The sequence below is a fragment of the Aethalodelphis obliquidens genome, unplaced genomic scaffold (assembly GCF_003676395.1).
Source record: "Aethalodelphis obliquidens isolate GAN/ISIS:26980383/991018 unplaced genomic scaffold, ASM367639v1 scaffold20, whole genome shotgun sequence".
NCBI classification, from domain to species: Eukaryota; Metazoa; Chordata; class Mammalia; order Artiodactyla; family Delphinidae; genus Aethalodelphis; species Aethalodelphis obliquidens.
In genome coordinates, this window is record NW_020837964.1 from 26,068,539 (window position 1) to 26,136,445 (window position 67,907).

At 40.2% G+C, this 67,907-nt stretch overlaps 3 pseudogenes; 1 reads left to right on the forward strand and 2 right to left on the reverse strand.

The window, feature by feature from the left end:
• The first annotated feature begins 41,405 nt into the window (after positions 1 to 41,405).
• On the forward strand, positions 41,406 to 41,829 carry LOC113627339 (programmed cell death protein 5 pseudogene; annotated as a pseudogene).
• Positions 41,830 to 45,722: 3,893 nt separating this feature from the next.
• LOC113627340 (small nuclear ribonucleoprotein-associated protein N pseudogene) lies at positions 45,723 to 46,856 on the reverse strand (annotated as a pseudogene).
• Positions 46,853 to 47,132, reverse strand: LOC113627341 (SNRPN upstream reading frame protein pseudogene; annotated as a pseudogene).
• Positions 47,133 to 67,907: the final 20,775 nt, after the last annotated feature.

Here is a 67,907-nt window from a genome sequence, read left to right on the forward strand (position 1 = left end):
TTTAGAATTAAAATGATTGTCATCTCTGATTAAAATCCCAGTTGATGTGCCTTTTAGGGAGAAAATTTTTTTGAGTGCAGTTATAATTGGACATGTTTTAAGTTTCTTAATAATTTACATTTCTTATGCTTGAACCAATGTAATGACAAAACTGAATGACAGCTAAACAGCTCCCTTTTATTTGAGTGTAAGGATCAAATTCCATGAGGATGAACAAGGCCCACCTAGTGCCCTGTGTTTCTACTTCAATTCATTTTGCTGCCTCTTTAGACAAATCACATAAAGCCAAAAATTCACCCTGTTTGTAATCAACAGCTCAGTCTCTAATACCATCACAGTTTTCTCTGCAAATGTTGCCTGGGTACTTGAAAAATCATCTTAAAATGTATTTCTTCAAGTTGCAAGCATAATTGGTGTAACATAAATTAGTCCGACTAATATTCAGACTGATGATGTTTATTTTGATCTCGTTCAGGCAGTCATCACACTCTTATGTGTAACACGGATATGGAAAAAGAGCTGATTAGTGGTAATGGGAGATCTAACTTTCAAAGTTCAGTGCCGACCCTGACCCTTGAATTTTTCTTTTAGTTCGAAAAAGTGAGTTCAGCTCTTTGAGTCAAGGTTAAGTAAATGAGGTTATTATTTGGACCAGGTGTGGTCTAGGGAAGTTTTCAGTTGATGTTTTATGAATCCCTGACCAAGGTCATGTTGATAATAAGAGCTATGTCCCTACAATGGGGGTAATATAGGCCTATGCAAAGGTGAACCTATCCTTAAAGGTTTTTGGAAGCGGAGTATGGGAGATACAAGTATATTAAAATGGATATGTCTCAAGGTGGTTTCTGAATTGTACAGGTAATTTTTTTCTTTTAATGTTCTTTATTGCCTCAGAATTAAACATGCTCCTCAACTGTTCTATGCAAAGCCCTTCTCTTGTTTTACTTTATTTTTGTTTTTATTTTCCCTTTTATCTTCAGTGCCCATTTTCTTTCTCCTCCCTCCCCACAGTCTTGGCTATATATGTAACTTTGTAAAACATATGTTATTTGATGTGTCTTTGTGTTTTCAGCTTATGTAAAGGATGCTTAATTTCCTTAATTTATAATTTAAAACTATGTATTTAAAATCTATCTCCAAGTTTTACTATATGTATTCCATTCACTGATTGTGATATTTTACTTATTTTACCAGAAATAGACATATAGGTTACCTCAGATTTTTCACTGTCACAAGTCCTCTGAAACCCAATTAAAATCTAAAAAAGATCAACAGAAAAACCATGTTAGCAGGACTTGGAGAAGGGACAGTATGCCAATGTTGGGCACACACCCTTTATAGACCTTTGTGACATTTTCAATGGGGTAGATTCCTAGTCCATAGATCATGTCCTTCTTAATTTCATTACTAACTTCCAAACTGCTCTCCAAAATTACTTTATCATCTTTTAGTATCTCTGCCAGCAATGCAAGAAGATTTGTGTTTGTCCACATCTTCATCAAAGTTTGGTATTTTCTGACTTTTTTTTTCAACAATAATAAGTGAAACTATAATAGGTGAAATAGTATCTCATTGTTTTAATTTGCCTTTTTTCCCATTATCATAAGCTTGTGTATCTTTTCTTATATTTGTTTATCATTATAATAGGATAAGCTAGGCCACGGTGAAACATCAGTGGCAAAATTCAACAAACTTCTACCTTTTATGTTGGGCAAGGCTCCAGGGCAACTCTCCTTGTAGTTGCTATAGGCAGCTCCCATCTCATGACTCACTACCTCAGCTGATAGCCTCCAACGCTGACCCAGAGAGAGGATGCAGGAGGCATCCCAGATCTTTCCCACCTTAGCCCAGAGGTGGCTTTGTCACTCAGAGACTGTAGGCCAGAACAAGTTATATAACTCCAAGGATGCCTAGGAAATACAGAGGACTGGATGTACTGTCTGCCACAGTGATTTAACTTTCCAACAAATCTGTGTGCTTTGGGTTGTTACAATACTTTTTATGCCTTTATAATAAAGAAAAAAACCACATAAGCAATGATCAAGAAATCAATTTTGTATGTCACTGCCAGATGTAATCATGTCAGTCATCTGTTCACAAGCTTTCAATGGAGCCCCACTGCCTAAGAGGCTAAATAAACTTCTTGGCCTAGGTTTCTCTCCAGTAATAGCAGATCAAATTTAGGATGACCATTCAATCCCATAAATGTTTGATCAGTTTTTATTCAATCTGGAAGATAGTGATGGTCCCTTAAGAATTGGTATAGAACTGAATGAAATTTAATAAGGTGCTTGACAGTTACGTGATTGTGATTTGTAGAGCTTTCATTTTATAACCTTGAGCAATACTGACCTCAGAGAAGACTAGACAGAATGAGGGACAAAACGAATGAATACGTTATTCTTCTTTGGTCTAATATTGCTACTTGCTAACTGCCCCAATAAAGTCTAAATTAATTTCTGAATAAAACTTTCACCAATTTTCTTTTGAGAAAGTTGATTCATTGCCAATACATTTCATATACAATATGCAAGAACAGATGACGGGTAAATGGATTTTACAATGAGCACACTGACAGATATTATGAAGGTATAGAAATGAACAAAAAATAAGTGTCACTGGGTGATTCTCAAAGGACAGCCTCGGGGATTTGGGAGGTCCCTTTAACATACCTGGGTTTACTTTGAACCCCAAGAGATGGCCTTGATTCTCTCAAGCACAAAGAACACATTTTGAAACTATGTTCTTCAATTATTTCAGTAGAGCAAATAGCTCTTAGGGTGAACTGAAGTATCTGGAAGCTTGCAAGCCTGTTTTTAAAAAATTTACCTCTGCTAGATTTTGTGAAATGTCATTTCAATTATTTTTGCACAACAGCATTGGAGAAACAACATTTTCTCTGATTAGCTTGACAAGTGGTAATTCGGGTAGAGTTTAACTTTATTTATCTTTGACTAGAACAAATTGTCTCTCTGCCCTTGTTTATACAAAATGCTGTTATTTTTGCTCCTTTCATTTGTATAATCTGTGGCTTGGTTTCATCTTGAACGCTTATAATTGGTACACTGAGGCAGGCTTTCACGGCATCAAACACATAGCTAAGAAAGCAAAATGATGTACAGAGGAGAGGTGGGGGAAGATTCAGCACAAACATAAGACTTTTTAACCAAAAGCCAAGGATAATTTTTTTTAATCCTCTGACAGAACAATGAAGTAGCAAGGAGTTTCCAACTTAAAAAAAAAAAAAAAACAGGAAAAAGGAAAACTGAAGAGGAAGCATTTCCAATGTAACTTAGTTTCAATTCTACTTTACATTGAAGACTGTTTCCTTACTCTCAAATTTACATCTATAAGTTTAGATCAGGAAGACTCTAATAATTTCGTCTCATCCTAACAGGAAAAGTTCACATGGGAAGTTATAAGGCCTCTTTAAAGAGTGCTGGCACATTAAATGCTGTTCAGAAATGGCAATTAGCCTTGAGAACATGTAAACACATACACTATTATGAATATGTGTAGCATATTCCCTAACTTATGCTACATTTAATTGGACAATTCTGGAGATCATAGAATCAGACAAAACCTAGAGTTTAAACGTTGTCTCAGAGGCTACTTCAACCCACAAAGCTTATTTATTTTCTCTCTCCAACACACTTTATTTTGATTCTGTTGACTTAAATTTTATTCAATGTCAATTTGGCCTTTGTATTTAATATCCGGACAAATTATTTTCATATAAGGGCTCAGCACTGAATATAGAAAATAAACAGAAAAGGAAACTTATTGAGCACCTAAAACTGGCCACTCTTTTAAGCCTTTTATATGTATTAACTCTCACAATTATCACAATCTTCACAATTATCAAAATTTATACCTATTTAATTGAATAATTTTATATTTATATTTTTTGCTTTTACATATTATTTTTTATAAAATTAATAATGTTCCTCATAGAAATTGTGGAAAGATGTTCAGAGGAAACTACAAATCATTCATAATCTACAGTCTAGATATTATCACTATTAAGCTTCTATTCATTTTCCACATGGAAGTCTTAGTTTTTAATGTAATTGGAATAACACAGGTTATATAGTTTCTTGCCCTTCAATTTTTACTGAAATTATATCATCAACATTTTCCTATGTCATTATAAACTCTCCAACCATGACTTTGAAGGGCCCATTATATTTCATCATTGAATGCACCATAATTAGTCTAACCTCTTTGATATTGCGGGGATTGGAGGGGGGCGTAACTTGCTTAGAATCTTACTTTCTATGAAACCAGGCTGCATCTACAATAGTAATACCATGAACTGCTGTGGCCACAGCCTCCCTCTGAGGTTATTGCTGTAACACATTTGAAATCTAAAGGTCAGCACAAAAAGTATGTTAGCAGGAGATGAAAAGCTAGGGATAGTTTGGAGAGATATTTAAGAGTCAGCAGGATATACTGTGCTCTGCTCTCTTATTTACTCCATTATTTCAGCCAGAATTTAAAAGGGTTAGGTTCAAGATATTCAGGCATTTGCACTGGGCTCCAGATCTTCCTGAAGCCTAGTCAAATTGTGCACACGTCAGTAAACTCCTAACATAAATTCTTCTTTTTTGGTTGTTTTTTTTTTTTTAGTTAGTTTTTTAGTTAGATTGTTCTACAACTTGCAACCACAAGAGGTCGAATACATATTTACTAATGAACAAACATATTTAGTGTCTATAACAAAAGTGGTAACAGTCCCACTCTCCTCTGAGCAGACCACACTGGGATTAAAATAAGTTAGTTCATTTAAAACGAATATTGAAAAAGTAGGGTACCTCTACCCCAACAAGAGATAAGCACATGACAGTTCCCAACCCAGTTCCTACAAGGAATCGTAAAAATAAATGGGATAGTTAGCATAGTGAGAATTATCCATAAATGTTGAAATATTGTCTTATAAGAGGAGATAGATTTGCTCTGTGTGGGTGCATGCCTTAGAATTTAAACCAATGAAATATAATTTTGTTTAATAGAAGGAAGAACATTCCAAAAGAGTGGAATAAAAATGGACTGGGCTGCCTCAGGAAGTACTGAGTTCTCTGTAACTGGAATACGTAGGTATATACTTAATAATCATTTGATGGCTATGTTAAGAAGAGAAATCAAAATATTGGCTTCTTTAAAAACTGCTCGGGCTTCCTTGGTGGCGCAGTGGTTAAGAATCTGCTACCAACGCAGGAAACACGGGTTCAAGCCCTGGTCCAGGAAGATCCCACATGCCGCAGAGCAACTAAGCCCGTGCGCCACAACTACTGAGCCTGCGCTCTAGAGCCCGCAAGCCACAACTACTGAGCCCATGTGCCACAACTACTGAAGCCCGCAAGCCTAAAGCCCATGCTCCACAACAAGAGAAGCCACCGGCAATGAGAAGCCCGTGCACCGCAACGAAGGGTAGCGCCCCCCCCGCCCCGGCCGCAACTAGAGAAAGCCCATGCGCAGCAACGAAGACCCAACGCAGCCAAAAATAAAATTAATTAAAAAAACAAAAACTGCTCTAGGGACTTCCCTGGTGGTCCAGTAGGCTAAGACTCCACACTCCCAATACAGGGGGTCTAGGTTCGATCCCTGGTCAGGGAGCTAGATCCCACATATCATAACTAAGAGTTCGCATGCTACAACTAAAGATTCCTCATGCCGCAACTAAAAAGATCCTGCATGCCATAGCTAAAGATCTCGCGTGCCACAACTAAGACTTGGCACAGCCAAATAAATGAATGAATGAATAAATATTTTTTTAAACTGCTCTATTATTGACATTCCAATTGACATACAAATTTGATGTTTGTTTTCTTTCCTTATTATACTATAGGTTATAATAACAAGAAGTTACCTTCTTAAAGCTTAAAATTTTTTTTTGTTTTTTACTTTTTTTTCAGACTGACTTTTCTTTGAGGATCCAGGACAAAAGCTTGGTAGGAATGCTACCTACTGGTGTGCCACCAAGATTATTTTTCCAAGAAAGTATGAGAAAGTGTCACTGAGTGAACACAAACTACAGTTTAGAGGGAAGGACGTCAGTATCCAGGGAAACAGTGTCAAGTCTGAGGGTGAGAAGAAGCAAGAAATGTGAGAATTAATAACATGATCAGGAAACTTTGAGAAAAAGTCAGAAAGCAGTGAAGGGAATGGGGCAAAGTAAGTGGGTCAGAAACAGCATAGTGAACAATGAGCAAGTGTTAGCTTCCATGGTGCTTTAAGCCAGGCATGGGTCTTAATGGAAGAGTGACGGCCTCGAAAAAGAGGAAACGTGTTTATGGAGACCCTAGGTTGGTTGTATTTTCATCTCAAGCGTTTACATAAAATAAAACTTTAAGAAATTTGATACATTAATAAAGACAGAATATGTGACAGAAGTTCGAAATGCTCAGGAAAAAAGCAACTGAATTTCTTAAAATTTCAATGTAAGTGCAAACTTATAGAAATAAAAACCTGGATGAGAAAAAACAATCACACTGCAGTATTTGTCTTTTGTAATATTTAACTCTTGAGCTCTTAATAAGAGAATCTCTTGCTAGAAGACATTTCCTGCTTCTTTCAGTCAAATTGAACCCATACAACAGTCATGGGCTCATGACACGGAGGCAAAGAGCATGAGCTTTGCAAATATACAGGCATGAGGTCAAAATCCAGCTTTGCTTTTACTACATTACCTTGTGGAAAATGGCATGACTTCTCTTGTGTTTCAACTTTCCCATTTGTAAACTGAGAGTTGTTCTGAGGGTTAAATGAGAAAATATATTTGATGTGTCTAGCATAGTTCTTGGAAAATTGTAAGTGTACATTATAAGTGTAGCTATAGTCATGAGTTCTTTAAAGGTCTGATGCGTGCATCTGTTCATTAATTAAAAGTTCACTGGCTCTCAAAGTTTGGCCTCATCTATTCAACCATCACCATTACAAAGGCTAGAGATTTTCACAAAATTCAAGCAAAAGATGAACTCAATGATGGCATCCAAATAAGAAGCAACATCCCAAGTTAGAATTCGGAGCTGTGATGAACTTTTAATTCTGCCTTCTGAGGAGTAAAACCAAAATGGTCTTTGTTGTAAACAGATCTCTGTGTGTTGCAATGCTGCAGTGTGAAGTGAGTGGTGGTGTTGTCCTAGGGTTCACTGGTATAAACCAAGAGCCCAACAGAATTTGGGTTTCTCTGGACCAGCTGAGTTTCCCCTAAACCTATTACCTACAATTGCGTTAAAGAGCAGCCAAAATTTTTTAATTTAGGTAATTTATTTTGATAAAATGTCTTCTAAATTCAGCTTCCCAGGGTTAAGACAGTCACTTTATCTAATTTACAACTCTTAGTTTGACAGCATACCAAAGATAGAGCAAGACTTGGCAGGTGACCAGGAAAATTGTGCACATGCTGGGTCAATTTTCAAAAAATGTTTTCAAATTGCAGTGAATCCATGTTGTACTTCCTGGCATATAATGATTGCAATGGACTCATAAACAGGAAATTTGGGAGCGGAAAAAGATGGAAAATGTAGGATTTGAGAGAAAATTCTTAACCTTCCACAGAAGGGTGGGATGAAAGAGTAGGAGATGTAAAAGAGGCATTTCAGCCAGAGAAAGAAGTGTGCAGCCAAAATCCGAGACCCTCAACCACCATATAATCTATAAATTACTAGAATGACAGTGGTGTAAATAAGTTGTTTAAATATCTAGTTCAATTTCTATATGACAGATAAGCAAAAGGAAGTCCCAAGAAGTAAAATGGCTCACTGCTTTCCAAAGTATATATCTTCTTGCAGTACCAGAGACAGAACTATAGATTCCTCAATTTTATGCTATTTCCATGTTACATTTTAAAAGTGATATTACATCATGAAGACCATACCTTAGAAATGCACCTTCAGAAAAAAATATAGCATAGACAGAGAAGTAGCAGAAAGTAGAGTCTACTGGTTAAAGCGTTAATACCAGCAACAAACCAACCTAGATCTGATTTAGTTTTAACATTGCTAGTTGTATGGTCTTGAGTAGTTTGCTTACTTTTTCTCAATGCTGCTTTGGTTTTATTTTTCTCGTTATTTCTAAAAGATTTGTGTATTAGTTGGTTGGACGGTAATGAGATATAAATACACCCATCTCATCCAGTTTTTGTTGTTATACTATTAAATTATATAACAAATGTAAGGTACTTAGCATAATCCCTGGCACATATGGGGTATTCTGTAAAAGGAAGGTCTTACTGTGATGGTCAGAGTTTTGAACATTATCTTCCTAATCAGACCATTAGAGCTAACAGATCCACTTTACTCTGAGATAAACGCTGAAAACTTTAACAATACAAGAAGGTAAAACCTGATTATATTCATCGATTAACTATAAAGGGCATCACATACATCAATACAATATATTCATTTTCATACACAGATGAGGTGCTGAAGCTGACTGAATCAAATGTTAGGTGAAGACTTGGTTTTATTTCTTTTAAAGTACATAAAAGCAAAGGTTTGAGAAACCAACTGAGGAAACATGCAGGAAAGTGATGGAGCAGAACATGACCCATCCAGTCTACCTGTCAAAAGAGATCTTAGTCACGCTTGCCGATGACCATGGAGAAAACTGAAGATCAGGAATCTTTTGGCCTCCTTCTGGGTATCCATAGCCAAACTACTTGTTTTCAATGTCAAATAGGACAATAGGGGGACTTCCCTGGTGGTTCAGCGGGTAAGACTCTGTGCTCCCAATGCAGAGGGCCTGGGTTCATCCCCTGGTCAGGTAACTAGATCTCGCATGCATGCCACAACTAAGAAGCCCACATGCTGCAACTAAAAGGTCCCACATGTTGCAACGAAGGTCTCACATGCCACAACTGAGACCCAGTGCAGCCAAAATAAATAAATAAATAAATACATAGATACATAAATAAATACAATAGGAGTTAAATATTCAAGTAAAAAGAGCCTCTGTCAATTAACACACTCTTGGAGAAAGTGTTATTAAGTCCGACCACTGCAATTTTTGCCCATCTAGACCCTAAATCTGAATGAAGTGTTTGCCAGGGAAGCACAGGCTTTTGTTATTATTGTTGATGATTTTTTTCTTTCAGTACAAACTTGGAAGAACAAAAGGAAGTGGAAAAAAAAAGTTCCTTTTTTTTCTTTTTGAGTTACATCCCAGCTCCTCATTTGGAGAATGATCCTGAAGGAACTATGTCAATGTGTTCTCCAGAGCTAAGCCATGGAATTATCATGAGCAAAACTAAATTTCAAAAGCCTGTATACTGGGACTTCACTAGTGGCACAGTGGTTAAGAATCCACCTGCCAACGCAGGGGACACGGGTTTGAGCCCTGGTCTGGGAAGATCCCACATGGCTCGGAGCAACTAAGCCCGTGCGCCACAACTACTGAGCCTGTGCTCTAGAGCCCGTGAGCCACAACTACTGAGCCCACGTGCCACAACTACTGCAATCCGCACACCTAGAGCCCGTGCTCCGCAACAAGGTAAGCCACCACAATGAGAAGCCCACGTGACACAACAAAGAGTAGCCCCCACTCACCACAACTAGAGGAAGCCCACATGCAGCAACGAAGACCCAATGCAGCCATAAATAAATAAATAAATTTATTTAAAAAAAAAAAAAGCCTACATACTGAAGAGAGGTTTAGAGAAATCACTCTTGATAGATGTGGAATTTTCTCTTTTTACTATTTGGAGATGATAGGTAAAAGGGAGGAAAAAGTATATACAACCTTTGTTTTCTTAATATTCTACATTTTCAGAAGTCAAGATGGAAACAGAGGCAGGGGCAACAAATTTGTCAATGGCTCTGTTTTAGATGACATTACATAGTGGCTTCTGAATTCCCTCACCTCTTTGTCTGTCCCAGCCACCAAAGCCAAAGATCCATTCTCTGAACCTCCCATCTGTGTCTCTCTAGCTTAACCCCTCATAATATTCATTTTAAAGGTGACTGACAGAAAAAAAAAACCAAAGAAAAATTTAAAACCTCACCTCTTATTTAAAGTGGGGTTCTTAAAAAATTTTTTAAATAAAAAATAAAGTGGGGTTCTTGCTTGTACATTGTTCATTGGGAATGTAAATTGGTGCAGCCACTATGGAAAACAGTATGGAGCTTCCTCAAAAGACTAACAGTGGAACTACCATATGATCCAGCAATTCCACACCTGGGTATATATCTGGAAAAAATGAAAACACTAATTCAAAAAGACACATGCACCCCCCAATGTTCAAAGCAGCACTATTTATAATAGCCAAGACATGGATGCGCGCGTGCGCGCACACACACACACACACACACACACACACACACACAATGGAATATTACTCAGCCATAAAAAAGAATGAAATTATGTCATTTGCAGCAATGTGGATGGACCTAAAGAATATTATGCTTAGTGAAATAAGCCAGACAGAGAAAGACAAATACGGTATGACATCACTTATATGTGGAATCTAAAAAATATACAAATGAATGTATATGCAAAATAGAAACAGCCTCACAGATACAGAAAACAAACTTGTGGTTACCAAAGGGGAGAGGGAAGGGGGGAAGGACAAATTAGGGGTATGGGGTTAACAGATACAAGCTACTATATATAAAACAGATAAGCAACAAGGATATACTATACAGCACAGGGAATTATACCCATTATCTTGTAATAGCCTATAATGGAGTATAATCTGCAAAAATACTAAATCACTATGCTGTACACCTGCAACTAACATAATATTATAAATCAACTATACTTCAATTAAATAAATAAATAAATTTGGCAAATTTTAATTAATTAAGGTGAGTTTCTTGGAATTAATTGGCAGCTTGCTAGAAATACAGATTCTTGGGCCCCACTCAGAATCTGCATTTTAACAAGATCCCCAGGTGATCCCATGCACATGAAAGATTGAATAGCCTTATTCTAGATATTTCCATCATCCAGAGAAACACAGCAAAGTCTTCTGCCTGTTCGTCTATTATGTCCAAACAGAGCACTGGCAGCCCAAATTGCAAAATGATTATGTGCTAATCGTGCAGGCATTAGACAAGCCCAGCAAGCATCCTGATTCAAATGCATCCGAAATGACTCTGCTCATCAGTAAGAGCACAATTTGTGAATTTACACCTGGCTTGTGGAAACCGTAACTATTAATCATTTGCACATCAGAGCCCTGCAAATGAGAGGCTGTACATTCATGATGATCATGGTCTGATGGTCTGTTAACATCCGTATTCTGAATTCTGAACTGACCTTACAATAGCAGGCCTATTTTTCCCAGAGTCAAGCTTGTGCCAGCAACCACCATTCTTACTCACTAACACTAATACCTCACTTCTCAAAACATCTATCTTATGTGATACAGGACATGTCTAGGATTTGCTCATAAGCTTCAACCATGCATATGTTGTAGGTATCTATGAAAAGGCACTCTGGAAAAAATTCCAGTGCTTATAGAATAGAAAAGGTATTACTCATACATTCCTACATTTGTTTCTTTTTTTCAATATTTACTGATTTATTGTGGCTTCACTGGGTCTTAGTTGCAGCACGCAGGATCTTCATTGTGGCACGGGGATCTTTAGTTGCGGCATGCGGACTTCTTAGTTGCGGCATGTGGGTTTCTTAGTTGTGGCATGCATGCAGGATCTATTTCCCCAACTGGGGATCGAACCCTGGCCCCCTGCATTGGGAGCACAGAGTCTTACCCACTGTACCACCAGGGAAGTTCCCCTACATCGTTTCTTGAATAGTAAATGTTTCTTTTTCTCTCTCTCTTCTTTTTCTCTTTCCAGCTTACTTTGAATGGTAAATATTTCTTGAATGGTTTTTATATGCCATTGGTGACAAAACACATCCAGGCTTACAATTAACCTCGGAGAGAATAGGATAACCTAACAGACATTATGATGCTCAATTATATGCACTAACTAGGGAAAACTTAGGGTAATATAAGTACAAAAAAAGATTCCCTAATAAAATCCTGAGAGATCAGAGCATGTTACCTAGAGAAGACGACATTTAGGTCAATGTGGACAAATAGCAACTATTTGATGAACACAGAGAGGAAAGAAAAGAATGTACCAGATTGGGGGGTGGGAGGCAGAATGTACAAAGGCCTAGAAGGACGAGGGTACATTAAACAACTGGGGGGAATCCCTGGCGGTCCAGTGATTAAGATTTCATGCTTTCACTGCCAAGGGCGCGGGTTCAAACCCTGGTCAGGGAACTAAGATCCTGCAAGCCACACAGCACAGCCAAAAAATAATAACAACAACAACAACTGGGAAGCTAAATGGAGTAATCCACTATGTCTACAGTATAGGAAGGGGTCACAGACAAGGAGCACAAAGGATGAAATCAGAGGAGTAAGCAGGAGACACATCATGAAGAACCTCCTAAGCCATATTAATGAGTTTGGATATTGAATGTAATGGGAGTTGGAGCCTCAGACTAACTTCTTGGGATTCTTTGGTTGCTGTTTGGGGAATAGACTGGAGAAGGGTAGGACTAGAGGTAGGGAGACTAGATAAGAGATACACAGGTTCAGAGGTAAGGAGGGGCTCCTGACATCTGTCTGCAGAGCTCTACAGAAGGCTCAAGAGATAAGATCAGTAATAAGGAAATGAAGCAGAGATTCTGAAGCCCAGAGGGATCTGATTAGTGCATCCCATGAAGAAATTAGGCAAAGTCAGAATGGAAAGGGAGAAAGACCAACAATGAAGATGGTGAAGAAAAGGGAGAAGTTGGTGAAACAAGGCAACAGGCACTAGCTGTTCTAGAAGGGCAATATGCACTTCTCCAGGCCACAGAAACCTTCAAAGAGGACAGAGAGGGATGAAGAGGGTGCCTATTCAATTTTTAAAAATACCACCTGTCATCATTACCAAAGGGTAATTTGAAGCATTTAGTAAAGTATACACATATACACACAAACACACTGCACTTTGGATGTAATACCAAAGCTGATGAAAATACATTAATCTACTATGGATTAGTCTGTCATGGAACACATAGGCAGATACAAAGTACTGAATAGCCAAGGCTGAGGAAAGCTTCAGTTCCAAATATCCAAATATTTGAACCTTGCATCTTAATCGGAGAGTGGAAAAAATCAAATCCAAGCAAATTCAGCATGTGGATGGACACATGTGATTTGTTAAGGTGCGCCTGATTTTCCACAATAGAAGCTGTCTGTGAGCTGAATTTAGGGCTATTGCCCAAATATTAAATACACCTTATTGGCATAAAAAACTTTGTTCATTTATTGACCCTTTGGTATTATGAATTCCCTCCAATCACACCCTCCCACGCAGACTGGTCAGACCAACGTGTGTGTGTGTGTGTGTGTGTGTGTGTGCGTGCGCGCGCGCACGCACGCGCCCACCCTGTTCTGTTTGTCTTTATAGAGCAGAGAATATCTGCCTTGGAACAGTTTTTGTGATTGCAGGGAGGTAAGTAGTAACTTCCAAATCCAACATTCTATAACTCTAAACTAGTCACTACCTCCTTTGGTAACATAATAAAACCAAAATTTTTGTTCTATTGCCTTAAAATATTATGAAGTATTTCAGTAAGGTTTGAGAGTTAAATCTCATCCATTTTGGCTTAGTACCACATAGACAAAAACCATACATTAGGTGTTTAACTGAGGAAACCACCGTGAATTTGGATATTTTAAAGTTTCCTTAGGTGCCTTATCTTTCCAAACCCACAGTAAGAACCAAACGTCACATCTGTACTGGGTTGAATAGGGTTCCCCCAAAATTCACGCCCATCCAGAACCTCAGAATGTGACCTTATTTGGAAATAGGGACTTCACTTTGTCAAGTTAAAGTGAGGTCATACTGTAGTAGGGTAACCCCTAATCCAATGATGATGTCCTTACAAGAAGAAGGAAATTTGGACACAAACATAGAGAAAGGAGAATGCCATGTGAAGACATGCAGCACACCATGTGACAACGGGGACAGAGATGGAATGACAGGTCTATAAACCAAGGAATGACAAGGTTGCCGGCAACCCCCAGGAGCTAGGAAGAGACAAGGAAGGAAGCACCCCTAAACCCTTCAGAGAGAGCAAAGTCCCTATTAACACCTTGACTTCAAACTTCTAGCCTCCAAAACTAGAATAAGACATAAATTTTTGAGACAATAAATTTCTGTTGTTTTAACCACCCAGTTTGTGGTAATTTGTTACAGAAGCCCTAGGAAACTAACACAAAGTCCTTTTATTTTGCACTGGATCCATCAAATAACAATTCTCTACAGACTTCCTGAAGTACCCACTGTCCCGACTTTGAGAACTAACCTTTCAGAGCCCGTTGAGTGGAAAATAAGGTGGAGAGAAGAACCTCAGTCATGGAAAGTCCATCCAAATAAAACTTTGGCTCAATGTGCATTTTATTACTCCCTCCACACTCAAACAAAATAATTGCGGCTCTTAATTGGAATCTCTGAAAAGTGATCCAAAAAGAGTGCCTCATCCTAAAACCTGAAAAAGTGAGGCTGAAAATGTCACAGAAAGTCCCCGTCGCGAGAGATTTGTATTGATTTTCTACTGCCGCAAAACAAATTACCACAAATGTAGTAGCTTAAAACAACACCTATTTATTATATAATGGTTCTGTAGATCAGAAACCTGATGGGCTCAGCTCTGCTTGAAGTCTTGGAAGACTGGAATCAAGGTGTCAGCAGGGCTGTGTTCCTTTCTGGGGACTCTAGGGGAGACTTGGGTCTAGGTTCATTCAGTTATTGGCTGAATTTAGTTCCATACAGTTTTCCTGTTTTCTTGGTGGAGGTCAGCAGGGGACCACCTTAGTTTCCAGAGGCCTTTCTCTAGTCCTTGCACATAGCCCCCTACATGTCAGAACCAGCAGTGGGAAGACAAATCCTTCTCACACTGCCCGTCTCTTCTGTCTCCTATTCATCTGCAGCATCTCTCTGACTGGCTCTTCTCCCTTCCTCTTCTGCTGGCTTTTATGCGCTAATGTGATTACACTGGACCCACCCTGACACCCCCATGATAATCTCCCTATTTTAAAGTCAGCTGATTAGTAATCTTAACTGCACCTGCAAAAAATCCTTCACAGCAGTACCTAGATTCATGTTTGATTAATAACCAGAGGACAGGAATCTTGGGAGACACCTTTAGAATTCTGCCTACCACAACATTATAAAATAACTCAGACAGCATGAACACATTCTGGCATGATGAAAGCTGTGCCGTCTATCTTGTGGTTGGTCAGGTCGGTGAATTTGAATACCCTTGGGAATCCTGGGTTCCAGCAGCATTAATGCCAATCACACCAAGGTCAGCCCCAGAATTCCCTGTTAAACACTCCAGGGCCCTATCTCAGTCCTTCTGACACACTGAAGCTTCACATAATCTAACTACCAGCTATAAAAATGCAAGAAACTAAGAAAATAACCAAACAAAAGTAATTTTCTGCAAACCTAATATGATATAGTTAGGCAGCATGCTCTCATTCCTGGATCACAAGGGCCTAGGGTTCTGCTCTGGGCCTAGGGTTCTGCTTTTCTTTCTGATACATCAGGAACTCACCACCCAGGTGCTGAGAGAAGAAAACCCAATATTGTGCGCTCAGGTTGTTATTACTTAACTGCAATTATGCTTTCAAGAGAGTGTTGCTTTAAGAACCGCCCATTTAATTTCTTAGACTGAAAACCTTCAGGTACAGTAACTGCCTGACATAGAACACCTAGGAGGCGAACTGAAATAAAAAGCCTTTTACTGAGTGGCAAAAAGAAAGTATTAAATGCTTGATTAGAAGCTCTATGTCGCTAATAGTGAATGCAAAAAAAAAAAAAAAAAAGCCAGGTTAATGCTCCTCTCTTAATCCCATCTTCCCAACCTGACTTTCTCTTCTCTGTCATTGTGGAACGTGCAAATTCCCATTCTACATTGGATACCCCAAACTGGCTTTGAAACTTTGTTTTCCTTACTGAAAACAAGGCAATTCATTCAATTGGTCTGTTAAGTATTTTTCTCGCTGAAATCCCTTCCTTAAAAGATTGCTTTATAACGCTCCAGCTTCATTAATGTAAAGACTCTGAGCCTGACATACCTGGGTTCTGCCACTTTCTACCATTATGACCTTATGTAAGTCATGGGAACCTTCTGAGCCTCAGATTTCTCAACGATGATATGGGAATAAAAACATGCATTTCTTGGATAGTTCAGAGAATTAAAACACAGGAAATTATCTGGTACCTAGTTGATGCTCAAATGTTAAATCTCTCTTCCCTGTTCTCCTGTCTCCTTGTTTATGCTCTAATTAATCTCTGGCTTGTGCTTGCAGGAGTACTGCAAATAGATCATAAATCCTCTAAAAGCAAGAACTATACCAATGGGATTCCATGAAGAGATCCTTTGATTGGCATTGAGGAGATTTAAGCCCAGGAGTGCAAAAGCGACCTTGATTAAGCCAATTGCCCTCTCTGTGTTGCAATTTCCGCAGATATAAAAGGCTATTTAACCACATGGATTGCCCAGCTCTAAAATGTCATGTTAACACCTATTTTTTTTACCTCTTTAAAGACCCTCCTGAGCAGGCGGTGGGCATTCAATGAATGCTTGCTGACTGTTGCAGAATGAAAGTACTCAATATGTTAGGCTTAGTGGCAACAGATAGTGGGTAGTAATAGGAATAGATCCAAGGCAAATCACTCTTAATTTTAACCAAATATTTCTAAGAGAATTTGAAAACAAAACAAAATTTCGCTGTGGGATTTAGAAGATAATAAATTGTAGCTAATGCGCAATTTTCTCATAAACTGAGTTTGGATACAGCCCTGTTATCTCCAGCTTCTTTTTGCTCCCAATGATGTCACTGATCATTTCTCACTTCAGAGTTGAATTGCTATTCACCACAGAGAATTACACATCAGAAGAAACGATGAAGAATTCCTAAAGGTTATGAAATCTTATACAAAGTTCTTATAGATTGTGATCTCACATGAACTTCTGAGATAGTAAGGAGGGGACCTGGTGCATTTTCTTGGGAGTTATTTTTTACTGAATTTTAATTTACGTAAAATTAAATGCTCATTTTTTAAGTGTATATTTTGATGTGTTTTGACAATGTATACACTTTCATAACTACCATTCCAATCAAGATATAGAATATTTCCCATCACCCCAAAGTTCCCAGTGTACCTCTCCAGTCAACCCTCCCCCTAAGGCAACTACTGCTCCAATTTCTATTACATTAGCTTAGTTTTGTCAGTTCCAGAAATTCATTTACAGACTATACAGACTATACAATAAGCAACTTTTGTGTCTGGTTTCTTTTGCTCAACATAATGTTTTGAGATATATCCATGTTGTTGTACACATCAGGAGTTCATTCCTTTTTATTACTGATTAATATCTTATTGTATGAAAATATCACAATTTGTATGTCCATTCACCTGCTGGTAGACATTGGAGTTGTTTCAAGTTTTAGGCTTTTATGAATAAAGCTGTGAGGAAAATTCTTGCCCATTTTGGACATATTTTGTATTTCTCATTGGTGAATGACCAGAACTAAAATTTCTGGGTCATAGGGTGGATATATGTCCCAATGCACTTTTGTTCTTTTATTCCTGAGAATGAAGTTCACAAAACATTTTTCCTTCTTCTGGCCTCCATCCCATTACAAGTAAGTTCATATTAATCTCCAAAAATAAGTAATACGTATTTAGTGCTCACTACATGCTAGGACCAGGGATAAGCTTTCTGTATGCATTACCCCATTTAATCTTAACAAAACCCTTTAATGATCATCATTTACAAGGCCCTAGGAGGTTAATAAGGCTGTTGATCTTATGTAAGAGTTGGGAGCCAACAGAAAATAAATCCAGGACCAGCATTCTCTCCCATTTTACTATATTACCACCTCCTTTCTTTCACAAAGTATTTTCTTCTCAGCAAGAACTATGGAGGGTTTTGGAGATCAAGATGGTGGAGTAGGAGGATACTGGGCTCACCTCCCCTCGTGAACACACCAAAACTAAAACTACCCACAGAGAGATTCTCACTGAAATGGACCTGGGAACTGGCAAAACAGCTCTTCTACAACCAAGGCTGTAAAGAAAGATACACACAGATTCTGCTAGGAAGCAAGGAGAAAGAAACTGGTTGGGAGACAGAGAAGCGCAGGAGGATATCACAGGATAGGAGCTCTTCCCTGGGAAGCGAGGGGTTTGAGCCACATATTAGGCACCCCAGCCTTGGAGTCTGACACCAGGAAGATGAGACCCCTTATCTGGTTAGAAAACCAGTGGGGCTTACCAAAGGGCTGTAAGATACCAAGACTGTGCTCCTGAAGAGCACACGCACTGACTTACAGTCACAGTGTGGTGGCAGCAGATTGAAAACTGCCTGGGTCTCTGGTCAGCTTGCCAGAACCACCCCAGGACACATCCCAGGCTCCTGCCCCAGCCCCTCTTGTTCCAGCACTGCTCCCCACTAAGGTGGAGATTTCCATTGCCAACAAGAGTGAGCAAAATTGGAGGAAACAAAGACAGCCCGAACCCCAGCCCTGACTCTGACCAGGACAGAGACAAGCATTGCCAGCTCACATGTCCCTGCACACAACCTGAAGCTAGCTCCAGGGCAGAGACCACCTTTGCTGGAGAACCTGTCCCTATACACACTTGGGAAGGCGTATGGCCAGCTCAGTGATGTGGCACCAACCCCTCCAGCCCTGACCCAGCCTCTAACCAAGGCACACACACTGGGCAAAAAGTGAAACCAGCACAGAAGTGCAGCCCCAAGCCCTCAGGCTCTGCCACATACCCAGAAGAAACCCAACTCCCTCAAGGCTCCTGCTCCAGCCCCTCAGCCCCCAACCCCACCCCAACAGGGTGGTGGCAGCCACTGAACATAGGAGAAGCCCCAGCTTGCACCTGGCTCTGGCTGTGGCCCCTCCATCTCCAGCCCTATCTCCCACCAAGACAGTGGCTGCAGCACTCCCTGGGGGAAGACACAGTCCACGCTCACTTCAGATCCAGCTCTCCCACCAAAGCCACTGGGTACACGCAGACTACATAGGGACACTAGTTCACTGTTGGTGGGATGTAAATTGGTACAACCACTATGAAGGTTCCTCAAAATATTAAAAACAGAACTACATATTATCCAGGATTCCACAACTGGGTAGATATCCAAAGAAAACAAAAATACTAATTTGAAAAGATATATGCACCCCAATGTTCATAGTAGCATTATTTACAATAGCCCAGATACGGAAACAATCTTAGTGTCCATCAACAGATGAATGGATAAAGAAGATGTGGTATAAAAGGGGAAACATGGGGGGGAGGGATAAACTAGGAGCTCGGGATTAACATACACACACTACCATATATAAAATAGAAAACCAACAAGGACCTACTATATAGCACAGGGAACTCTACTCAATATTCTCTAATAACCTGTATGGGAAATGAATCTGAAAAAGAATGAATATATGTATATGTATAACTAAATCACTATGGTGTATACCTGAAACTAACACAACACTGTAAATCAACTATACTCCAATAAAATTTTTTTAAAAAAGAAGGTGTGGTATATATATAACGGAATGTTGGAATATAATGGAATATTACTCAGCCATAAAAAAAAGAAATTTTTCCATTTGCAGTAACATAGATGGACCTAGAGGATATTATGCTTAGTGAAGTAAGTCAGTCAGAGAAATACAGATACTATATATTATCACTTCTATGTGGAATCTAAAAAATAAAACAAATGAATAAAACAAAAGAAAAACAGACTCATAGATACAGAGAACAAATCAGTGGTTACCAATGGGGAGAAGGGTGGGGAAGGGGCAAGATAGGGAAAAGGGATTAAGAGGTACAAACTACTAGGTATAAAATAAATAAGATAGAAGGATGTAATGTACAGAACAGGGAATATAACCAATATTTTTATAATAACTTTAAATGGAGTATAATTTATAAAAATATTGAATCACTGTATTATACTCCTGAAACTAATATAACATTGTAAATCAACTATACTTTAATTAAAAACAAAACAAAAAAACTACTGATTCTTTGAGGCAAAACAATGAGTGCCTTCTCACCAAGTGGGTATGTTTCATCTCCCAGAGCCTCCAAAAGCCTCAGAGCTTTCTGAAAGACTGTCTCCCAGGTTATAATCCTCAGGTTGGCTCAAATAAAATTTTCCGTATCTTTCTTAGATCAACCACTGATTAATTTTTTTCACTGATAGTAGATAGATGATAGATGATAGATGGATAGATACATATAGAATGATATAATCTCAGAATGTGTGCCTTTTAAATAAAGCAAAAACCATTTTCAGAAAGTCACTACCCCGCTCTAATTTTTTTTTTTTTTTTTTTTTTTGGGGTACACGGGCCTCTCACTGTTGTGGCCTCTCCTGTTGCGGAGCACAGGCTCCAGACGCGCAGGCTCAGCGGCCATGGCTCACAGGCCTAGCCGCTCCGCGGCATGTGGGATCTTCCCAGACTGGGGCATGAACCCCCTGCATCGGCAGGCAGATTCTCAACCACTGCGCCACCAGGGAAGCCCACCCCACTCTAATTTTTATACTTTTACGACAAAGGAGGGAAACCTCTAAGGGGATTCAGCGTTCTACGGGACCATACATCAATATTCCTTTCTGAAATGCTTTTTCATTGGCCACATAGACCCAGCTCTACATGGACCCTTAATCTGATTTCCAGATTGAATATTTAATTTCTTTACCAAAGCAAAAGTTGGCAATTGCTTGATTAACTTAACCTCATTCTTCTTTGTCATTAGAACAAATCGAAACGTCTCAGCTGACAACACCACTTTAGAAACGTCCTGATTCTGATAAATGCCTTCCTTAAATGCCTTAAAAGTATTATTAGCATAGATGCTTGTTTGATTCTGAACTCCTGCTCTCCTGAGAGCCATGGGGTGGGAACTGAATTCAGAATGGGAGGGGATTGCTGTGCCCTCAGGCAGAGTTTTAGATTAGTATGCAGAACCTGTATGCATGACTCTGTGAATTTTTTAAGCCTTTTTTTTTTTTCACTACTTTTCCATTTTCAGGTTCCAAAAGGGGAGCTCAATTATTCACTGTTAAAAAATGGGGGCTTCCCTGGTGGCGCAGTGGTTGAGAGTCCACCTGCCGATGCAGGGGACACGGGTTCGTGCCCCGGTCCGGGAAGATCCCACATGCCACGGAGCAGCTGGGCCCATGAGCCATGGCCGCTGAGCCTGCGTGTCCGGAGCCTGTGCTCCACAACGGGAGAGGCCACAACAGTGAGAGGCCCGTGTACCGCAAAAAAAAAAATGGCCATTGATTATCTTGCAAATCCAGGCCAAGTAAAGGTAAAGATACTGATGCTCGGCTGCTTAAGTAGTCAGTTTTTGTTAATAGATGTAACTATTTTTCACACCTTACTAAAGAACATGAAGAGCAGTAAAGAAACAGTATTATTGGTGATTTTTAATCAGGTTTCTATAAGACCCAGTCAGAAAGTAATTATTCAAACAAATGAAGGAAGACAGCATAATCCATAACTGTACTAGATATCTATTAAAGGAATAACGTCTCATTTTAAGATAAAGTACATAAGTGATACACAATTCAAGTGAAGCATCTTTATTATGCACTTTACCACTTCATAAAAAGCAAATTACAAGTAATTCTATTTAATGATTATATGTTATGTACAAAATAATGCACCATTACTATTTCTAACATCTTTATCATTACAGAGATATTAGAAATATCTTTAATCATTACAAATTACTATTGTTAACATTAATAATTGTAAGGCCAACTGGCCCGAGGCAGGGGAACACAATCAGATTCACAGGTTGCATCAGACAGAAATTCTCCAGACCACTCAGTTCCAGAAACTGCCCTGGAGACATTCCGGATCACCCAGTTGCAGGAACTGACCTGGGGCCTTTGAACCCAGCCCAGCCTTCCCGCCTTTCGAGGGGCGGGACCAACGGTCCCCCAGGATACCCGAAAAGACCACCAAATAAGGAATATCCTGCGCCCTCCCAGATTCACCACACCCCTTTCCCTTCTTCCCCTATAAAATCTTGCCCAACCCTAGCCCGGGAGCGCTCCCTAATAAAACTCACTTGAAGCTTTCCGCTGTTTCCTGGTGCCGTTTGTTAAGATCCGACCTTACAATAATATTATTATTAACTATAACTATAGCTCATTTTATAAAGCACCTTTTTCTGTGCAAAGCGTTTTACAGCATTACTGAAGTTAGTCCACAAAACACTAGAGTTAGATATTCTTCATTTCTTATTGAAGAAACTGAAACCAAGCAGGACCCTGTGGGGCTCCTGGGCATGGAAGCCTTTCTGTCCACCATTTCTTGTTTGTAGAGAATAGACTCCAGCCTCCATGAACCTTCCCTGAGTCCCAAAGGGCAAATTCGAACAGTTGCTAATCAGGGAAGGGAGGGGATGCAGAGACAAGGGAGGAACAGTCAAAAAACAATAGTGCAGCTGTGGGGCAGGTTCTGGTTCTGCCTCAAGGGATACACATAACAATATCTTTGAGCTCTTTACAAAACTAAAACCCCCCAAAAATGGAGGATGTTAGCATTCTTCATTCCAGATTAAAGGATCCAGAGAAGCTCTTCAAGAGACAACCTGAGGCCAAATTAAAGGAACCACAGAAACTCATCAGGCCACCTGAGGCCAGATTAAAGGAGTGCAGGCCCTACACACACCTTGATCCTTATCAGCAACCCCACCCTTGAACTATTGTTATAAAACTCTTCATCAAATCCCCCTCGGTTGGGACACACAGTTTTGAGAGGCACGAGCCCACTGTGTCCCCCTTTGCCTGGCAAAGCAATAAAGCTATTCTTTTCTACTTCACCCAAAACTGAGATTTGATTTGGCACTGATACACAGAGGCTGAGTTTTCGGCATCAAAACTGAGGCTAAGAGAGTTTAAAGGCCTAAGCGTCAATCAGCTAGTAACTAGAAGACCTGCCTAGGAAATCAGTTTGTGTCTGCCTGTCTCCAAAGCCCATGATTCTGGTCCCTCCCACACTACCACCAGCTATGAAGGTCAAAGATAACACACTTGATATAATAGGGTTCAGCGCTGAATACAATGACAGAGGTGTTTCTCTACATGTGCTAGCCCAAAATGGCATTTGAGAGCAGAACAATTTTGCATTCAGTGTCCTCTACAATCAGTTTCTTGTTTTCCTTTTTCATTTACTAGAAGTAGTATGTTCCTACTTCTATAGCCTAATTCCTGTTTCTCTTATTTTACTGGAAGAGAAAAGTATACTTTTGTTTTGTCTAGGGTAACTTATTTACTACTAAAATACCATTCAACCTCTTGTTCTCTCAAGAGTCTATTAAAATAGATTTTGTCCACAATACCCAGAGCTAATACAATTATCCCAGGACTAGGAATGAGATGCACTAAAGGAAAGAAACTCATGACCTCCACCTTATGCAAACATCCTTCTTAACCACTCCTAAAGTTAGTCCCTATTCCTTCACCTCTTCCCTTCCATAAGAAATGTTTCTGATTATTTCATCAATACAGGTCACTCTGGTACAATGAAAAGAAGACAGCCTCTGGAATCAGATAGACCTGGGTTACAATGCTGGTTCTATGTTTTAATACTTTTGACTACACCATTAACTTCTCTGACCTCAAATTTCATGTCTGTAAACTGCTATGAAGAGATATTTTGAGGATTTAAGGGGCAATTATATGTAAGAACCTGGTACATCAGAAATGGAAGCTAAACTTTTGGTGGTGAGCAAAATATAATGTTGTACACGTGAAGCTTATATAATGTTATATAATGTTATAAACCAAATAATTATGATGTGTTCATTTTCCCTCTCCATCTTCTGGAGATGTAATGGAAAAAAGGCACATGCTTAATATCTCAAAGAACAGTAGGGGAGGGAGACCTTGATGCAAATCAGTATAAAAATTATAAAAATTATGCTAAATAGGCCAGTAACTCATGTGCCTCTGTTTCTTTCCTTTATTCAGAAAGTATTTACTGGTTGTCTACTATACTCCAGGCACAAAGGATGACAGTAATTCAAACATTTAAAGTAATCCAAACATTTAAAGAAGAGAGTTCCAGAAAGTGGGGGCAGAGATAGGTACGAGGGCCCAGGGAGAGAAATATCTGATAAATTCAAAGATCAGGAAGCAAATTAACACAACTGCAATATGGTGAACCTGGGGAGTGGTAAGAAATGGCACTGAAACCAGGAAATCCTAGGCTATGGAAAATCTACTACAGTCCTTTCTCTCACACTCAACTGGTCATTTTCTTAAATTAACATGACTTTACTTTTTACGGAACTACATGATATGAATCTTGCTTTACTTCCAGATGATCCTGCCTCTACTGGCTACTTGTTACAGAGGTTTTTTGCTTTTTTTTTCTTTTCCTACTGTTGCTACAGAGATTCTGACTTAAGTGTGTATCATAAACAAAATGTATGACTAAAGCATTTTAGACTTTTCAGATGACCAAATCTGGCAGGGTTGCAGAATGGTTAGAAGCATAGCTTTCAGAATAGCAGCAGCCAAGTTTAGATCCCCAACTGAGGCATGTACTGGCTCTGGGGCAGACAGCAAGACTCTTCAATTCTCTAACCCTGTCTCCCCTTCTATAATGGAAGCAGATGGTTCTAAGAATTGAATTCTGCTCCAGTGCACCTAGCACAGCACCTAACACATAAGGGCCTAGCACAAGACACTGATATTATTAATATGTAGTATCACATTTCAAAATAAACATATCACTTGACTCTTTCTCTCCAAAACCAGAAGGTAAAGAATAGTCTATCTTATTAAGTTTAGTTTGTAACTGCCAACATGTTTACCTGTGCCTTCTCTAAATTAGGTAAAATAATGACTTAATCAAACTGAATGAAGAGTTTCTGTTTTCATAAAGACTCATCTTACAGTAACAGGCATGATTCTAAAGAAAGTCATGCAGAAGATGGCGGAGGAGTAAGACGTGGAGATCACCTTCCTCCCCACAAATACGTCAAAAATACATCTACATGTGGAACAACTCCTACAGAACACCTACTGAACACTGGCAGAAGACCTCAGACCTCCCAAAAGGCAAGAAACTCCTCACGTACCTGGGTAGGGCAAAGAAAAAAGAAAAAACAGAGACAAAAGAATAGGGATGCGACCTGCACCTCAGGGAGGGAGCTGTGAAGGAGGAAAAGTTTCCAAACACTAAGAAGCCCCTTCACTGGTGGAGACAGGGGGTGGGTGGGGCGGGGGGAGCTTTGGAGCCAAGGAGGAGAGCGCAGCAACAGGGGTGCAGAGGGCAAAGCAGAGAGATTCCCACACAGAGGATTGGTGCCGACCAGCATTCACCAGCCAGAGAGGCCTGTCTGCTCACCCGCTGGGGTGGGTGGGGGCTGGGGACTGGGAGCTGAGGCTCTGGCTTTGGAGTTGCTATGAGACTAGATATCAATTACAGGAAAAAATACTGTAAAAAAAACAAACACATGGAGGCTAAACAATACACTACTAAATAACCAAGAGATCACTGAAGAAATCAAAAAATACCTAGAAACAAATGACAATGAAAACACAATGACCCAAACCTATGGGATGCAGCAAAAGCAGTTCTAAGAGGGAAGTTTATAGCAATTCAATCCTACCTCAAGAAATAAGAAACATCTCAAATAAACAACTCAACCTTACACCTAAAACATTCAGAGACAGAAGAACAAAAAAACCCCAAAGTTAGCAGAAGGAAAGAAATCGTAACGATCAGATCAGAAATAAATGAAAAAGAAATGAAGGAAACAACAGCAAAGACCAATAAAACTAAAAGCTGGTTCTTTGAGAAGATAAACAAAATTGATAAACCATTAGCCAGACTCATCAAGAAAAAAAAGGGGAGAAGACTCAAATCAACAGAATTAGAAATGAAAAAGGAGAAGTAACAACTGACACTGCAGAAAGAGAAAGGATCATGAGAGATTACTACAAGCAACTATATGCCAATAAAATGGACAACTTGGAATAGATGGACAAATTCTTAGAAAAGCACAACCTTCCAAGACTGAACCAGGAAAAAATAGAAAATATGAACAGACCAATCACAAGCACTGAAATTGAAACTGTGATTAAAAGTCTTCCAACAGGGCTTCCCTGGTGGCACAGTGGTTGAGAGTCCGCCTGCCGATGCAGAGGACGCGGGTTCGTGCCTGGTCCAGGAGGATCCCACATGCCGCGGAGCAGCTAGGCCCGTGAGCCATGGCTGCTGAGCCTGCGCGTCTGGAGCCTGTGCTCCGCAATGGGAGAGGCCACAACAGTGAGACACCCGCGTACCACAAAAAAAAAAAAAAAAATCTTCCAACAAACAAAAGCCCAAGACCAGATGGATTCACAGGAGAATTCTATCAAACGTTTAGAGAGGTGCTAACAACAAACAACCCAATCAAAAAATGGGCAAAAGACCTAAACAGACATTTCTCTAAAGAAGACATACAGATGGCCAAGAAGCACATGAAAAGCTGCTCAACATCACTAATTATTAGAGAAATGCAAATCAAAACTACAGTGAGGTATCACCTCACACCAGTTAGAATTGGCATCATCAGAAAATCTACAAACAACAAATGCTGGAGAGGGTGTGCAGAAAAAGGAACCCTCTTACGTTGTTGGTAGGAATGTAAATTGATACAGCCACTATGGAGAACAGTATGGAAGTTCCTTAAAAAACTAAAAATAGAATTACCATATGACCCAGCAATCCCACTACTGGGCATATACCCTGAGAAAACCATAATTCAAAAAGAGGCATGTACCACAATGTTGACTGCAGCTCTATTTACAATAGCCAGGACATGGAAGCAACCTAAGTGTCCATCGACAGATGGATGAAGAAGATGTGGCACATATATACAATGGAATATTACTCAGCCATAAAAAGAAACGAAATTGAGTTATTTGTAGCGAAGTGGATGGACCTAGAGTCTGTCATACAGAGTGAAGTTAAGTCAGAACGAGAAAAACAAATACCATATGCTAACACATATATATGGAATCTAAAAAAAAAAAAAAGGTACTGATGAACCTAGGGGCAGGACAGGAATAAAGACACAGACATAGAGAATGGACTTGAGGACACGGGGAGGGGGAAGGTAAGCTTGGACAAAATGAGAGAGTGGCATGGACATATATACACTACCAAATGTAAAACAGATAGCTAGTGGGAAGCAGCCACATAGCACAGGGAGATCAGTTCTGTGCTTTGTGTCCACCTAGAAGGGTGGGATAGGGAGTGTGGTAGGGATACGCAAGAGGGAGGAGATATGGGGATGTATGTATATGTATAGCTGATTCACTTTGTTATACAGCAGAAACTAACACACCATTGTAAAGAAATTATACTCCAATAAAGATGCTAAAAAAAAAAAAAAAGTCATGCAGTTATCTTTCAGCAGAACAGCCTTGGGCTGGAATAGCTCTTGTGCGTTCATTTACTCATTCCTTCATTTACATATTCATTATCATGTGCAGGACCCTATGTCATGTACTGGGCATAATACGGAAAGGAATAAGTCACACTTCTTATCCTCACAGTCTTACAGGTTTAAAAAACAGTAAACAAACATTTCTATTAAATTGGTTATGATACAAAAAAGCACAAAATGCCAAAAGAAGCATTTTAGAAGTGAAGATGGAGGTCATGACTTACATCACAGCAGGCTTTGGGAAAACCTTCCTGAAGGAAATCACACATGCACCAATCTTTTAAGGGTAATTATGAATTTATAAGATAATGAAAGGAGAAAGTGTATTCTAGGTGGCCCTGGTTGGAGACCTATTTAGCGGATGAGTGGTGATCAAAGGGGTTCTTAAGGTTGCACTCAGAAGGCTTAGCATCAGTATAGCACTCACAGGCGGCATGCGAGGGGCAGTTCAGAACAGAGAACTAAGGTTTCCCATGGTGGTGGTAGTCTTCTCGTCTGCTGGGCTCAGATGTGGGTCCAGCAACTGAAGAGCTTCATGTGCTACCCATATGAAGACCAATCAATCAGCAAACTTCTGGAGAATCCAGCAATGCGGGATCATTCTAGCTCCCACCATGCTTAATTCTCTCTTTTATTTTGGAGGGTCCAGAATATTAGGCTGTCTCCTCTCCACTCAGTCCAAATATGAAGCAGAACCAAAATACTGGGAAGCCCCATTCTCTGGTTTTCTTTCTCCTTTTCATGCTGGGTTCCCTTTGAGGGACATTGCAAAGTCTCAGTGTAGATCACTCATCCTCTCTTCTTAAATGTAACTCATGAAACTGTGCCTCCTGATAAACTCAGGAGTATCAAGTTCAGCCAAGAGGTCTATGCCCTCAAGGAACATGTACTCCGTGTGGTTATGACTACACCCTGAAAGAGGCAACTGCTTCAGAGTCTCTGCTCTCATTGAGGGGGATCCTGCAACATTTCTCTTAGATTCTCAGATTATACTGTGTGTCTGGTAGGCTGTCTTGTCCCTCAGGCATTCAGGAAAACAGAACAAGAAGCACCTCAAATTGCACAGTTGCCCCTTCTCGCTTTAAAATTCAAGGAATCAAGATGGACCTCATTTCCCTAATCTTTACAAACAAATTCACAGAAGCCCTCTCTCCTGAAGACTTGTATAAGGCTGGTCTCTTAGTCATAAACCTGAGCATATGGCTTGTTAATATTAAAAAGAGGGGGAAAATTAAGTTATAACTAGCGCTGGAAAGAGGACTAGCCTTGTTACTTCTTGGTTTATACCCGCATCTCCCATCAACATGATGTGTCCTAGCCTACAGAACATACATACAATAGTTCATCTTCAGGCAGTACTTTTATTAGAGAACTTTTAAAAAAACAAGACAAGCCATCTGTTTCAAATGGGTTTCTTTCAGAGGAAACCCTAAATCATATTCTTAATTAACCCACATGATTCTATCATCCGTTAATGTACCTAACTGAATTTTCCCAGGATGCAGGTTAATTGTAGAAAAGAAAATAAAGTTATACAAAATTAGTTGATGTCTCACTCTGCTGAGCATTTCTGATTACAGTATTTCTGATTCTTTTCCTAAGTTCTTTATATTAACTACCTGAACTAGCTCATCAGATAATGTGGTGGAGAATAATGGCTCCTCAAAGATGTCCACATCCTAATCTCCGAAACCTGCGAAAGTAAAAGAACTTTGTAGACATAATTAAGGATCTTGAGGTGAGAATATCATCCTAGATTATCTAGGTGGGCCCAATATAATCACAAGGACTTAAACCAAGCAGGACCCTGTGGGGCTCCTGGGCACGGAAGCCTTTCTGTCCCCCATTACTTGACTCCAGCCTCCATCACCTTCCCTGAGTTCCAAAGGGCAGATTCAAACAATTGCTAATCCAGGAAGGGAAGGGATGCAAAGACAAGGGATAGGCAGCCAGGAAACAATAGTGCAGCCTGGGGCACAGTCCTGGCTCCACCTCAAGGGATACAGGTAACAACGCCTTTAAGTTCTTTACCATATTAGAATTCTTCATACCAGAGAAAGATCACCTGAGGCTACGTTAAAGGAACCAGAGAAGCTCATGAAGATGATTACGGGGAGACCAGATTACAGGATTGGAGGCCCTTCACACACCCTAATCTTATCAGCAACCCCACCCTTGAACAGTTGCTATAAAACCCCTCATCAAATCCTCCTGGATTGGGACACATAGTTTTTTGGGGCTGGAGCCCACTATGTCCCCGTTTGCCTGGCAAAGAAATAAAGATATTCTTTTCTACTTCACCCAATGTCTCCAAGATTTCAGTGGCACTACTGCACAGAGGCCAAACTTGCAGCATCAGGATCATTATAAGACTGAGGCAGGAGGGAGGGGGAAAAGAGGAGTTGTTATGCAATGGGTATAGAGTTTCAGTGTTCCAAGATGAAAAAGTTCTAGAGTTCTGTTGCAAAACAAATATACATACAGTTAACACTTCTGTACACTTAAAAATAGTTAAGATGGTAAATTTTATGTTGTGTGGTTTTTACATAATAAAAAAAAAGGGAGTGGGGAGACAGGAGTGTTAAGAGAAGGCAATGTGACAACAGAGGCAGAGGTTGGAGTGATGTGGGGTTAGAAGCCAGGGAATACGGGCAGCCTCTCTAAGTTACAAAGGGCAAGGAATGGATTCTCTCCTAGAGCCTCCAAAAGAAACATAGCCTTGCCTACATCTTAATTTTAGCCTTGAAGACTCATTTTGGACTTCTGACCTCCAGAACATAAGATAATAAATTTGTATTGTTTTAAGCTAATAAGTTTGTAGTAATTTGTTGAGGCAGCAATAGGAAACTAATACAGACAATAATTCCTTCCATTTGCCCATTGGTTGACACCACTTTCATATATATTACACAATTTACTTTTATGATTTCCATTTTTCAGATAAGGAAACTGAGCTGTAGAGCACTGAATAGATGTGTCCAAGAACAAATGATGAGTTAAGGCTATAAGGCAAATGTGATTCCTTGTCTTTTCTCTTCAGTGTAGCGGCTGTCTGTGATAACAGGTCCCATTTCCATCAATTTTTGTACCGATACTTCTTTTTATTGCCATGTAACTCTCTCAAGCCACAAAATGGTAATAAGAGACATCTTGGCTCCTCTTCGTATACCTGTCACGATTTATAGGCTTTAAGGATATGCCCTCATAGCCCTTGTTATAGACTGACTGTTCACAGGCTGAAGACCTAACTCCCATTATGATGATTTTAAAAGGTAGGGCCTTTGAGAGATAATTAGATTTAGATGAAGTCATGAGGATGGGGCCCTCATGATCCATAAATGCCCATCCATAAATGCCCTTTGTGTCCTTATAAAAAGAGGAAGTGACACCAGAGCTCAGCCTTCTCTGATTGGCAACAATCTCCCCAGAGGATGGAGAGGTTCTTCACTGCTTGCCTTTATCCTAAGCAGACAAAGGTCAATTGACTGACCACCACACAACTAACTCTGCGTCAACACCTTAAATGACACTTTCCAGACAGAACAAACACAAGATTGGGGTTTTTTCCATACTTCATTTCATCTACTCTTCACAACGATCTGGTGAGGCAGGTACTCCAGGAATGCTAAATTGATTGATCAAGTAATCAATTGATTTTACTATTTTCACTACTTTAAGACAAACTGCTTTTTGAGAACATCAGATTCTTAGCTGCCTTCATATATCTATGGCTTATCCATCAGCATTAGCCACTTTTGTAAGTTTGAGGCCTTACGTGCTTCAGCCTTTATAGTTAAGAGTTGGAGGAATGGAAGGTATGTCTTGCAATTAAATTTTTACATCAGAATGGATTTGATTTTTGACATCAATGAACAAATTCATTTGTCTATCTCTGCACTGCAGGACTAGAAATCCATCATAATTATCTGCCAGCTGTTGGTTCACCCCAGTCATGGTTTCTTATTCAAAAATGTTTCCTAACCTCCAGAAAGTCCTCACTGAATTTGTAGTTTGCAGGTATCTAAAAGGCTTATATTTTTAACGAATTCCTAATGTACTCACTCAAGCAAATGAGGAAATTATAACCATGGAACGTTACATTTCAGACATTAATCATAATTGCTTAATAATACCAAACAAGGAGATTTTATTGCAAACTGAGACTTCTTATTTAACTTCAGAATCAGAATAATTGTCACATTCGCACCTATTCTAAATGATACCACACATTCCAAATGCCTACATTAAACAGTTTAGTCACAAAGAAATATTTTGTCAGTTAATTTAATTGCATGGCATAATCGTTTCAACTATTTCTCTAAAAACATATTTTAATAAGAGAACTACAAGGAGGTTATAAAAATCTCACTTTCTCAATTGCTAGTAAAGGTCTCCGCTGAAAGATGCCAGACAATTACACATTCGGGGGGTTTCTATAGTTCCTCAATGTATTTGTTATGTATCATTAGTCACCAGTGAAGCCCTTCACTAATAGCAATACCCTTCAACAATAACCCCAGAGAATTTAACACTGATTGATGGCAGGTCACCTGGAACTGGTTGGCAGAATTTCCAATTTTCTGTTGGGAAATTGCTTATTTCTCCAAGTCTATTCCCATTTTTACAAGTGGACAGCAAGCTGAGATTATACATTATTATATGTCTAAATATAAAATTGTGATGGATGGTGTCACACATTTAAAAGAGTTAAGCATTTAATTTAAGATTTTAAAAGTTTAAAGAAGTTTAAAATGTATTTTTAATCTTCCTCAGAAATTCATGGGCTGATCCATATTGGGGGAAATACTAAGAGATTGCCTAAGGACTGTCATTTATATGGAGCATTATTATCATAAAATTACCCTTTTAGACTCTCATAGCAGTAGCACCATAACTTTCTTGTAAATACTGTCTCTAAGGATCTCAGGCTTATCAAAAGACTGAAGGGATAAATAGGTTCTTTTAGTAACAGTAGTAACATTAAATTTGCCAGAGAAAAGAGGAAAGTAAGCAACCAAAACTCAAAAGCCACGTTAAATACAGAAGACAAAGTTTGCTATTTACATTAAACTATCATTTGTTTAAAAACATATACTAGGGGCCGATTTTAAAAGTGTGTATTTAGGATGCTAAAATACCATATATTGCAGTAATATCACTGTATACCTTTGCACATAGAAACTCTACCAAATTCTTGAATTAAGCATTACATCACTGGCTGCCTATATAAAGATATTAGAGGCAACAGGTAACAATCCAATGAAAAGTTTGAAATTTAGTCAATATGGGTCACTCCGGAGAGACAAACTAGCAAAACCCCCAAAATCTGCAATGCTCAACACAAGTGCGTAATTTATTTGAGGATTAAAAATGCCTTTATTACTTCAGAGTTTTTGTACACACACACACACACCCCCAAAAACTTGTTAAAAAATAGAAACAGAAAGAACAAAGTTTAAAAATGCATAGAAAATTCAAAGAAGAACAAATTAAACTGATTTCTCTCCACTCAGGAATAATTAACATTAACATTTTGTTTCTTTTTTCACATGCACATAAAAACACACAAAGATGCTACGTATATGCAGAGAGAGAGGGAGGAAGAGAGAGAATAATACTGGACAGTGAAAAGCCTGCTTTGCAAACTATACCTTTTCTTACACTCTATTATGAACATTTTACCACATTAAAAAATATATATACATATACTTATTTCTAAAAATGCCATTTTAAAGGCTGCATAGAGTTTCATTATATGGCTACCTAATGCACTGGTGAATAACCTACTGATGGACATTTAGCTTGTTTTGTTTATGCTATTTATCTGTTAAAGGATGATTTATGGAATATGTGTTCATTGCTCATATCTACCTTGTCCCAGATTGGGAATACAAAGTCTCTGTTCTCACAGAGCTTACATTTCTGGGACTGAGGGATAAAGACAGACAAGAAGAACAATGCACACAAATAAATATAACAGCTGGTGATTAAGTCCTACAATAAAACTGTAATAATCATAATAAAGCAGGTTAAGAAGACAAAGAGTGACAAGAAGTAGTAGATGGTCTCTATGATAGGAAGACCTTCGAACAGGGATCTGAATGACAGTACGGCATCGGCCCAGTGGAAATCTGGGCGACAAGCCTTCCAGATACAGTAAAACAAGAGGTAGAAAAGGGAGTATGCTTGGCATGTTGATATAATAAAAAGGAGAAAAGCATAAAAAAAAACCCAAAAAACTTCTGTGTCTGAATCTTTACACATATATCTTCAGAAAATATTCCCAGGAGTATATTTGTAAGGTCAAAAATATGTTCATCTTTTTTTTTTTTTTTTTTTTTTTTGTGGTACGCAGGCCTCTCACTGTTGTGGCCTCTCCCGTTGCGGAGCACAGGCTCCAGATGTGCAGGCTCAGTGGCCATGGCTCACAGGCCCAGCCACTCCGCGGCATGTGGGATCTTCCCAGACCGGGGCACGAACCCGTGTCCCCTGCATCGGCAGGCGGACTCTCAACCACTGCGCCACCAGGGAAGCCCTATGTTCATCTTTTAATCAGAATTTTCTCAATATCTTATGAAAGGAATTTTTTTTATTGAAATAGTTCTTTTAAAAACCCTCTATGTTATATCTCATTACTTAATGAAGTATTAAGAATCTCTAAGAATTAGTACACTCCCAAGAATCTGCTATGTATGTTTCTGTCATTTATACATACAAACAAGCCTATCATTTGACATCATTTAACAGTTGTTGGTGATAAATATCAGCATGCCGTGATTTGCATGACAGCTATTTTGCATATGTTCCCTACCAGACTAGACCCTCACTGCACCACTGTATATGACAGCACTGCACATTCTAGAGATTCTGTAACTGCATGACTGATGTTGTATAACATTTCCTTTTTTTATATTCAACTCACTCCTTAAGTGGTGAGAATGATGACCATGTAGCACTTGCCTTTGTCTCCCCAGCATCCAGCATAAATGCCTACCATGAGGGAGATGCTCTATAGGTACCTTAGATGAATGAATCAACAAAAACATCCTCCTCTGTAATGGCCTATATGGGAAAAGAATCTAAAAGAGTGGATATATGTACATGTATAACTGATTCACTTTGCTGTATACCTGAAACTAATACAACATTGTAAATCAACTATACTCCAATAAAAAAAAAACACTTCTGTGATATTATAAATGAGATAAGGACTAGCTAATAGCCAAATAATTAATTAATTTTAAATAATCAATAAGTTGTCAAAACGTATCAACAACCGTCTGCCCCAGGAGGCTCTCTGTGATTTCTAGTGGCTCACTGGTCCCTTAAAGACTGCACATTTGACCCTTGAACAGCAGGGGCTTAGGGCACCAACCCTCTTCACACAGTAAAAAATCCCTTATAATTTACAGTTGGCCATCAGTATACGTGGTACCTCTGTATCTCAGGTTCTGCATCTGCAGATTCAACCAGCCGGGGATTGTTTAGTACTGTAGTATTTACTATTAAAAAAATCCATGGATAAGCAGATCCACGCAGTTCAAACTCAGGCTGTTCAAGGATCAACTGTATAGTGTCTTAAAAGTCTCTTATCTTAAAATCATTTTAATCCTATGTGCTAATCCCACAGTTCTAAGCATGCCTGATAGAACAGGAAACATAAAATACCTCGTAGCAATTACAAATTATTTGTGTACATATTGTTGAATGCTAATACAGGCCAGGCATTGAATTAGGAGCTAGAGATGATATACTGACATGGTTCATGTGGATGGGAGGAGACACCAGAGCACACAGTTCCAGGAATGTGATACTTCTCCCTCTAGTTTTAGAGAGAGACGGTTTTGCTGTTGTTGTCTGTTTTGCATCTGGTTGGTGGGTAAAAAACCAAAGTTAAATTTACTGTCTCACATAAACACTAAACTGGCCAAGTGAACAGGAGGGCCTGGTCTAACTCCTGCCAACCTTTTCCATTTTCTCGGACACTCCTCACCCTTCACTCACTGACTTATTAAAACTAAGATAAGCCAAGCCCTTTCCAGTCTCAGGACCTTGGAATGGTTATCTTCTGTGTTCATGCTCTGAGCAATCCACTCCTGGCTTTTCAGTGTGACTGGTCCCTGGTCCTTAAGGCCCCACCATCAAAGTCCCCTTCTCAGAGACACTGACCGCCTTACATCGAATGTCACCCGCCCCAGTACTCGGTTATTTATCCTTCACATAACCTACTTCATTTCCTTCATAATTCTTACAACTAGTGTGATGATTTTGTCACCGGCAAAGCCCATTAACAATTCCCGGGAGATAAAAATAGAAGCTGGGTAATAAAATAAAGTCAAACCATTTTTTTTCCTTTGTACTCATAGGGTGCCCCATGCAGAGGCCTAGCATCCGGCACTTCAGACCAGAGTTCCCTGTGCAGAATGGCGATGCCCATCACCTCAGCTCAGCAGAAGTGCTGTGACGACACCTCAATTCAACATGGCAACAGTGGGCCATGTGCAGAGATGCACTGCAATCTGGAGCCACGAGCAGCACAGCTGCAGTCCACCCATAAGAACTCCACCCCCTCCCTGCTGAGGAGAACCCTGTAAAGCAGTCCTGCCACCAATGGCCTGCCCAGAAGAGTGTGTACTCAAAAAACACAAGCTTGCACCTCTCCCTTCTTTGATCAAAAAATAAAGCTTTCCTTTGCTTCTGAACCAAACTTAGTCTTAGTATTGGCTCCAATAACACCCGGCAGGAGAAAGGGTCAGTAACAAATTTAGGCAACCCAGGTGGGATGCACTGTGGCCTTTTCCCCTGCACCTATCCACTAGGCTCTGGGCTCACCCTAGCTCCAGTGGGAGGACAGCTGAGGCTTTGGGAGGTTCCTGTGAGGATGACTGACTCTGGTCTTTGGTCTTTGATAGAACAGCAGGAAGCCTAAGGCCGAATTCAGAGCAACTCTGCCCAGCAGCCTGATACCCAGTTGTGGTGTACACACAGGGTAGCCCCTAGAGTAATCTGGACGGCGCCCCCTTGAGGCGATCACACTGGGGCATCGGTGGTGATCAGAGACTGAAATTCACGTATGTCTGCCTGCTGCCTCTGGCTGGCCTTCCTGCGGTACCAGATGCCCGGGGATGGTGGGGATGAGAGGAAGCCCAGGCAGTCTTGCCTGTGGCCTCAGCAGTAGTGCTGTCTCCTTAATCCCAGTACAAGGCAGTAGGGGCCGCACCAGGACTTTTTGCCATTCTTGCCAACCTCAGGGGTCAACAGTACCATCCCCCCTAGTCACTTTCAGTTTGGTAAAGGAAAGTGGCCAAAAGGCGAGACCAGGAAGATGTCCAGGTATTGAGGACAGTCTGACAAAAAGGAACAAGGTCGCGCAATCTGAGTTCGGAAAAGGCACTGCAGACGCCCAAGTGAGAAAGGGTCCCAAGGTAGGTACGCAACCGGTGACTTGATCTCTCTTCCAGTCAGTGCTAGTTCCTCTAAGTGGACTAGGGAGCACTGCGAGCCACCCGCAAGACCAGGAACCCCATTATTGGTAAGCTCTTGAGCTGCTGACAAGAACAAGAAACACCCACCACTCGACCTCTTCTCCCTCGGCTGACAAGGCGACACGTGAGTGATTCTTTATCAACCAAGGTTCCCACAGGCTCTCCTCCCGGTATCAGCACAGAATCCCAGCTGCCCCAGCAATCTGGTGAATAACCTACAGGGATCCCTCAGGCCTTTAACTCTCACCCAGTGGGAAGTCTGAAAACTCCTCCTTTTCAGCCAAAAGGAGGAAAGAGAAGACCCCCACCTCAGAGAGCTATGCCACCCCCTAAGGAACCAAGTTGGTCAGGAACTAATGTGGCTAAGCTACTCTGGCCCGGAGGATGTCCTGTCTAACCTCCTGTGGGATATCCTGACTGAGGAAGGACTATCTCAAGCATGGGCCATTACAAATTCAAGGGGGACCCCCAGTTATATCAGAGTCCATGCCATTTGGATGCCCCTTATTTGAGCCTTTTTAGGACTCCATTAACAGTTTGGTGCTGGTTCCAAATTTCAGAAATCTTGTTTGGGTCAAACCTTGTGACAATTCTGTGCCAACAAATCACTCTAACTGCCTTCTCAGTAGCTGGAAACAAATTCAAGTCAGAACATCTAAGGTACGGGGAACCAAATATCTACCATACCGAAGGACAGCCCAGTAGGGTGCCTCCTGCAGAACCGGCAGTTTTTCAGGTATGATCTCCTGACCCCAAAACATTTAAGCTTCCTATATAATACAGCCTGGCCCCAACACCAGCTGGGAGATGGGGAAAGTTGTCCCGTCCATAGATCTCTAAATTACACTATTTTACAATTGGACCTGCTATGCCAGAGACAAAAGAAATGGGGTGAAACTCCCTATGTCCGGTTATTTTTTTATGGTCTTATATCAGAACAAAGGCCTTCAAAAGGCATGTGGGCTCTCCTCCGCTGATACATCCTTGACCCTCCCCTGAGGACCTCCTCGATCTCTTCCCTAACCCTCCTCCTACTGCTCCCTCCCTGCCCTCTTCCTTCATATGTCCCCATTGGGGCCACAGGCCTGAAGGGCCCCCTCCATGCCAGCCCCCTCCCTCCAGAACCCAGTCCAGAACTACACAATGCAGGACTAATTACCAGCCAGGGGCCAACACCCCACCAGGAAACGTACTCCCTTTGAGGCAGGTACTCGCTGGAGAAGGAGGGCTCTCATCCCATCCAGGTACACATCCCATTTACCACTTTGGATCTGTGTAGCTGGAAAAGTCATAGTAAGGGGTTGAAAGAAGATCCAGAGGGGTTCCTGAATCTGATTAGGGGAACATTTCAGACCCATGACGCCACCTAGGCTGACATTCAGAGCCTCCTCAACGTACTCTTAATGGGGGAAGAAAAGGCCACAGTCTTTTCAAAAACCTGAGAGGAGCAGACATAGAGAACAGAAATCATGCAGGTCATGCTATTTTCAGACCAGGGAAGCAAGTGGTCCCAGATAATGAACCCAACTAGGACCACTGAGACCATGGAGAAGCGGGTGGAAGACAGAGACTGCCCCGTTATAAAAATATGATCCTAAAGGGAATCCAGGCAGCAGGAAAGAAACAAATTGGAACAAGGGAAATCAACCAGGAGCCAATGGAAAACCCTTCAGCATTCCTAGAGCGCCTCAGGGAATGTCTCTGAATCTATATGACCACTGACTGAGTCATTGGAAGGGAATGCAATCCGGAGGTCATATTTCATTTCCCAAAGCATTCCTGACCTTAGGCTTAAACTTCAGAAATTAGAAATAGAACCAGATATTCCTACCTCTCACCTGGTCAAGGATGCCTATTGGGTGTTTAATAACAGTGATACAGAGGAGAAAAAGAGGATAAAAAGGCACGGAGGCAAGCCCACCCACTGGCCGTTGCCCTCCAATGTCAACGGGGGGGCACAGGAATTTGGACTAACTGCCCACGGAGACTCTTAACTCCAGTGAGTGACCCCCAACCCCCACAGAGGGAGAGCAAACCGAGGAAACGAGGACCCAATCAGTGTGCCATATGTAAACAAGAGGGACACTGGAAGGAAGAATGACCTCGCTGCCCCGGAAGGGGGGAGGAAATGGCAGATCCCAGCCACCACCCTCAAAGGCAGATGGTCCAAGCCAATGAAGAATAATGGGGTCGGGGGCTCCTAAGCTGGCACTTCAATTGAGCCCTCCGAGGAGTCCCAGCTGACAGTGGACATAGGGGAAAAGCCTGTCGAATTCTTAATCAACACTGGTGCCACTTACTCAGTTCTGAACACCAGATCAGGCAAACTCAGTCACAAGAGTTGTAAAATTATGGGGGTATCAGGGAAGGCCCAAGAAAAGGCATTCACAGAGCCATTAGAATGTAAATTGGATGAATACACACTCACCTATCCCTTCCTATATGTTCTTGAATGTGCTATACCCCTGCTAAAAAGAGATATCTTACATAAATTGGGGGATACTATCCACCTAATGGGAGACAAACTAGAGATTGGCATCCCCTAGAAAGGAGGTACAAGACGATAATGCTAACAGCTGAGGACAAACCTCCCCACACAGAGCAAGTCGACCTCCATGGAGTAAATCCCAAGGTATGAGCCTAGGGATGGGTAGGACAAGCTGTAGGAGCCAGTCCCATGATAGTTCATCAAAAACCAGGACACACATGGCCCAACAGAAAACAGTACCCTCTCCATCAGGAGGCCTTCTGGGCATTGCCCCTGTTATACAGGGCCTAATTAGACCATGCTAATAAGCCTGTCATACCACCCATTCTCCCTGTAAAGAAACCCAATGGGGAATATCAGATGGTGCAGGACCTCAGGGCAGTCAATGAAGCCCCCAAGGATATACATCCAGTCCTCCCGAACCCCTACACCCTGCTGGCCACTGTATTTTCCCCAAGTCCTGGTATTCTGTATTCGATTTAAAAGATGACTTCTTCTGTATTCCATTAGCCCCAGACTCACAAGAAAGTTTTGCTTTTCAGTGGCAGGACCCAAACACGTAAAAAAACAATACTGCTGGACAGTCCTGCCCCAAAGGTTCAAAAATTCCCCCACCATCTTTGGAGAAACTTTAGCTAAAGACCTGAAAGATCGACATCTGGAGGAGGGAACCTTCCTCCACTATGTAGACAACATTCTGATCACCAGGCTTATTAAGGAAGGCTCTGAATCATCCTGAACCACCTAGCCAATAAAGGATACGAGGTGTCCAAGAAAAAGGCTCAAATAGCACAAACTAGGGTGACCCACTCAGGCTTCATTCTCACAGAAGGTCAGAGAAGCCTACCCCAGGAAAGGAAAGAAGCCATTTGCAGCCTCACCTCCTCCTAAAACTAGAAGACAACTTAAGGGTTTCCCGGGGATGGCCAGGTTTTGCCACATCTGGATCCCTAACTATGGTCCATTAGCTAGGCCTCTATATAAAAAGTTCAAAGGAAAGGATGATGATCGTTTTGAATGGAATTCAGAATGCGAAGGGGCCTTTCAAGAATTGAAAAAGCAATTACTTCAGGCCCCTGACCTAGCCTCCCCCCCCCAGATTTAGTTAAACCCTTTGACCTTTACATTCATGAGAGAAGGAGGATCTCCTCGGGGTATTAGGTCAAAACCTGGGACCCTTACTCGGGTGGTTGCTTATTTCTCTAAACAATTAGGTCAAGCCACAAAGGGATGGCCTCCTTGCCTTCGGGCTGAGGAAGCTACTGCAGCCTTGATAAAGGAGGCTGAAAAGTTAATGTTTGGTCAGCCACTCACTATATGGACTCCACGGCAGATTCACGTTTTAGTAAGTTCTAAGGGAACAGAATGGCTATCCCCTGGAAGGTCGATTCAAGTTCAGACCATGCTTTTAGACAATCCAGTGGCTATCGTAATAACCTGTCACGCACTAAATCCTGCCACCCTGATACCCACAGAAATGGGGTCCCTGGAGCATGACTGTATAGAAACCACAGACGCCACCTATTCCAGTTGCCCCAAGCTAGGAAACGAGCCTCTTCCAGATGCCAAGAAGGAATGGTTCACAAACAGGAGCAGTTTTATGAGAGGCGGAGACGTCTGGCAGGATACACTGTAACCTCCTGGACCCGAGTCACAGAAGCAAGAGGGCTACCCTCCAGGGACTTCTGTCCAAAAGCCTTGGAGCTCAGGACTGGGAGGATCTTCAATGTTTACACAGATTCCCAGTACGCATATGCCATCCTCCATGCACATAGGGCTATTTGGAAGGAAAGAGGTATGCTTACTGCGGAGAAAAAACAGCTGGAACGTGGCTTAAGCATACTGAAGCTCTCAGAAGTAGTACAGCTTCCCAGAGGTCTCTCTGGGTGGGCTGGAGCGTGGCCGCGGCTGCTCGCTCCAGACGGCCACACCATGGCGGAGGAGGAGCTTGAGGCGCTGAGGAAGCACAGGCGGGCCGAGCTGCAGGCGAAGCACAGGGACCCTGGCCATGTAGCACAACGGAAGCAAAGCAAAAATGAGAAACAGTGCCTTAGCCCAAGTTCTGGATCAGTCAGCCCGGGCCCGATGAAGTAACTTAGCACTTGTAAAGCCTGAGAAAACTAAAGCAGTAGAGAATTGCCTTATACAGATGGCACGGTATGGACAACTAAGTGGGAAGGTATCAGAACAAGGTTTAATAGAAATCCTCGAAAAGGTAAGCCAACAAACAGAAAAGAAAACAACAGTTAAATTCAACAGAAGAAAAGTAATGGACTCTGATGAAGATGACGATTATTGAATTTAAGACGTCTAGACACTGGGACTTAATGCAGCAATTCTAGGACAGATAACACTTGGCAGAAGTTAAGATCTTGATGGGATGTTTACTTTGTTTATTGTCTATATGCCTTCTAAAAATAAACTTGTTATGCAAAATTAAAGAAAAAAAAGTAGTACAGCTTCCAAAAAAGGTGGCAGTAACTCATCGTAGGGGTCGCCAAAAGGGGGATGCAGAGGGAAACAACAAGGCAGATGCGATTGCCAAAAGGGTGGCCAGAGAACTAGTAACTTGGCAACTACCCCTCATACCTGGAAGGCCAGATCCATCCAATTATTCCCCAATCTGCATAAAGGAAGAATCAGACAAAGTGCAAAAACAGGGCTTCATCACAGATCTAGGAGGCCATGGGTGGCTAGTTAATGAACACGAGCCATACTTCTTTCCCCAGCTGCAGCTTGTCAAGCCATCAGGGAGGCTCATCAGGAAACTCACTATGGGAGGGAAGCCCTATATAATTGGTTAGTTGAGGTCACGGTAACTCCTGGCATGAAAAGTATAATCAGTCAGATAGTTGAGACATGCTGCTCTTGCTAATATGTCGGCCATGTACCTTGACTTAACTGGTGTCCTTGTCACCCATGCCATGCGGCCCAGGCCCTGGGTGCAGAAACTGCTTTTATATAGAAGCTAGTTGTGTTCTATCAACAGGATGCCACAAAGGCCCACAACAAAACCAGACCAAACTGGCTAGATCCAAGGTAGCAGGCAAAGTAAACTAAAGGTCACCGCTTTTCTTCCCCTCATTTATCTGTTTCCATACCAACTCCTGAGAGCTGAACAACACCTGCCCAGATTCATTTCTGTTTGTTTCAAAAGTACCTGGTGTTTGGCAGAGATGTTTTGCAGCTGTGCTTTGAGAGGTATATGTTTTGAGAGATATACAGTGGTCAACCGCCCCAAACCGGCTCTGAATTGACCGCAGGAACGCACCTGCGCAGATGAAACCTGGAGGTGTCTGCAAGTTACCTTTACTTCATTACCACACTAAGATCTCCACCCATAGGAGCATTTGTACTCTGCTAGACACAGTTTGTGCATGTGCAAGAGGGCCTTGCGTGTGCAAGAGGGCCTGAGGGACTGCGCATACCCGGGCTGTTCCTGGAAATCTCTGTCCTTTTCCCCAGTTTCTGATGACGCACTTACCTCTCACCCCTTAAAAGTCCCCCACTTTCCTCTTTTCAGAAAGAAGGTGCCTTTAGAGCATGAGCTACCCTTCTCCATTCCCTGGCCCTTGAATAAAAGCCGGTCTTGCTTGCGCTAAACTCAATTTCATTATTGGCAGCACGAACCTGAGGGGGAAAGAACACCCTGACCGAGCCAGGGAGACTTCGGTTCAGCTAGGACCCCAAGAGGGGGGCCTCACGTCTAATTCGGTGACATCCTCTGTCTCCAAAAGGTTAAGCTGTCTCACTCAGGGATACGAACAGTTATGGCCAAAGCCTGGTGACATACATAGCTAAAGGGAGCTGGGGAGTTCTGCTCCTCTACCCCGGGTTATGACGACGCCCGAAATCAGGAGGCAGTAGTTACAGAAAATTAACCTGCGCCCTTCAGCGCCCCTCGAGAATGAAGAGCAGGACAAACGCCAGAGGAGGGATTTGCCACCGGTAAAGCCCATTAACAATTCCCAGGAAATAAAAATAAAAGCTGGGTAATAGCGTCTTACCTTTTTTTTTTCTTTTCCTTTGTGCTTATTCAGTTTCACCTGCCCATAGGCTGCCACACGCAGAGGCCCTGTACTCAGCCCTTGGGACCAGAGTTCCTCGAGCCACACAGCTGCGCCCGACACCTCAGCTCCACGGCCCAGTGCACAGGGGTGGCGCACAGCACTGCGATTCAAGATGGAGGCGGCGAGCCCGCGGGCGGAGACGCTGTGCGTGACACCGTGACCTGGAGCGTGAGCAACACGCCTGCGCCAGACCCGCGAAAACTCGGCCCCCCTCCCCGCTAGGAGAACCCTAGCAGCCCTGCCCACGGCCCATGGGGAGAGTGCGAGCTCGCACCTCTCCATTTTTTGATCAAAGAATAAAACTTTCCTTTGCTTCTGAACCGAACTCAGTATATCATTCTATTTGGCTCCAACGACACTGGGCTGGAGGACCCTGCTGGGGCCGAAATGAAAGGGTTGTTAACATTTTTGTTGATCAGTTTCTTGTTCACTTGTTGTCAGGTTCCCCCACTAGAATGTGAGCTCCAGTTACCACGTCTCTCCTGCTCAATTCAGTGCCCCAAACCGCACCTGCCCGACACAGGCACTCAGTAAATGTGAGAATAAAGATAATACTAAAAGAATGAGAGAATGCATGAGCAGACTTTGATTACAGACATCCCACGACAGACTAGTCTCCAAGGGTGACCTACAGCATGTAACTCGAACTACATTCCATAGAAAGAAGCAGGCCCTGGGAATTCCCTGCCAGTCCAGTGGTTAGGACCCCACACTTTCACTACCGAGGGCCGGTCGGGGAACTAAGATCCCGCAAGTCGAGCAGTGGCCAAAAAAAAAAAAAAAGCATGCCCTGAAGTTCTTAATCCCTGATCTAGAGTTATCACATATTTGAGCACACACTCAACCTACTAAAATGAATGATACAGAATATGTGATGATACGCTTTTATGCAAAGTTAAATATAGGATAATATACACAACCATTTTCTTCCTTTCGAAACATCACAATTCATCATTCTAATCAGGGCAGGTATGCACCAAGCCCTGCTGGCAATGTGTTTCCAATTTCTTTATCCACCTCTCCTTTGCTGTACCACCATCCACTTGCTAACTACACAGTCCTCAGTATCATATTTAGGAGTTTAATTCTGGTAAGAAGTGGATGTTCCCTTTTTCTTTGGCAATTATGGCCAAGTTGCTGGTGCTCTGAGTAACTATTAGCATTGTAATTAGTCACGTAGATGTCTATTTTATTCAACGTATTCATTATCATTTGAAATTATTTATTTTGTCTCTCCAATAACATGTCAGCTGCATGACAACAGAAATCTTGTCATAATTGTTCTCCTTATATCCCTCTCCCCACCCCATCCCCAGTGCATAAAACACTACTAAACTCAACACTGGCACTTAATAAATTTTGGGATGAAAGTACAAATGATTGAATAAATGAATGAACCAATGAACTGTGTCTCACTGTTAGCTATGGATTTCATGTGTATGATGTCTTTCTATTCTTGTCTGTTTCATCAGCTTTAGCTGTACTGAGTTACCCATGTAAACACAGGCAGAATTTAGAAACCTAGCTTCAGTCAATGGTCATTATTTCTAGAATAAATCCAAACTGAATGATGTTAATTTTGTGTCCCATGTTCCTCATACGCAAACTCAGTGAAGCAGATGCTGTCATTGCTCTGACACCATCTGCAGCTCCTTATATACCAAGGACTGCTTCTCTTCCTGATGATGTCTTGGAATATGATAACATGACAGTGCCTAGGAATTAATGCCTCAGAAGCAATCCTCAATTAATGAAGGGTAGAAGCTGACGGATAAAATCTAATGCTTCCCTGTCCTTCAGTGAAACAATGCTGAGGCATATTCTATACAGCATTTCCAGTGGCATTTGGAGCCCTGGTTGCCCATGGCAGACACCACTAATTAACAGAACTTATTTGGTTTTCCTCCCTTCCTTGACTGACTTCTCCACTCTCTCACAGAAGACATTGCCCTGGGATTGAATCCAAATCCTTGTCCCCAGGTCTCCTTTTGGGATGATACGAGGTAAGACATTGGGGAATAATGTAAGTATCTATCACATACAGTTGTTGAAAGGATTCACTGAGTTAATACAAGTAAAGTGATTAGAAGAGTGCCTGGGATGTAGTCTATGGTTCATAAATGTTATTTGTGAGTTGTTATCTAGTATTATTTGTCTCCTCTGACCTACTTCCCCTTAATTTTGCCAGTATTGGTTCTCTATTTGGGTCCACACCTTTCCTCTTGATAGTTGTCTCAATCCCCAATCAATCTCTGAAATTTCTAGATGAAGTTCATCTACCTCCATTTGAACCCACTTTTCTTTATTGCTCTATGCATTATTAGCTAATATTAATGCAGCAGAGCGGACAAAAGCTCACAAACACTACACACATTCCACAAGACGCACTGCATGAAAACAGTGACTAAGAAGGATCAATAGTATCCTAGGGTCTTGGTGGCCACATTCATGGTGGAGGTGGACCTCTTACTCCTGGGGGAGGGGGTCTCATTCCTGGAGGGGGCATGCCTATTGGAGTCCCTCAAGTAGGGGAAGCCTAATTGGTGGGCCCATGGGTGGTCCCATACCAGGTGCAGGAGCCATAATTCCTGGAGGTAGGGTTGCTCAACCAACAGGTGTGGGGGCAGTCCCCTGTCCTGGTGGATACTGAGTTGGGGCTCCAGCAGTGCTGGCAGTAGCAGCACCTGCAGCAGCTGCTACAATGCCTCTTCCCTGTAGGGTCATTACCTGTTGGGATGCCTCCCCCGCAACCCCTCGGACAGGGCCTGCTAATCTAGCAGGAGCCTGGGGAATTGGAACACCGGGTGGAACACCTCTGCCAGCTGCTCTGCCAACCGCAGGGCCTCCTCCAGCTCCAGCAAGTGATATCCAAGCAATGCCAGTATCTTTGGGGGGTGGTCCCTCCACAGTCATGGAAACCAAGTTCTCCTGGCACAGCAACACCAGATCCAAAGCCCGCTTTTCTTCACGCTCTGGCTGCTTCGAATTCTTTGGCTTGATCTTCCTGAACTCATCACAATCACAGAGCATCAAGTTCGTATGCTTGTCAAAAGCCTTAAAGGTGCCAGTGAAGATCCAATCATCTTGCAGGACACATCTCACTCTGTAGTCAATGTGCTGCAGCATCTTGCTGCTCTTCCCCACAGTCATGATTGCTGCTCCACCAAATCCAATGCCCACAGGAAAGTTTCGGGATCCTTAAGACCTAAGGGAAGGCTACAGATTAAAGTATGTCGAAGGTTCTCCACCAAACAATGCAAGCTGGGGCAGAAGCTTCAAACAGTAGATAGAGCCTGTTTTTATTTTGTTTGTGTTCTCTTGAAATCAGCTACCTGGGTGTTCCAATACTGCTTTAACAACCTCTCGGTATCTCAGCTAAGAATGCCTGTCTCAGTTCTGCATGGAAATCCACCACAGGGACTTGCTGCTGCTGCTGCTGAGATGGCCTCGGGTACAGGTGACACTCCTGGTTGCTCAGTGAGGCTATCCTTCTATGTTTAACTTGGACTTCTACCTCTGGTACGTGCTGTTCAACAGTCCACCTCAGGTGTAAATAGTCCCTGGCCCGATCCATCACACCACTGGCCTCAGAACAGAACAGAACAGGTCAGGCATCTCCAGCAGCCGCCCCACTCTGCACTGCTCCTGCCACGACAGCACCATCCAATCACTCTGGCTCAGGCTGCACATGGGTGGCCACACCCCTGAACCCACTTTTGATAGCTGCCTTTCAACTTGCCTTTCTCTAGGCCATTCCCAACAGCTTCAGAGGTAGGAAAGTGAAACTCGACAGATCTCATTTAAAAGACTTACATCACTGCTGAGAAATAGCTGAGGACACTCAGGTTTTCCTGTTTGGCCATTTTCCCCCTGGAGAGATATATTGCTAAAGCAACCGCTAGGTGAGCATTTAAGAACAATTATAGTAGATCCAACTGACCAAGAATGTTGCTGCAAAGCTCATTGTCCTTTCTTACTGGTGTCAGTGCTCTGAATTTCTTGAGTTAATTTTCAGCTAAGATTTATTCTAGAACAATTCCAGAATGTCTGACTTTACAAAGCAGCTGTGTCAATTCCCTTAATGTGTTATGAGCTATGACTTCGCTATATAAAAACCCTTAGAATACAGTCAGGCAGTCATCTTTTTGATATTCATTTTTATCCTTTCTCCCAATGACTAAAGGCTATGAAACACTGTGAATATGCAATAAATACATCTTAATGGATTGGTATTAAAATTATAAAACAGTAAATTCTCTTTTGCATGTGGATACCTCTGTAACAACCAGATAATCTCTATTTAAACTAGCTGCCCCAAGAACCCTCCTACACTGTTGGTGGGAATGTATGTTGGTGTAGCTACTACAGAAAACAGTATGGAGGGTCCTCAGAAAACTAAAAGTAGAACTACCATATGATCCAGCAATCCCACTCCTGGGCATACATCTGGACAAAACTATAATTCAAAAAGATACATGTGGGCTTCCCTGGTGGCGCAGTGGTTGAGAGTCGGCCTGCCGATGCGGGGGACACGGGTTTATGCCCTGGTCTGGGAGGATCCCACATGCCGTGGAGCGGCTGGGCCCGTAAGCCATGGCCGCTGGGCCTGCACGTCCAGAGCCTGTGCTCCGCAATGGGAGAGGCCACAACAGTGAGAGGCCTGCGTACCGCAAAAAAAAAAAAAAAAAAAAAGATGCATGCACCCCTATGTTTATAGCAGCACTATTCCCAATAGCCAAACATGGAAACAACCTACGTGTCCATCTAAAGATGAATGGATAAAGAAGATGTGGTACATATATATACAACGGAATAAGACTCAGCCATAAAAAAATAAGGAAATAATGCCATTTGCAGCAACATGGATGCAACTAGAAATTATCATGCTAAGTGAAGCAAGTCAGAAAGAGAAACACAAATAACATGTGATATCACTTATATGTGGAGTGTAAAATATGGCAAAAATGAACCTATCTACAAAACATAAACAGATTCACAGTAAAAGAGAACACACTTGCAGTTGCCAAGGGGGTGGGGGGAGAGAGCGAGGGATGGACTGGGAGTTTGGGGTTAGTAGATGCAAACTATTACATTCAGAATGCATAAACAACAAGGTCCTACTGTATAGCACAGGGAACTGTATCTAATCTCCTGGGATAAAGGACAATGGAAAATAATATAAAAAAAGAATGTATATATGTGTATAACTGAGTCACTTCATTGTACAGCAGAAATTAGCACAACATGGTATATCAACTATACTTAAAAAATTAAAAATATTCTATCAAACATTTAGAGAAGAGCTAACACCTATCCTTATCAAACTTCCAAAATATAGCAGAAGGAGGAACACTCCCAAACTCATTCTACGAGGCCACCATCACCCTGATACCAAAACCAGACAAAGATGTCACAAAAAAAGAAAACTACAGGTCAATATCACTGATGAACATAGATGCAAAAATCTTCAACAAAAGGCTAGCAAACAGAATCCAACAGCAAATTAAAAGGATCATACACCATGATCAAGTGGGGTTTATCCCAGGAATGTAAGGATACACCCATTTATGATTAAAAACCCTCCAGAAAGTAGGCATAGAGGGAACTTATGTCAACATAATAAAGGCCATATATGACAAACCCACAGCCAACATCGTTCTCAATGGTGAAAAACTGAAAACATTTCCTCTCAGATCCGGAACAACAAAAGGTTGCCCACTCTCACCACTATTATTCAAAAGAGTTTTGGAAGTCCTAGCCACTGCAATCAGAGAAGAAAAAGAAATAAAAGGAATCCAAATTGGAAAAGAAGAAGTAAAACTGTCACTGTTGGCAGATGATACTATACATAGGTAATCCTAAAGATGCTACCAGAAAACTACTAGAGCTAATAAATGAATTCAGTAAAGTAGCAGGATACAAAATTAATGCACAGAAATCTCTTGCATTCCTATACACTAATGATGAAAAATTGGAAAGAGAAAATAAGGAAACACTCCCATTTACCATGGCAACAAAAAGAATAAAATACCTAAGAATAAACCTCCTAAGGAGGCAAAAGACCTGTATGCAGAAAACTATAAGACACTGATGAAAGAAATTAAAGATGATACAAATAGATGGAGAGATATACCATGTTCTTGGATTGGAAGAATCAATATTGTGAAAATGACTATACTACCCAAAGCAATCTACAGATTCAATGCAATCCCTATCAAACTACCAATGACATTTTTCACAGAACTAGAACAAAAAATTTCACAATTTGTATGAAAACACAAAAGACCCCGAATAGCCAAAGCAATCTTGAGAAAGAAAAACAGAGCTGGAGGAATCAGGCTCCCTGACTTCAGACTATACTACAAAGCTACAGTAATCAAGATAATATGGTACTGGCACAAAAACAGACATATAGATCAATGGAACAGGATAGAAAGTTCACAGATAAACCCAGACACATATAGTCACCTTATTTTTGATAAAGGAGGCAAGAATACACAATGGAGAAAAGACAGCCTCTTCAAATAAGTGGTGCTAGGAAAACTGGACAGCTACATGTACAAGAATGAAATTACAACATTCCCTAACACCAAACACAAAAATAAACTCAAAATGGATTAAAGACCTAAATGTAATGCCAGACACTATAAAACTCTTAGAGGAAAACATAGGGAGAACACTCTATGACATAAATCACAGAATGATCCCTTTTGACCCATCTCCTAGAGAAATGGAAATAAAAACAAAAATAAACAAATGGGACCTAGTGAAACTTAAACGCTTTTGCACAGCAAAGGAAACCATAAAAAAGACGAAAAGACAACCCTCAGAATGGGAGAAAATATTTGCAAATGAAGCAACTGACAAAGGATTAATCTCCAAAATTTACAAGCTGCTCATGCAGCTCAATATCAAAAAAACAAACAACCTACTCCAAAAATGGCCAGAAGACCTAAGTAGACATTTCTCCAAAGAAGATATACAGATTGCCAACAAACACATGAAAGGATGCTCAACATCACTAATCATTAGAGAAATGCAAATCAAAACTACAATGAGGTATCACCTCACACCAGTCAGAGTGGCCATCATCAAAAAATCTACAAACAATAAATGCTGGAGAGGGTGTGGAGAAAAGGGAACCCTCCTGCACTGTTGGTGGGAATGTAAATTGATACAGCCACTATGGAGAACAGTATGGAGGTTCCTTAAAAAACTAAAAATAGAGCTACCATACGACCCAGCCATCCCACTACTGGGCATATACCCTGAGAAAACCATAATTCAAAAAGAGTCATGTACCAAAATGTTCATGCAGCTCTATTTACAATAGCCAGGACATGGAAACAACCTAAGTGTCCATCATCGGATGAATGGATAAAGAAGATGTGGCACATATATACAATGGAATATTATTCAGCCATAAAAAGAAACGAAATTGAGTTATTTGTAGTGAGGTGGATGGACCTAGAGTCTGTCATACAGAGTGAAGTAAGTCAGAAAGAGAAAAAACAATACCATATGCTAACACATATATATGGAATCTAAAAGGACAAACAGGTTCTGATGAACCTAGGGGCAGGACAGGAATAAAGACACAGACGTAGAGAATGGACTTGAGGACACAGAGAGGGGGAAGGGTAAGCTGGGACGAAGTGAGAGAGTAGCACTGACATATATACACTACCAAATGTAAAATAGATAGCTAGTGGGAAGCAGCCGCATAGCACAGGGAGATCAGCTCAGTGCTTTGTGTCCACCTAGAGGGGTGGGATAGGGAGGGTGGGAGGGAGATGGAAGAGGGAAGAGGTATGGGAATATATGTATATGTATAACTGATTCACTTTGTTATAAAGCAGAAACTAACACACCATTGTAAAGCAATTATACTCCAATAAAGATGTTAAAAAAATAAAAGATAAAATAAAAAATAAACTCGCTGCCCCAAAATTTATAACCAAAGTTATATATATTAAAATACCTTTGTGATGAATTAGTCTGACATAATTGTGATATATATAATGAGGATGTCTTGACTTTATCAGTTATTTTAAATTGTGGTGAAATATACATAAGATAAAATTTGCCATTTAACCATTTTGAGGTTAATACAGTTCAGTAGTGTTAAGTACACTCACATTTTGGTACAAGCAATCTCAAAATTTCTTTTCATCTTGCAAAACTGAAATGCTACACCCATTAAACAATTCATTTCCCCTTACCCTGAGTCACTGGCAACTAAACTCCTTTCTCTCTCTATGAATTTTTGTACTCTGGGTACTTCATATAAATGGAATCGCACAGTATTTGCCTTTTTGCATCTGTCTTATTTCACTTAGCAGAATGTCCTCAAGGTTCATCCATGTTGTAGCATGCATTAGAATTCCCCTCCTTTTTAAGGCTGAATAATACTTCATTGTATGTACACACCACATTTTGTTTATCCATTCATCCATCGATGGACACCTGAATTGTGCCAACTTTGGAGCAATTATGTATAATGCTGCTATGAACATGGTTGTGCAAACACCTCTTTGAGACCCTGCTTTCAATCCTTTTAGGTATATACACAGAAGTGGGATTGCTGAATCATATAGTAATTACATTCTTAATTTGGGGGGAACTGTTATACTGTTTTCCATGGCAGCTGCACCATTTTATATTTCCACAAAGAGTGCACAAGGACCACAATTTCTCTACAAGGTGACTCCATTTTTTCAACTATCTCTAAATGTTACCACATCTTGGTCTCCATTTTCTTTTAGCCTTTCTTATAAATTGTAAATATCCTATTTACATACCCGTATTTACCTTTGAACAATTTTTTAAAACTAATATTCACTGAGTGCCTACCTTGGTCTTGGGGATTTTTTTTTTTATGGAGCAAGCACTAGCCCCTAAGCTCTAGAACCTCTCTGACTAGTATAATATGTATAAAAATACGTGAAAATTACAATATGATATGAAATTGTCTCATATACATATGTAAAAAAATACTGTAACAATGTCAGTTGATGTTTCAAAGAGAATACAGCATTGTGGGTTGTTTTTTTCCTAACATCTTTATTGGAGTATAATTGCTTTACAATGGTGTGTTAGTTCCTGCTGTATAACGAAGTGAATCAGCTATACACATACATAGGTTCCCATATCTCTTCCCTCTTGCATCTCCCTCCCACCCTCCCTATCCCACCCCTCTAGGTGGTCACAAAGCACCGAGCTGATCTCCCTGTGCTATGCGGCTGCTTCCCACTAGCTATCTATTTTACATTTGGTTGTGTATATATGTCAGTGCTACTCTCTCACTTCGTCCCAGCTTTACCCTTCCCCCTCCCCACGTCCTCAAGTCCATTCTCTACATCTGGGTCTTTATTCCTGTCCTGCCCCTAGGTTCTTCATGACATTTTTTTTTCTTAAATTCCATATATATGTGTTAGCATACGGTATTTGTCTCTCTCTTTCTGACTTACTTCACTCTGTATGACAGACTCTAGGTCTATCCACCTCATTACAAATAGCTTAATTTCGTTTCTTTTTATGTCTGAGTAATATTCCATTGTATATATGTGCCACATCTTCTATATCCATTCATCCGATGATGGACACTTAGGTTGCTTCCATGTCCTGGCTATTGTAAATAGAGCTGCAATGAACATTTTGGTACATGACTCTTTTTGAATTATGGTTTTCTCAGGGTATATGCCCGGTAGTGGGATTGCTGCATCATACCGTAGTTCTATTTGCAGTTTTTTAAGGAACCTCCATACTGTTCTTCATAGTGGCTGTATCAACTTACATTCCCACCAACAGTGCAAGAGGGTTCCCTTTTCTCCACACCCTCTCCAGCATTTATTGTTTGTAGATTTTTTGATGATGGCCACTCTGACTGGTGTGAAGTGATACCTCATTGTAGTTTTGATTTGCATTTCTCTAATGATTAGTGATGCTGAGAATCCTTTCATGTGTTTGTTGGCAATCTGCATATTTTCTTTCGACAGCTACATGTAAAAGAATGAAATTAGAACACTCCCTAACACCATACACAAAAATAAACTCAAAATGGATTAAAGACCTAAATGTAAGGCCAGACACTATCAAACTCTTAGAGGAAAACATAGGCAGAACACTGTATGACATAAATCACAGCAAGATCCTTTTTCACCCACCTTCTAGAAAAATGGAAATAAAAACAAAAATAAACAAATGGGACCTAATGAAACTTAAAAGCCTTTGCACAGCAAAGGAAACCATAAACAAGATGAAAAGACAACCCTCAGAATGGGAGAAAATGTTTGCAAACGAAGCAACCGACAGAGGATTAATCTTCAAAATATACAAGCAGCTCATGCAGCTCAATATCAAAAAATCAAACAACCCAATCGAAAAATGGGCAGAAGACCTAAACAGACATTTTGATCTAGACTGCTGAGAAGGAGTTTCAAGTTGAAAAGAAAGTGTAAGGGAAAAGTGCATTATAAACTGGCAATAACATATGTACAAAGGCAGATGGGTTTGAGAGACTGGGACCAGTTTGGTCCCCAAACGTATTAAATGTCATGCAAAATTCTTGTTTATGTTTGTATCAATGCATATAATTAAAATTTCATTCATGAAAGTATAAAATGGAATGGAGATAGAGTCCATCCCCCAGATTAGTTGCCTTTTGTAATCAAGCCCAACACACACCCAAGCATAACTTTGTTATTAGACCACCGTGATTTAGCCAGTCATCTGGGATTGTGACAGGGGCAGAAAGTAGATGCCCCACGGTCAATCTGATATGGAGTGTTTAAAGAAACCTAGGAACCATGTCTCCATTAATTTGATCATGTCATAGAACCACTGTAACCGTAAGTAAGGGTCTCTCTGTATGGGGCACCATGATAGACATTCCTTTAAGAGAGTCCTCATCATCCTTGCATGATTAAAATCAAAGTCACAGAAAACTGATGCAGACAGATTCCAAGAACATCTGAATATAAAGTTTCATCCAATTACATTTATTTATTTTACTTATTTTTGGCTGAGTCAGGTCTCAGTTGTGGCACGCGGGATCTTTGTTGAGGCATGCGGGATTTTCATCGTGGTGCGCCGGCTTCTCCCTAGTTGTGGTGTGCGGGTTTTCTCTTCTCTAGTTGTGGCGCGCAGCCTCCAGGGTGCATGGGCGCTGTAGTTTATAGCACGTGGGCTCTAGTTGAAGTGCATGAGCTCAGTAGTTGTGGCACAGGGCTCAGCTGTCCCGCAGCATGTGGGATCTTAGTTCCCTAACCAGGGATCAACCCCACATCCCCTGCATTGCAAGGCGGATTCTTTACCACTGGACCACCATCAAATTATAAACCTACACAAATGTATATTATATATATATATATATATATAAAAATATATATATATGACAGGTATATTTATATATATATATATATATATATATATGGGGATATATATATACACATATATACACTAAAAATATTACTGAGATTTTATATATATATATATATATATATAAAACTACTTAGGATACATATATCCTAAAGAAAGAATGCATACTGTAGAACAGAGGATAAGTAGGTGTCATTGGCAGGTATGTATATTAATAGAGTGGGTCAGTGGATCTTTGGGGAAAAGTCACTACTTCTTGCATATATCAGGAAAGTTCACTCAAGGATGTTTTGGGAAAGTTCAATTTTTAAAGATGATCTACACTTTGCACATAAATAGCTAACCATTAAGGTAGTAAATCATAGATCACAGTTAGTTAACGTTACCTAGATAGCAGAAAAAGGCATTATTCATATGTAAAAAGTAAAAAATTTACTACCAAAGTAATGTTATCAGGTGTCTCATTATTTTTACCCATGGAAAGAATGATACACAAATCTTTCATTAATATTTGGGTGCATATAAGCTAACCTTTTTTCTCTATCCCCAGAGCCAACATTTGTGTAATTATTTGATATATATAATTTTTTTTATCAAAAGCATTGGTGCACATCAGTGAGAACTTTCAACCACCTTGAAAATGACTTTTAGAATATTTCATTAGCAGACTGTCTTTCAGAGCCTGAGATGACATTCATGTTTCTTCATACTAGTCTTTCATCCATAAAACCCTTTGTTCTGCTGAACAGTTTTCAGACAATGTGGGCAATCAAAAAAAAAAAGGAAAGAAAGAAAAGAAAGCATCCATTCCAGCATTTGATCAGTCTTATTCAAATCCCATCTATTAATAATCTTTTTAAATCTTTCTAAGAATTTTATTTCCCTTCTTTCAGTATCATATTATTTCAAAAAAAAAAAAAAAACAAAAAACACCTCCCCAAGCTTAAGGAAATGGGAGCTTGATATTTCACAGGAGTGAGGCACAATTCATGGTTATATTTGATCCATTTTTATCACTTTCAATAAAGTATATGGGAAAATAACAGCTGTGTTCATTTCGAAGATTTATTTTTAATTACAGAAGATTGAATATGCAGCACTCAAACAATTGGGGAAAAAAACACTCAATTACTTAAGTAGCATTATATACACCAAAAAAATAATATGTTCAGAATGAAATAATCCAAATAGTAAAGTAGGTATTTTTCAGTATTTTAATAACCATCAAATGTTAAGTGATTATTTTGAGGAGCAATGTATTTATAACACATCCTGTAAAGTGGGTGTGTTTTGGAACCACAAAGACTCAGGACTATGTACAACATGGAAATCCACTGTGTCTAGTCTCCACAAAGCAAGAATCACGTTGACTCTCTCAACCCTTCCAATATTTATGTGCAAAATGTGTATCATTTCAGCTGATCTCTTTTGGAAGCTTAAAAATGAAGCTATTCCTAAACAAGTAAAATTTTAATATATCTTGGCATGTGAAAGTACATGACCTGTGAAATATGTACATTTCAGAAGCAGAAAATTCTGCTTTTCCTACACAACTATGCCTACTAATCCTACTATGGTAATTTAAATAACTACTTGGAGAGTTTAGTCTTAAGGGTTAAAAACAAACCACTAAAATCTGAGAAACACCAAGTTCAACTTGATTTACTATCTTTTATATATTACGCTTCTGCCTGTCGTATAAAGGGCCCAGGGGCCAGACTGAAATGTGCCAGATTCCTTTTCATAATAGAGATTTTAATTTCACCTTTTGTTCTAGAACTTAGAATTTCCAAGTTTCGTTATGTTTTAACATTTCGTTGTTCAGGCTAGTTTGCTTTTATCATACTTTGTGATATTATAGTTTGTAAACGAAATAAAAAGTAGAATTTGGTTCAAATTGCGTAACTTAGAACAGAGAAATGGAAATTGTCAAAAAATTAAAGGGTTAGAAGAAGCAAGATTCTTTCTATACTTTTCTTTCCAAAAATATTACCAAGAATTTTTGAATATGTCAAAATACCTCTTAAACAAGAGAACCATATCTAAAATAGTCATAGAGTACTTAAAGCAACTTTCTACCCCCTTCAGCCAATTAGACAGGAAATATTTCTCAGTCAGTCTTAGAACTCAGACACTGTAATAGCACGTTGGAAATGGAACCAGTTAAGATGGGAGAAAAACTACTTTCTAGAAAAGCCTTCCAAAGAAGCTTCATGGAGAGAAAGAGTTTAGCAATACACTTAAATTCACATGAGAGATGTTCCAGCATTTGTGCAAAGCTGATAGGACTTGTCAAATAAGAATCAAACTTTCTCTGGGTAGGAGGAGTCAAAACTCTTTTAAGGAAAACTACTTATGGGAGGAACAAAAGGAGTGATGAAAGTGAGATGTATAGCATATACTGAAGAGGGATGGGGCTCTACTGAAGAGATAAATAGCTTTTTTAGCTATTCTAAATGTAACTGATTGTGTTCATGCATCAGATTATGCCTTTGGGATGTTTTTAGGGTTTTGGACATTTGAACATTTTTGTATTCAATCATTGTCACTGAGCACTTGCTATGTTTCAAACACTTCACTAGGCACTGAGGTTACACAGATGATGGCTACACTTAAAATTTTGCAACTTTACAATGGTGAGAAAGGAATACACATACAGTAGAAACCATACTTGGAATTTTGAATTTTGACCTTTTCCCAGGCTAGCAATATGCAGTACAATACTCTCCTGATGCTGGGCAGTGGCAGAGAGCCGCAGCTCCCTACGTGATCACGGGGGTAAACAACCGGTGGTAACACTTACAACCATCCTGTACCCAGACAACCATTCTGTTTTTCACTTGCAGAACAGTATTCAATACATCATACAAGCTATCCAACACTTTATCGTAAGATAGGATTTGTGTTAGACAATTTTGCCCAATTTCGAGCTAATGTAAGTGTTCTGAGCACGTTTAAGGTAGGTTAGGCTAAGCTATTGATGTTTGGTAGGTTAGGTGTATAAAATGCGTTTTTGGCGATGGGTTTATCGGGACATGACCCCACTGTAAGTCAAGGAAGACCTGTAATGACATTTAAAGCAGAATCTCCAGTGGGGGAGACAGCATGTTACAGAGCTCATGTGCATATACAAGTTTCAATGAACATGCAGTAAGCAGGACATACATACATCTCCTTACAGATTGGTCCTAAGATGTCTCTTTTATTGATCTGGGCTTTATTGTTCTCACAGTTTTGGAAAATTACAGGGAGATCTTGCAAGGTACTGTTTTGAGTCTGGGACTCTATATATGAATAAGGGTCTGCCATCTTAACTCACATCTGCCAACCATTATCCAAAATTTATTTCCAGTCGTTCCCTAAATGCTCTCCCTTAACGGTAACTCCTCCTCTTCACTTCTGTTCCATCCATGATTTACTCTCCACAATCTACCTTCTGCCCCAATACTGCCCTGACCTCAGTAAAGGGTCAAAACCTCTTGTGATGAATTCCAATAGATATTTCTCAGTCTGTGCTGTGTATATTTTGTTTGCCCCTCTTAGATCCACTCCCATCTCTCCTCCAACCTGCTCTACCCCAGAGGCTGACCTATATGGACTATGTTCATTGACTGCCTTGCTTCTGATTGGGGTTGGCCGATAGAAAGCACAGGCAAGAGCAGCAAGGGAAGGAGTCAAGAGAGGGTCAGGGTAACTACCCTCCAGCACCTCCCTGCAAAGCCCCTCCATCACAGCTTAGAGCTCCTTCAGCGGCAGTCTCCCACAAAGCTCTCTCATGCCAGGTTCCGACAGTTGCTCCTTCCTCCTGCCCTGTTAGGCTGAGAAGCAATCACGGCATCACCCTTTACCAGCCCTGCTGAAAGGCACTGTCGCTTGGAGTTTCCCTGCATCTTTCTCACTCCTTGGTAAACGATCTCTTATTAAGCTCTCCTAAATTACCCAAGTTGAGAGTGCAATCTGTTTCCTGCTGGCAATCTGACAAACTACAGTCCTTATCTTACTTTCCTGCTCTCCAACATTTGATGCCAATGTCCACTCTCTCCTTATCTCTGACTCTACCTGCTTAGTCTCCTTAAAGAGTCTGTCTTAGTGTGGTCAAGCAAAAGTGACAACATTAATCTTCAACAGCCCTCCGCCATTAACATACACTCAGTAAAAACAATGTGCTTTGATGGAAACACAGCTTCAAGACAAGTTCCCTTACTGTCACTGAGAGACACACACACACACACACACACACACACACACAATCCAAATTAGTTTTGTGAAATAAAATTCATGTTTATGGCAAGACACGAAAAATTTAAGCATAAAAATTCTCTGCCCTTTGGCCTCCCCTCCCTTCCCACTGTGTACTGTGTATCCACATTACGCATCGACCAGACCTCCTCCATCAGCAGGAATACCTGCTCAACCATAAAGAGCAACATCCGCCTAGCATCAACAAGATGACTCTTTAAAAGATAACATTCCTTCTTCATCTTGTGAGGGGTCACACGACCCACCACGATGACACATAGATCTGGATTATGTAAACTGTCAATAATACGTTATTTGATGTACAGCCCTCTGTCTCAAAAAAAAAGCATATAACTGTGCCTTGATTTCTAACCAACGGAACAGTTCTCAGAGCTTTCTGAGATGCTTTTCCCCAGGTTACAATCCTCATATTTGGCTCTAATGTTATTGATTTTTTTCGTCGACAGTTTTATGCCCCTAGGCGCCTACAAAAAATAAATTCTGATTCACTCTGACTTCTCTTCCTCTGTTTATCCCTTAAATACTGTTACTTTCTAGATTTACCTTTGACCTTTTCCATGCTTTTCTCTTTTTATTATATAGACTCTTTCTGTGAAGCTTCAAGTCTATGGCTTCAATTTCCACACATATGCTGAACACTTCGAAATTCTTAGCATACCAGTCTTCTCCACTCACCTCTAGTCCCAAATATCCTTCTGAGTACTGGGAAACTCCCTTTAGCAGTCCTCAAAGAAGCCCAAACTCAACAAATTCAAAATTGCATCATCAAGTACCCTCCAAAACTTACTCCTTCTCCTGTCCCCTATCCCAGTGAATGGCATGGGTCTGTGCTCAGAATCCCAAGACAGAAATCTATGAGCTGTCCTTTATACCTCTTACTCCATTATCCTTCACCCATTACGTCAGCCAGACACGACCATTGGTTCTATCCTCTTAAATACATCTCAAATCTACCCCCTCTTCTTTGCCAGAATCAAACATTACCCTTCTATAATCCATCTTCCATATCACTTCTTTCTGATGTTTCTAAAGTCAATCTTATCCTGTCACTCTCCCTTTTTATTCTCCAATGACTATATATTACATTCAGGATAATACACTCCAACTTTCCAAAAAGATATGCAAGACCCCTGCCTACATTTCTAGGCTCAGAAAGCACACACACACCATAAAATCTAGTCGTTTTCAATCATTGTTTTATGATCATGTATACCTGTACGTGTACAGGTCTGTTTTCAGACCCTCTATTCTGTTCCAATGTTCTGTTTGTCTATCTTTATGCCAATAACTCACTGTCTTGATTATTATAGCTTTATAATAAGTCTTGATGCCACCAACACACACACACATACACACACACACACACACACACACACACACACAACCCAGTCAGTTGAATACTATTACTACATGTATGTTATAAATGGGGAAACAAAGAGTTCAGGAAAATTGCTCTTTAACATCCAGCTTTTAAATGCTGAAGCCATATTTCAAACCTGGATGGTTTGATTCAAATTTATATCCACACCTGTATATCACAACATATTATAAGAATAACCACAAACTATAAACATTTTAGTCATTATACAAGAGATAATAAATTTATATATTTTTCAAACTTTGGCTGTGTGATGATTAATTTTCCATGTCAACTTGAATAGGCTAATGGATGCCCAGATAGCTAACAAAACATTAGTTCTGGGTGTGCCTGTGACGGTGTTTCTGGAAGACACTAGCATTTGAATTGGTGAACTGAGTAAAGAAAGATGAACCTTGCAATGAAAATAATCCAATCTGCTGAATAGCTAAACAGAACAAAAGGGTGGAGGAAAGGTGAAATTGCTCTCTCTCTCTCTCTCTCTCTCTCTCTCCTTGAACTAAGACATCTATCTGCTGGCTTAGGCATCTACAATCCTGGCTCTTGGACTTTCAGATTCAGATCAGAACTTATACCATCAGCCCTGAACTCCAAACCAGCGATCAGGCCCTTGAACTCAGACTGAATTACACCAGCTTTTCTTGTTCTCAAGCTTACAGATCATGGACCTGTTCAGCCTCCAGAACCACATGAGCTGATTTATATATTAATAGATATATCTATATCTATAGATAGATAGATAGATGATAGATAGATAGATAGATCTTATTGGTTCTGTTTCTCTGAAGAATCCTTACTAATCCAGGCTGTGACCTACAATAGAAATATAGTTTATATCACCATCACCATGCAGCATGACACACACACACGCACACGCATCAAGTACATAACTAAAACCAAAATCTAATGGCGAGTTATTTGTAGTGAGGTGGATGGACCCAGAGTCTGTCATACAGAGTGAAGTAAGTCAGAAAGAGAAAAACAAATGCCGTATGCTAATACATATATATGGAATCTAAAAAAAAAAAAAAAAAAATCTAATGGCAATATATTTACTGTTATTATAGGTGCTGATTTTTTTTGTATTTTATTATTAATGCTTATGTAACTCAAATTAATTTTATGATTAATTAATAGATTTGACTTTCAATTAGAAAAACAAAATTATGTAATGTTAATTGAATCCATTTATTCTAAGACCTCCTTCTGAGATTGCAGTCTTTTCCCCGGCTTTTGTTGTGATTTTATTTGATTGAAATTTTACAGTAATCAGGTAGATCCAAAGACTAATTATAAGTTAGTTATATTTTTCCCAAACCTTGAAATTTTATTTATTATTGTAGTATTTGCTATTATTATTTACTTAATTTTTCAGCTTTGTGAATTTTATCACAAACTGGTATCTGATATATAATGTGGATTGATTGGAAATGTTCACTCTTTTAAGGACAGACCTCAATCATCCAGCACTTTCAGAAGACAAAAGTTCTGGTATGATATTCCACCAATTTACTGAAATCTCCTCAAAAAGAGATTATTTTGAAAATTATTATTAGAAGTTTACCTAATCTTAAGCACAAATAAATAAACTAAGTCATATTCTTTTCTTTTTTTTTAAAGAGAATTTTTTATTCGAGCCAAACTGAGGACGATAACACAGGAAACAGATTCTAAGAAGCTCTGAGAACTGCTCCATTGATCAGAAGTTAGAGATGCAGTTATATATATATATATTTTTTAATAAATTTATTTATTTTTGGCTGCGTTGGGTCTTCGTTGCTGTGTGCGGGCTTTCTCTCATTGCGGCAAGCGGGGGCTACTCTTCGTTGCGGTGCGCGGTCTTCTCATTGCGGTGGCTTCTCTTGTTGCAGAGCATAGGCTCTAGGTGCGCAAGCTTCAGTAGTTGTGGCACACGGACTCAGTAGTTGTGGCTTGTGGGCTCTAGAGCACAGGCTCAGTAGTTGTGGTTCAGGGGCTTAGTTGCTCTGAGGCATGTGGGATCTTCCCAGACCAGGGCTCCCCTGCATTGGCAGGCGAATTCTTAACCACTGTGCCACCAGCGAAGTCCCAGTCTCATTGTTTTCTTATTTCAATATAATAATTTTACATTTTATTGTTTCTGATTATGCGGTATATCATTATTATTTTTATAAAGTGATTTTTAACTACCATCAATATTTGAGATTCATTGACAGTTATGGCTAGTCATCAACAAAGCATTACTTAACTTTAATAAATGAAAATATATGAGTGCAGTCAATTAGCTTTGCATAAAAAAGAAACGCATTTTTTATTTTTATTGATAAACTATTTTCTATGTAATAGTTTTCCACTTAATGGGCTATTTGAAGGAAGATTGATATCAATTAATATGTCTATTAAGCATCACCATTTGCAAAAGTGATCTCTAATTATCTTGCTGTAGGCTATTTTGATAAACGTAAATGAAGTATCGACATTTTTTTTATACAGCTAATATATAGCAAGAACTAAATTGGGCATTCCTTGCTTATGTAATTTTCATCTAATTATAGAACCATTAGATATATCTCTCAAATGCTCAATATTCTCTCTTCACAATCAACTCATGTTTAATTAAAAAGCAGTGATGAACTTGCTAACTGTGCATTAACTACTCACTCATGATGTAAAATTAATAGCAGGTCTAAATTATTTTAAGTGATTTAAGGATTTCCAAAATACTTTCCCAACTTCAAAGGTACTTGATTCAAACAAACAGGAAATAAAAACTTCATTAACTAAACATTTTCCTGTTAAATAATAATGTTTGCATTTCCATTTATTTTAATCTTAGAATACAATATATTAACACTAAATTTTCAAAACAAGAAATACAAATGACCAGTGGTTATATAACATTTATTCACTGCTGGGTTTTTTTGTTTGTTTTTTGTTTGTTTTTTGTGGTACGCGGGCCTCTCACTGTTGTGGCCTTTCCCGTTGCGGAGCACAGGCTCCGGACGCGCAGGCTCAGCAGCCATGGCTCACGGGCCCAGCCACTCCGCGGCATGTGGGATCTTCCCGGACCAGGGCACGAACCCGTGTCCCCTGCATCGGCAGGTGGACTCTCAACCACTGCACCACCAGGGAAGCTCCACTGCTGTTTATATACAGTAAAATGTAATTCAAAATAAAAAGGAGGAGGGAAGCCTATTTTGCTCTGAATTTCTGCCAGAAATATACCGCTCTGTGGATGGGGTTCTTACACAGTTTACCATTCTCTGTGTCTCTGCCCTGCTTCTCAGGTCATAGCGCATTGGGCTTAGAAATCCAGTTGACCTATGAAGCAGTGTGGAGCAAAAGCATGACCCAGGAGGTACATTCATGATGCTCTGACCCAATTATATTATTTATCTAGAAGTTTAAATATGAGAAATAGAGAGTATATAAAGTTGATAATAAGAGCAGAAAGCAGTAAGAAATATTATGTAAGAAACCAAAACGGAAGAGTGCTGAAGTTTAGTAAAATTCTCTTACTTAAGATCAACTCTCTTGGCAAATTTAGAGTATACAATACAGCATTATTAACTATAATCACAAGGCTGTACATTAGATCTCCAGAACTTATTCATCTTATAACTTATATACCCTTTGACCAATGTCTACCCATTTCCCCCACACTCAGCCCCTGGTATCCACCATTCTACTCTCTGCTTCTAAGAGTTTATTTTTAGATTCTACATGTAAGTGAGATCATATACTATTTTTCTTTCTGTATCTGGCTTATTTCACTTAGCATAATGTCCTCCACGTTCACCCATGTTCTCACAAACGGCAGGATTTCATCTTTGTTTGTGGCTTAATAATATTCCAGTGTGTATGTGTATATTTATGTATGTGTGTGTGTAGTCCTTTTTATTCACACTTCTGTTGAAGTACACAGGTTGTTTCCACGTCTCAAATGCTATAAATAATGCTTCAGTAAACATGAGGGTGTAGATATCTCTTCAAGATAATGATTTTATTTCTTTGGATAAAAACCCAGAAGTGGGATTGCTGGATCATATGGTAGTTTTATTTTTAATTTTTTGAAAAACCTCTATACTATTTTTCATAATAGCTGTATCAATTTACATTCTCACCAACAGTATACAAGGGTTTCCTTTTCTCCACATCTCACCAACACTCATTATCTTGTCTTCTTAATAATAGGTATCTCACAAGTGTGAGGTGATATCTTATTGTGGTTTTGATTTGAATTTCCCTGATGATTAGTGATGGTGAGCATCTTTTCATATACCTATTTGCCATTTGTATGTCTTCTTTTTAATATATATCTATCCAGGTCCTTAGCCCATTTTTCAATTGAGTTATTTGTTTTTCTGCTGTTAAGCTGTTTGAGTTCCTCTCTCTTAGTCTTTTCTACTATCTATGTCATTACTATATATAAAAGCTGAGTTTTTTAAAAATTTAGATAAAATAAGAAGTTAAAATAAATATATTTTTTTAACCTATTTTATTTATTTTTGGCTGTGTTGGGTCTTCGTTTCTGTGCGAGGGCTTTCTCCAGTTGCAGCAAGCGGGGTCCACTCTTCATCGTGGTGCACGGGCCTCTCACTATTGTGGCCTCTCATTGCAGAGCACAGGCTCTAGACGCGTAGGCTCAGTAGTTGTGGCTCACGTGCCCAGTTGCTCCGCAGCATGTGGGATCCTCCCAGACCAGGGCTCGAACCTGTGTCCCCTGCATCAGCAGACAGACTTTCAAGCACTGTGTCACCAGGGAAGCCCCAAAAATATATTTTTTAAATCTCTTACCAAGGGCAGAAGGTGACCAGATCTGATAGCTAGAGTTGTACTTCATCTCGAAAAGCCTTCCTCTATCACATTCAGCATCAGACTCCTTGGTGCTTGGCTTTTCTATGATCCTATGAGGCCCGATTAACACAAGCTTCCTCACAAAATCCTCATTACATGAAGCAACGTAAGTGAAATCTGTTCCTTCCAACGAAATGACATTGACACAGTCAGATTCCCCTTTTTGTCCAGGACATTAATATATATTTACATAATTATACATAATCCCCAAGCATGATGATATACAGTATACATAACAATTCATACACTCTCAGTGAGAATGAAAATTATTCCACTTCCGTGCACAAAAATTTTACTTGTAGGAATTTATCCAAAAATTATAGTGAAGAGTAGGTGTAAAGTTTTAATGAAGAAATATTTCAGAGGTTTGTATATAAAATGCCAATAATAAGAGATTGTTAAAATAAATTGTAGTGTGATAGAACTGTATAGATTCAGTAAGAGTGGTATTATAAAAGAATCTCATTAGCCTAGAAATATGAAAATGAAGTAATAAATCACAATAAAAAATTGTCATCCAAGAGTGTGGTTTCTTTTGTTCAAAATAAAATGCATATCTTAAATATTTGCATACAAATATATAATCTAGATAAGGACTTTGGCCAACATGTTGAAAGTGTCATTTCTTAGTGGTGAAATTGTGAGTGGTTTCATTTTCTCATATTTCCATGTCTGAATTTTCTAAATTTCTTCTCTAAACATGTTTAACTTGTATACTCAAGACAAATTAAAATTTAGAAATATGAAAGCAGTGATTGTCCCTAGGTGTTTAGGATTATGCTTTTCTCTTACTCCTTTACAACGAGCAAGTATTACTCCATTACTGAAAAATAAATTATAATTTAAAAACAACATAGGTATAATGTAAAATGAGAGAATGTTTGATTCCACACAAGACTTTATCAGGATTGTGATACCCTATTGATAGATCCTACACGAACAATTCTGTTGTTAAAACACACCACTGTAGAAACAATTTTTCCAAAAAATATAGTACAATATAAGTTGTTCAGTGGCAAGGATTTCCAATGACAAACTGATCTTTACAACCTCTGTAATACACAAAGGTAATCTTCCTCTTCAGATATAAAAAGCAAATTCCAAGGTATTTACGGTAAATCCACCATTGCTATGATTGCCACCAGGATTTGCCACCCTCATTGAATAAATCATTCTCTGTAGCCAGAAGTTTGGTAGTAACTCAAATATTGTCAATATATCTAATTCTATTGTTGCTAACATCATCAACAGAGAACATATTTTCTATATGACAATATGTAATGTGAAAGTTAAACATTTAAGCAAGAAAAATATTTGCTTTGGATGGCTACAGGAATACTTTCAGTGTCACAGGACCAATCAAGGATTTCTGATAGATATACTTTCTAGAACTGCCAGTCCCTTACCATAGGGTTTTACTTATTTATTTTTCTTTATACAGGAGTCAAAATAATCCCAGCATTATGTCTATGCTAAATACATTTAATTTTTCTCTATAAAATCTCATGAATGTGTCCTCCTGCACTAGCTTTTCCCAACTTACTGAAAAACAAATAGTAGCACAGCACCTTGAACACAGCAGTCACTCACTTATTCAACAAACACTGAGACCTAGCATGTGCCAAGCATGCTTAGAAGTTCTGGAAATACACAATTGAATACGACAATGTCATTGCCTTCACGTCGCTCACATTTTGAGATTGGCTTTAAACGTGGTAAAAGCGCCAATGTTCAGAATCTTTAATTCATGCCCCAAGGCAATCATTTTCTAACTGCTCTTTTGATTCTTAGTGGATTTTTTAAATACCTCAGGGACATCCAAAAGAGATCAGATGAGGGTCCGCATACCCTTTCTTCTCCATTTTCTAGCATTCAGTTCTCTAAGAAACTATCTAATTCAAGCAGGGGGACTTTATTTGGCCTCCAACATATTATGGTTCTGCATAAGATTTCATTTGCCAGTTAGGTTCCATAAGAGGGAAGAAGCACAGGACATACACAGGGGAAAAGAAAAGATCCCAATGACAAAGATTTAGTAATGAACCTCCAAAGAAGCAGCTGTCACAAAGACCACAGAGTACCACTGCTTTCTGAACTGCAGGGCTTCTTAGAGGATATAGCCCTGTGCCTGCACAGACTCTAAGAACTTCTAGACGGAGGTGTGGCCAAGATGGAGCAGGAAGACCCTGAGCTCACCTCCTCCCATGGGCACACCAGAATTACAACTATTTACAGACTACTATAGATGACAGTGACCTGAAGACTAGCGGAAAAGATTTTCTGCATCTAAAGATATAAGGAAGGAACCATAATGAGACAGGTAGGAGGGATGGCGACACAGTATAGTCGAGACCCACACCCCCTGGTAGGCATCCCACAAACAAGAGGATAATCACAACTACAGAGGTTCTCCCCAAGAAGCGAGAGTTCTGGGCCCCACATCAGGTTCCCGAGCCCAGCGGTCCTGCACTGGGAAGATAAGCCCCTAGAATGCTG